The sequence below is a fragment of the Glycine soja genome, chromosome 2 (genome assembly GCF_004193775.1).
Source record: "Glycine soja cultivar W05 chromosome 2, ASM419377v2, whole genome shotgun sequence".
Lineage (NCBI taxonomy): Eukaryota > Viridiplantae > Streptophyta > Magnoliopsida > Fabales > Fabaceae > Glycine > Glycine soja.
Window position 1 is genome coordinate 46926416 of NC_041003.1, and position 72089 is coordinate 46998504.

Sequence of the window (72089 nt, forward strand, 5' to 3'; positions counted from 1 at the left end):
AATTAATGTATACATAAAGAGAGTAAATAATCTAAGTTATGATTTTTTTATATAATCATTTAATTATAAATGATCATATAAATTAGTTGATTTGTACCGTAATTACATTAAATGTGCTGTCATAAATTAAAAAGTAAATAATATTTGAATAAAAAATATATTAACTTAAAAAAGATTTCACATCAGAATTCGTTTTATACCTAGAGATTGCCGGCCTCAACTCACTTATTATCTCTCTCTTCTCTGTATTTATCTCTCTCTCTCTTCTCAGTGATGCTTGAAACTGTGTTTTAGATTCTTCTCAGAACACAGAACAAAGAACACTAGCTTTTCCCTTTTGGTAAGGATAGATTCCCTCACTCAAGTATCATCACTCTTTGCTTCCTCTGGCTTTCCCAGAAAATCTAAATGCCCCTGACGGATTATACTTACATACTTACATTCATTTTTTTCCAACTCAATTTAAAGTCTATGCTTTGTGCTGATCATGTGCTTGATCAAAACCTGCCGAATATTTGGATTCTCTGTGGAATCAAAACCAACCATTTTCCATAAAAATAAAACTCTTTTGGCCCTTTGAGGAACAGAACACTGTTGCCATTTCTGTGTATGCACAAGTGGGTATCACAGATAATGATGTTTTTTCTTTGTCATTTCAGTGTATAATTCTGTGCTGAAGCGTAGAACTCTTCACATGTGTGAATGTGTTTACTTCTCTTAACTAAGACTGCATTTTGACACGTAAGGGCGCTTTCCTTGTTGGGGGGTTTGGTTTTTGGGGGGGAAAAAACATGACACAGTTCAACTTGGTTTAGTTTATCTTCTTTTCCTTCTTTTAGTAAAACATGTTTGTGCGTATTTATAGGCACACCATAACATACACGAAATAAAGCTTTTTTTTTTCTGTGCTTTTGAAAGATATGTATAATGCCACGATGTATATGAATCCATTGAATATTTTATGTCATTGATTAGCCTGTTTATTGTGTGAACAGATATGAATGAAGTCTTGTGAGTGAAAGTTTGTGTGCCTAATCACTTCTGCAGAAGCTCACAACATCGGCAAGTTAGTTACCTGTCACAATCAATGGCACACAGAAAAAGGCGTTTAGATCAACTCAAGCATCCATTCAGTCCTCACCGTGAGCCTTTCCTCTCTTTTTTTTGTCAATTGATCACCATGAATGACAAAGAAAAGAAAAATAATGAAAAGAATAAGGATTTTGCTAACCAATTTAGGACATTCATTAAGAAATTAAAAAAAAAAAATATTTATTATGAAGATTATAAGAGAGTGTAATGAAGATTATAAGAGAGTGTAAAAAATGTCATGAATAATATAATTTAGTATATTCTAATTTTTTTTTTTATCTTTTTAATTTCTTGATTAATATCAGAAAGACACTTATTAGCATTTTTCAAAGAATAAATACAAATCAATTATAATATCATGCCTTGAAACTTGATCAATGTCAAAAGAGACTTTAGTTTACAGGACAAACTTGATTGACCAATTTTTTTGTGACGTGGGTATTGTCTATTATTTTCCAGAATCATATATTCACAATTTCGCATTCTTTAGCAAAGAAAGACTCTTTTCTTTTAACCAATTTGGCTTCATCAAATTTGTCTTTGTAAACAGCATTTGAAGCAGTTGCATTTGGCTCATGGCAAGCTGTGGAGTTCATAAAAATTGAGGCAGGAACTATGTCCATGCATTTTGCAGATAATCATCATGTGGTTATGGAGAAAGGACCCTTGTCAGATATTCGAATAAGGTCAAGGAAAGCTACTTTACCTGATTGCTCGCGTTTTCTTCGTCCTGGAATTGACGTATGTGTACTATCTGCCCCTCAACAATCTGATGATGCAGATGCAGGAATTAATCTCGACCCTGTAAGTCTTCCTCTACACTGAATTTTATACATTTAATTTGCGGTTCTAGCATTCTGTAAATCATGACATTTTTGGGAGAATCTACAAGCCTTACGACAACATCACATGGGCAATACAATCTAACTTTTTCCAAGTCCTGAAATTTCTTTATGAGATAGAGTGAGCATGATGCATGCATAAACTAATGTATTTATGTAATAGATAGGTTCTATTCTTCCGTTATTTGGACACTTTTTCCAGAATAAATAATATTTAGAGTGATTTAACAATGTACATATGTATGATAAGTTTCTAATTTATTTTGTATGCATTTTACTGGGCAATCACTATGGCTTTTCCCCTTTCTTGATTTTTTTCCCCCGTGCATCACTTGGCCTCTGCTTACTATTATTGCTGCTGCTGCTGCCACTTGGATAAGACCTCTGTTTTAATTTGAGAATTTTAGTTTCCAAAATGTCAAGTATGATTTACAGTTTCTTTTTTAAACTATAGGTTTGGACTGATGCCAAAATAAGCTCTGTACAAAGAAAACCTCATGACTCAGAGTGCTCGTGTCAGTTTTATGTCAACTTCTATGTTCATCAAGGTTCACTCGGTGCAGAGCTAAGAACTCTTAATAAGGAGATCAAAGTAGTTGGAATCAATCAAATATCCATCCTCCAAAAACTTGAAAGTACTCCTTGTGAAAATCAGCACTACCGGTGGGCATCATCCGAGGACTGTTCCATTATATCACACACTAAATTGCTTCTGGGAAAAGTGTTATGTGATCTTTCATGGTTAGTTGTTACCACAGCTTTAAAGAAGAAGGTTTCATTCTGCGTAAGATCTCTAGAAGACAAGCTGGTGTATCAAGTTTTGGAAAGGGATACTACTGTTAGCACTTCATTGAACAATGAGTCTCACATTGATGTTGTGAATTTCAAAACAGAAAAAGGCACGTTATTTTCCATTGTTTCTCAAGTAGCTACACTTAAAACTAAGAGGGTTGAACCTGAACAGGAATCCCATGAAGATAAAGAATCACCATCTTACAATGTTGAGGGCTTACGGCGTTCCAAGCGTCGGAATGTACAGCCTGAGCGTTACCTTGGCTGTGAAAAAGTTTCCCAGATTGATGTTGGTTCTTTCAGAAACTTACCACCAGTTAAGATAAACACTTGGAAAGATGATGATGTTGATCATGAAATGAATATACCATTAGCTGGCCTGTTTAGTTTGCAGAAGAAGTTTTTAGAAGGGGATACTGACAATCATCAAAAGGTCAAGAAGGCGAGCTCGTGCCGGGAGCTTGTGGTGTACCAAAGGAAGAAGACTAAATCCCAGAAAGTAAAGTCAGGAGGTGATGATCAGAATGAACATCAAAATCATCTTGCTATTATTGCTCTTCCTGCTCAACATGATCCGGTAGAAGTTATACATTGTGATGATCTAAATGACAAGGTTACTAGAAGTTATGGTCATGAATCCTCTGAAGTTTCTTCCAAGTATCGTCATCTAATCGGTACCACTTCAAAGAAGAACGATATTAAATTGTTAACTTTTGAGTCTCATAATCATGCTGCAAAGTCAGATGATGCAGACAAGATTGATGATTTGTCATCGAGATATCATTATAGTTATGGCACCCCTAAGTCACAGAGGATGGGTTTAAGTGATCTGGATGATATGGTGGATCTTGGAAATAAATGGGAAGGGATTAGTTCCAGTAAAGGATTTCAAGGGAAAAAACAGCGTACGACATATTTAAGAAGTAGAGATCATGGAGAACAAAAAAGATACAATTATAAAGACAGATCCTTAAATGCAGCTGCCTACAAGGATTTGATAAATTCGTACTTGAAGAATATGAATACAAGACCAACCAATGAAGAATCAGCTATTGCTGACCAATGGAAGCAAAGCGAAACACCAAGCAACATTGGGCAAAAGACGGAAACTCAGATGCTTGATGAAGAGGATGCAGAAGAAGAATCTGAAATGGATATGCTGTGGAGAGAACTGGAAGTGTCATTGGCATCATGTTATCTAGAAGAAGAGACAGAGGTATGTGACAATTTGGCCTTTGATTTCCCTAAATTGTTTGTTTTATTTTGCTTTTTCTAAGGCTAATTCTATTCAACTTCAATCAGGATTCACATGCTGCTGTTTTCACCGAGACTCTGGAAAATCCGAACCCAGGTTGTCCTCATGATTTCAGAATGAATGAAGAAATTGGAATTTACTGCTATAGATGTGGCTTTGTGAGCACTGAGATCAAATATATTACACCACCCTTTGTAAGTGAAGTTTAAAACATAAAAATATCTCCTTGTGTTTGTTTGCTCTTAAGTGAATTTATATATTACCCTGGCATTACGGTAAAGTTGTGCCATGGTGATCAGTTGGTCATGTGTTCCAATCGGAAGCAACCTCTTTCTATATGTAGGGGTAAGACTGCATACAATGACCCTCCCCATACCTTCACAAAGTAAGGATTATGGCTACGTAGCCTGGTGACGTGACTACATTGATAGCTGAATTGTTCAATTTATGAGAAAGGTTAATAAAACTTGGCTACTTGTCACATGTAAATTGGACCGGATCATGAACACATGATGGCCTTTGATAATAAAATAATTTTTCCATTGGCTACTACCTCACCGTTGCATCAACTAACCATCTTGATATATCATGCATTAGGAAGATATTTTTTCGGTTTGCAAAATCTGTCATAGAATTTGTACATCATATTAACCTCATTCCTCTGTTTTGGTATAATTTGTCTATCTCCCCCCCAGTCTGTATCTGATTAACTTCTTGTTATTTCTAGATTCAACATTCAGTGCGACACCAAGAGGAGAAGCAGAGCCCTGAAGAAGATTCGAAGACCAAGCCTGATGAGGACGATGACATAGATCTTTTGCCAGCTCTAGACTCTCCTGAGAAACTTGTATCTCAAGAAAATGAAAACGTTTGGGCGTTAATTCCCGAACTTAAAGCAAAGTTGCATGCCCACCAGAAGAAAGCATTTGAGTTTCTTTGGCAAAACATTGCAGGGTCCATGGACCCGGAATTGATGGAAACTGCATCCAAAAGAAGAGGTGGCTGTGTGATATCCCATACTCCTGGAGCAGGAAAAACTTTTCTCATTATTGCTTTTCTTGTTAGCTACTTGAAGTTATTCCCAGGGAAGAGGCCACTAGTCCTTGCTCCAAAGACAACACTCTATACTTGGTACAAGGAATTTATCAAGTGGGATATTCCTATACCAGTTTATCTGATTCATGGTCGTAGAACCTACCGTGTATTCAAGCAGAAATCGTCGATTGTTATTCCTGGAGTTCCTAAGCCCACTGATGATGTCAAGCATGTTTTGGATTGCCTTGAGAAGATACAAAAATGGCATTCGCACCCGAGTGTTCTTATCATGGGTTATACTTCCTTTTTAACATTGATGCGAGAGGATTCGAAGTTTGCACACAGGAAATATATGGCTAAGGTATTGAGGGAAAGCCCCGGGATCATGGTGCTGGATGAAGGGCACAATCCTAGAAGCACCAAATCTAGGTTGAGAAAAGTTTTAATGAAAGTGCAGACAGAACTGAGAATACTGCTTTCTGGTACATTGTTTCAGAACAATTTCTGCGAGTACTTCAACACTTTGTGCTTGGCAAGGCCAAAGTTTATTCATGAAGTACTGAAAGCATTGGACTCCAAATACAAGAGGAAAGGGAAAGTTGCAAAAAAAGCGAGTCATTTATTAGAGTCGCGGGCTAGAAAGTTCTTCTTAGACCAAATTGCCAAGAAAATTGACTCGAATAATGGTAGGGAGAGGCGGCAGGGTCTAAAGATGTTGAGAAATGTGACAAATGGTTTCATAGATGTGTATGAAGGTAGGAGTTCTGATGGTCTACCTGGTTTGCAAATTTATACATTACTGATGAATTCAACTGATACACAGCATGAGATTTTGCATGAACTGCACAAGAAAATGGCCAGAGTCAATGGATACCCTCTGGAGTTAGAGCTTTTGATAACTCTAGGTTCAATACATCCTTGGTTGGTGAAATCAGCAGTATGTGCTGAGAAATTTTTCACTCCTGCGCAATTGATGGAGCTAGAAAAATGCAAGTTTGATCTGAGAATAGGGTCCAAAGTAAAATTTGTTTTGAGCCTTATCTACCGGGTTGTCAAGAAGGAGAAGGTTCTCATATTTTGCCACAACATTGCACCTGTGAAGTTATTTGTGGAATATTTTGAGAAGTACTTTGGATGGACAAAAGGTAGGGAAGTGTTGGTGCTATCTGGGGAACTAGAGCTGTTTGAAAGGGGGAGAGTAATGGACAAGTTTGAGGAGCCTGGTGGAGTAGCAAAGATACTACTTGCTTCAATCACTGCTTGTGCTGAAGGCATTAGTTTAACAGCTGCTTCAAGAGTGATCATGTTGGACTCAGAGTGGAACCCTTCAAAAACAAAGCAAGCCATTGCCCGCGCCTTTCGCCCTGGTCAGCAGAAAGTTGTTTATGTTTATCAGCTGTTGGTGACAGGTTCATTGGAGGAAGATAAGTACAAAAGAACCACTTGGAAAGAGTGGGTTTCAAGCATGATCTTCAGTGAGGCCTTTGTGGAGGACCCTTCTCAGTGGCAAGCTGAGAAGATTGAAGATTATATACTCAGGGAAATGGTTGCGGAGGACCGGTCTAAATCGTTCCATATGATCATGAAGAATGAAAAAACTTCTACCAACAAATAAAAGGTAAATACAAAATACTCTTTACCTATGAAAATCAAACATCTTCTTTATCTATCCTATGTTGTCCCTGAGTGCATTATGTGCATTAAATCTCTTACATTTGCATTTGTTTGCAATCTGCATACTATTTAGGCTTGTATGTTAACATTCAAATTTCGGATGAAACATGCATCATGTTTGACCAACTTCTGCAATTTTATACAATGTTCTTGAGCTTATGGGAAATTATTGCTAAAATGTTCATCCTTGTCTACCACAGACAGCTAATCTTAATTCAAACCTAAATGATTAATTATAATCTGACAGAATACTGTTTAACTATGCAAAATGGTTCTTGGAAGTTCTTTTTAATGAGAAAGTGTGTAAAGTGAGAAGGTAAAAATGTATAATTGCAAATGTGTTAAAGAGGTATTTCAATTCAAATCACTAGTGAATGTACCTTAATTTTCTCATTTTCATGCATATATTTTAAAGACAAATAAATTAAAGGAAACTAATTCAAGTCACACTTACCTTGCTCAATACAGGATAAGCAGCTAGAGCATCAATAAGGGACGCAACCCCACATCTAAATTCTGAACAAGCTTCTTCATGGAAAACCCAATATGTTTTATTTTTTTATCCAACATCATGAACAAGAACACCCCAGTCCAAAAGATGTGACTGGTGCCAATTGACTTATATAGGTGTTGCCAAATGTTCAATTTTTTCAATCTCTTTCGTCTTTGGTGAAGGTGAGATTTAATGTCCATCATTGCTTAATTTAACTAGCATAGCTGCAAACTGTTCCTTCATTCCTAATCAATTCAGCTTTGCTAAGTAAACATTTGCAACTCTTCTACTTTAACCTCTTTTTCATGGTTTGACTTCTTTCTCCTGTTTATAATGCTCTCAATTTATATACAACAATATTCGATTTCTAGATCTCCGCTTCTGCATCGTAATAAGCTTAGCGCCAAAAAATTCTAAGTATTATGAATAGGACAATGTTTTATGAGCAACAAAATGGTATAATAAAAAGTTGTTTCCTTATTAAGTGGCATATTTTTTTATGCGCGAGTATAGAAAGAAGATAAAAGTTAAAGAGAGAACTAATGGTATACCGTGTTATGTTTTTACTTTTCAGATAATGGAAATTATCATCAATACTGCAACACACAACACAATCTGTTATAGGAATTAATGTAAACATAGTTAACTGTACCAAACACTAGTAAAGTAATACTTTAAGTATATATCTAAGACATACTTAAAATATTTTTTTTACTATCAAATCTTGAATCATCTGACATAAGATTGTTTCAATTTAACATATGTTCTCAAGTTTAAGCAGTGAATATGTAATTACGTGAAGAGCTTTATCGTTTATAATAGTTTTATCTAATTCAAATAAAATTTTCTTTAATGAAAGATACTTGTGATTTAGAAAAAGAAAATATATTTTTTTTATTGATTGTTTTATTGGAGGAGGAAATAGAACGGAAGAAACAAAAAGGGAAAAAAAATCAACATTTTATTATTTTTTCTTTAGTTTCTTCTTAACCAAATTAAAATAAAAATATTTTTTCTCTCTATTAATTCACTTAAGCAATCATATATAAATACACTGACTAAATTAGGCACCAGTTGAGCTTGGACGGTATGATAACAAAACAGTAAATACATGAAAAATGTTTCATGGACACTTATTATGTTATAATACATATGTCATAATATACTTAAAGAGAAAAAAATATAAATATTATAAAATTTATGATGTGATAAAAAGAGAGATAAAGAAAAATATAAAATATTGATGAAATATTTAAAATAAATAAATATTTGTATATTATTATTCTAAATATAGTATAATTTTTCTTGAATGGTTCATTTAAGGATCATGGAGTTTTTTAATACTTGCGATTGAATTATTATTATTTCAGAAATTATCTTGAAAAAGAAAAACACCACGCGCACGCCACCCCTAGTCATTATAATTGATGATATTTATTTATGTGATCACTTTTCTAACATAGAATATAATATCAAAAGTTATTATATTTCTATAATAATTAGAATAAATTACAGAGTCTTTAAATATCAAGGGTTGCTTAAAAAAATATCAATGGTTATACTTTATTTCATTTCAACATAACCAAGCTTTTAGGAATTTTTACTCCTGTTGTGATTCATGATTTTTTTATTTTTTTTTTACCGGATGATTCATTATTTTTAACTTTGGTAATTAATTTTGTAACTTTAAAAGAGAAAAATTCGATTTTGGATTAAATTTCAAAACTAATCATAAAGTATTTAAAATTTTACTTTATCCTCTTAAAATCAATAATAGGTGTACCAATATTTCCAAGGTCACTAGGTGATCGTTCCAATGGACTACCCAATAACAAAGGTGTTAAGAAAACCTAAATTAGTCAAAAGGATGGTTGCATAATCCGTCGAACTTTCGAAATTTGGAATTAAGTATGAAACAAGAGGACCGATCAAGGCCTTATGGATTTTCTCAAGGAATTACACCCACCATTGGAGATTGAAGATCTGTGGTGGACGTTGTATGTGGTTGGACTGAAGAACCAACTTGGAATTAAAGTTGGAATTATCTTAGAAGGGCCTGAAAGTTTAATCTTTGAATAATCCCTCAAATTTGACCTCAAAACATCAAACAACCATATTGGTTGAAGATTGGTTGGCGAGAGCTTACTAGATCAATGATACTTTGCTCTAAAAATAAAAGAGCTAGAAATTTGTTGTGAAGAGATCTTTTTTATATAAATTAAGTGGATCCTATAAATGGATAACTTAAATAATTGTACTCAACTATTTATTATTCCATATGGTGCATGGTAATGCAACATTTTCATATATGAGAAGACACTATCACTCTATTTGATAGTGAATAAAGAAAAAGAGTATATAAAAATAAGAAAAAAAGATAAATATTTAGGATTATAAAGGTGTTTCTGGATCGATTTGAATCAATTTTGAGCCAAAAACCATCAGATCCAAAGAGAATAATGACTCGTGGTTCAATTTAGTTTGAATGGCTTTATAAATAATAATAAAAAATCAATTTGATCCAAAGATAAAAGTGGCTCATCCTTTTTTATGGCTAAATTCAAAACCACTTGTGGCAATAACTGGAAATTTAAAATGTAAAGCATCATACTAATTGTTTATAACACTAATGAGAGGATATCAGGAGTTGAACCAACTCATAATATGAGGGAACCACCCCCAAAAAACTTAAAGGGGCAAATTTGATCATCGATACGAGTATATAGCCCTAGAAAGGTCAATTCTCAAGGGAAAATTACATACATGAATACTCTAGGTAGGCATCTTCAAGCCCTAATTGAGAGAACCTATATCAGAACAATTATCATGACAAACATAACCAACTAATTTTTACAAGAACAAAAAATGATTTATGATGACTATTTACACTCAATCCATGAATTCATTTACACAATCCAACACTATTTTCACATGGATGATAATCGATTATACTACACATAATAAATTATTAACTCCATTACCAACAAATTCAACATGTATCAACAAATTCAACATATACAAAATCGATTATCAAAGGGATAAAATTGATTATTAATTGCAACACACGATTATCAAGTAAAAAACATATTCATGGTAGTAGCACACAAACCAATTAATGTGAGAAAAGGTGAAATGAGAGCAAATAAGAGCTTTACCTAGGTGGACCACGAAGAAGGTTACACAGATCTTCAGAGATGAAGCAGTGGTGCAAGGCTTTGAAGAAAGAGCAATGGCGAGAGGCTTCGAAGAATGAGTAGTGACACAAGGTTTCAAAGAAGGAGGAGCGGCGCTAGGGTTCTACCACAAGAAAAGAATATATACATGAGAGAGAAGGGTATTTTTGAAAAGTGTAAAATAGTTTCCATTTTTCAATTTATTTCCCCCTAGCGATGAAATAAAAGTCAATAAGACCCACTAACTTTATAATTATCTTCCTTTCCAATCATACCAAATAACATAAATGTTTACCATTATTCCTAGTTTCACTCTCTCTACTCAATTTTCACATTATTTCTATACAACCAGATAGAGTGTAAGAGTGAAATTATAGAGAGCAACTAGACTACAAATATTAGCATCACAACTCATAATGATGAGATATATAAAAAGTTTATGACTCTGCTTCTTCTATATTCATTTTGTTTTCAAATCCTTCTAATGAAGTAGCTAATTTAAAATTATATTCAGACAATTTTACAACCTTTTTTTATAAAAAAATACCGGTGAATCATTGAGACCAAAAAGGACATTAAATTCTAATCACTTTTATTTATTTTATTTCTAATCCTTTTATCAATTCTCCAAGTGATTAATTGCTAAGTATGCTATAAATAAAAAAAATAGGGTGACTAGTACCGCCATTTACTTAGGGTTCATTTGGGCTGGTTTTTAATTTTAAGTTTTGAAATTTTTACAATAACAATCAATTTTTAATTTTAGTTTCAAAAAAATTTTAAACCAATTCTTAAAATATGATTAATTTCAAATAAACTCATTTTGAAATTTCACATTGTGTTGGGTTACAACAATGATGGTGGTGGTGATGTCAGCAACAACAACAGTGATAGAGATATTAGTGATGGTCACAATGACTGTCATAGTGATGGCGGAGGTGACATTGGTGGTGGTGACAGTGACAATTTGGTGAAGGTAGTGGTATTGGTGGTGATAGTGACAAAGGTGGTATTAGTGGCAACGATGGTAGTGGTGGTGACGATGGTGGTGACAGTGACAATGGTGGCAACAAGTGGTGGCGGTGTAGTGGTGGTGGTAGTTGTAGCGAGTGATAATTGATATGCTTACATAATTTAAATATTTAAATCACATAGTAATTATCTAATTTTTCTCTTTTTTTATTGTTTCTTTTGTGTTAGAACATTAAGAATTTAGCTTCTTCTGAGTTATTGTCCAATAAATGCTAAAGTTATCTAATTTACAGTGTTTTGGAGTGTATTTTTTTTATAGAATTACACAGTAGAAGACTTGGAAGATGGTTGAAGAACTGGAGCAGCTCGCTCAGCGCGTCAACAACTGCTCAGCTCGAGGAGCCAACTTGGAGGTCAGGCTTAGCGCACATCTACGGCTTAGCCTGCATGCGCGCTAAGCCTGCATCTGACGGCTTAGCGCGCATCTGCGACTTAGTGCACAATCACTTATGCCAGCTGGACTGTGGCTTAGCGAGCATGTGCCGGCTTAGCGCACGGTCAATATCGCAAAACACGATTGTGTTGCGTTTTAAAGGAGAAGGAGGGGAAAAATCAAGCAGTTCTTTTGGGGGACCAAAATGAGAAGCTAGGGCACGAGAGAAAAGAGAAAACTCATTCACTTGGGGACCCCTTCCTCCATTTTCTTCCACACCTCTTGCTTTCTTTTTGTATTAGTAAGCCTCTCATGATAATGAGAGGTTAAATCACCCATTGTTGGGAACTCAACTATCAAACACTCTTAATGTAATGATTCTAACTATCTATTTAATGTTATTTTGATATTATTGTCTCTTTTATGTGCTTAATATCATGTTTATGACTTGATCACCCATGCTCATGTAGTGTTATAGGATTTATGCATTGAAAAATATTTATCTCCTAAGAACTTGAAAAGAGCATCTAGGTAATTCATGTCTAGGGATAAAATGGTATTATTTAGCCTTATTTATGCATCTTTATTCTTAAAGCAAATTATTTGATATAGCTCTTAAGGGATTAGGAGTGAAATTAGGTAATTTAGACTCTTTCACATGAGGAATCATGGTTAGGGTATGTTAGTGGATGAAGGTAATAATCGAAATAACATTAAATAGTGAAAAAACTTATTGTTGCATTAAGAGTAGTTTTGGTAGGTTGAGTCTCAACACGCTCCGTAATTCTACTCCAACCGACAACTCATCCCCTGAATGTTTGTATTCTATCTCTTTAATGTGTTATGTTTAATTATCTTTATTTATGTCAAATTTAATATTTCGTATCATTATTTGACCCATATCAATTTTAGTTCATTGATTGCTTAAAATTGGACATATACAAGCTCTGAGTACAGTCAAAGTCCATGTAAATACGATACTCAGTCTTACCATTTTATACTACTTGTGCGAATTAGTACACTTGCCGACCTAGCAACGTAACAACGACGTTGATAGTGGTTGTGGTGACAGTAATGGAGGTAGTATTGTTAGTAGTGGTGATAGTGGTGACAATGACAATGGTGATAGTAGCAATACCGATGGCGATGTCAATGGTGACAATAACAGTGCATTTGGTGGTGACATCGAATGGTGGCAATGCTGGTAGTTATGGTGGCAGATGACACTAATGCTGGTCGTGGTGATGTCGATGGTGGTAGTGGTGATGATGATTATGGTGGTGACAACGATGATGATGATGGTGATAGTGTGGTGGTGGCAATGACAAAGGTGATAGAGGTGGTGGTGATGGAGGTAGCAGTGGTGTGGTGTGACAATGACAAAAGTTGTATCGGTGGTAGTGGCGATGATAGTGACAATGGTGATAATAGTGCTATTGAAGGTAGCGGTGGTGACAACAAAAAATATTATTATTAGATATAAAAAACGTGTGTTTTTTAAACTAAAATTCAAATTTACAAATTTTTTTTCTTGATTTTGAAAATGATGTAAAAATGACTTGAATCATTTCAGCTCCATTTTTATCAAACACATTTTGTTTAAAAATTATATTTGAAACCTAGAAATTGAAAACTCGCAACCATCCCAAATGGACCCTTAATTATCAAATATTTTTTTATAGGAATTATCAAATATATGTTGAGCAATGAGTTTATTATTTTTTTTTAAAATGTCAATGTGCAAATTATATTGTAGGCATATACATAAATGATTTTTCTTTAAATAATAAATACTGACTAATGCAATGCATAATGTTTTTGAATTGCACACGAGAAGAATATAAAGTAGGATTGCAACTCTAAGAAAGAAGTGTCAACAATGATTGACATAAATGATAATGATTTATGTCTCTTAATCAAGTAATTTAGAGTTTGAATCTTGATTAATCCTTGAATATGAAATAAATGGTATTGAAAGATACCCATTGTATCTGGCCCCAAGACAAAAAGAAAAGAATGTAATTTCACATTGCACAATAGCCTTTTCGAAAGATTAAAAGGGTGCAGAAAATAAATTTTAAGGTTCAGAAAGCAATTACCTCGTGACAATTGCACGCATATGCTGATGCTGGCACTGCCGTTGGCATGAAAATGGCCTTACGTTACATAAATGCAATTAATTGCTGCGATGGCAGATGAAGTGATCGTCTACAAAAGTGTTGGTTTATCTATCTTTTTTGTTTGAAAGATGATATAGGGAAACGTTACATGTATCATTATATCATGCATATAATATTTTTCATATATGTCACGCATTATTATTTATGTATTTTATTTTTCCTTTAAGTTATATAGGAATCAAAAAACCAAAAGTACATAATTTAATTGAACTAAAATAAAAATGCATTTCTATTGTTTTTTTTAAAGGCAAAATAATGAATATTATTCAATATCAATTTCAAACACAAGATGTGCAATAAACTGATTTTTTTCACTAGAGTACAATATTATGCTGCATATACAAAATAAAATAGTACTCAAGACAAATCAACAACAGGGAAAAAGGCATTTCTATTGTAATTCATGTAAACAAGAATTTAATTTTTATGTATTGATCACAATATGGTGAATGTAAAATTGTTTATACGATGAACAAGGCAAGAATTATGGTAAATATAACTCTTAAGGTGTTTTTTATAAAAAAATTTTAACATAAATGATAATTTGTATTTGGATGACATTATAATAGAGTATAAATTATTTACTTTTTAAAAATATATTGATTAATTTTTTTGAAAACAAAAATGTATTGATTCTTAAAGTTATCCCATGTAAGTTTCATCAACCTTTTAGAAAAGTAATTTTATTTAACAAAAAAAAAAGTTTTCTGATTATGTAATGACATTAGATAATGAAGTACATGGACTTATTATGTCTTCTCCCTTTAAAAAAAAGTACGTGGTTTAATTATTGAATAAATGGGTGAAAAAAAAAAATCCAAGTTGGTAGAAGCTGGTGAAAATGGGGGCCGGAAGAAAAATATGAGAACCAACAATAAAAGTTTCATTTGATGAAATGTTAGAAATGTTGCATGAGTAAATTAAATGAAAAATCAACTCTAATAAAAGATTGATATTTTTTTACGAGGAAAAGTGTGTTAGGAAAGTCATTCTAGAAGTAATAGATCATGGATTGACTCATCAAAATCTGAAAAAAAAAATTGAAATGATATTTTGTTTTTTTATAAAAAAAACACTCAATTCATCAAACCAATTTAACATACACAAAAATATTAAAAAGTAGTAAGATGAAATTAATAATTATTATTCTGATAAACACTTTTATAACATGATATATTTATCACAATAATCATTAACTTGTGATAAGATATTAAATTAAATTAGAATAACACAAAACATGACCTGAACTCACTTTGAAAATATATCAAATTTAACTTCGAGAATCCAAATCCTTTCAGTTAACTTGAGGTTATTACCTCGAACACTTTTACAGTAGTAGTAATTAAGATTTGATTTTAGTGTTTAAGAAAATTGATTTTAGTAAAAGGAGTTAATTCCTTTCAAAATAATGAAATCTCAGTTTAAACCTTTTTAGTGTACGGTACGGATATATTTCAAATAAAATTGTCTCTTTTAAAGGATAATTATGAAAAATATATAAACACTTTTACAACATGATATATTTTATGTGTATTTCCCGATCACGCCAACTAGCTTCTTTACGTCAAAACTAAATATATATATATATATATATATATATACCACTTGAACAATATCACTATCAACTTGTTGATATGCCGGAGTTTCTAGACTGTTCTTTCAAACATGATCTATTTCCAAAGATACCATACGAATTCATGCACGGCTTTTGATTTATAAACAAACAGAAAATTAACCAAAAGAATCAAAGGCAAAAATACGAAAGAAACAAGAAAAGGACACACAGCAACGTCTAGAGTCAATCAAATTGAACAAGGAAAAGCAAAATGTGGCGATAAAAAATGAAAAGTACAAACACTATTTATTATTAAAATAACAACAGTTTTAACTTTTAATAAGACGGCGAGGCCAAAGCCAAGTTTGGTGGATTAAGTAACAATATATTTTAGCAACTTAACAAAAAATATTAATATATGGAGTGGCAAAGTTGCAGTTTGGGATTAAAAACGGGATAATTGGCAAAACCTAGTCTAAAGGACAGTTGCAAGTTGAGGATCCACTTGCACCCCCCACGTAAGGTCCCTGTCCGCTACAATTCAATACTACCAATTATCCCTTCTCTTTCTTTCTCCTAAACCAACAACAAAAGAAAGACAAAGCTAACCCCTCTTTCTCTTTATCAAACCACTCCAACTTTATTAATATGCTCTGCTATTCTTAATTGGATTTATTTTTCTCAACACATTTTCTATTAATATTAGTTGAAATTTTTTAAAATCACAAAACTATATAGGCCTCGTTCTCTAACTAAACTAATACACCTTACTCCTTATTTTATAGTTTATTGAAAATAGTGTCTTAAAGAATATTTTACTATCGTTTCTCCTCTTTTTAAATATTTGATTTTTACATTCATGTGTACCAATAAACATATTTAATTATGTCATGATAAAAATATTAACTATATATTCTCTAACACTCTATTATTAGTTAAATTTATTAAAATTGTAAAATCAGAAAAAAAAATTATTAAACAAAAAACAAGACACACTAATTTGTAATTTTCAATAAATATTATTCAAAATAAAAAAAATGTGTTTATAAAAATTTATTAAAGCATATATTATTAGCACTTTTCTATGCGTGATTATTAGAAGTTTGGTTGTCTACATGTACAAAAGTATTAAGAGATGTTAATTTTTAAATAGATTTTAACTACTTAAAAGATTAATCACTGAATAATAATAATAAATAAAAAAAGAACCCAACTTGAATTACAAAAATATTAACCCAAAACCTCACAAAGCAAGACTAGCCTCTCATCTTCCCACACCCTCCAAATATATATGATTGCTCATTCAACAACAACATCTATGCCCAAACCACTTTAACATAAAATCACAAAACCTATATCTTTATTATTATTATTATTATTATTATTATTATTATTGCTATTATTATCACATGAACTAGAAATGACTTCTCTTCAATTCCACCGATTCAACCCAGCAACCGATACATCCACCGCCATCGCAAACGGCGTCAACTGTCCGAAGCCACCGTCAACGCTCCGTTTATTGGCGAAAGTAGGCCTTAGCGTGCCGGAGACGGTTGCTCGGCACCACGCGCACCCGGTGGGGCCCAACCAGTGCTGCTCCGTCGTGATCCAGGCGATCGATGCACCGGTCTCCGCCGTCTGGCCGGTGGTGCGGCGCTTCGACAACCCGCAGGCCTACAAGCACTTCGTGAAGAGCTGCCACGTGGTCGCCGCAGCAGGCGGCGGCGAGGACGGCATTCGCGTCGGCGCGCTCCGGGAGGTACGCGTGGTCTCCGGGCTCCCCGCCGTGTCGAGCACCGAGCGGCTCGAGATCCTCGACGACGAGCGCCACGTCATGAGCTTCAGCGTCGTCGGCGGCGACCACCGCCTAAGGAACTACCGCTCCGTCACGACGCTCCACGGCGACGGCAACGGAGGGACAGTTGTAATCGAGTCGTACGTGGTTGACGTACCGCCCGGTAACACTAAAGAAGAGACTTGCGTTTTCGTTGACACAATCGTACGGTGCAATTTGCAGTCCCTGGCTCAGATCGCTGAAACCTGAAAATATGGCAAGCCAACAACACTCAACATTTTATTTTCTCCGTTAGTTTTTTTGGTTATTGCCTTGGGTGTTTTTTTGTTTCGAATACGGGTTCGGGTTCGAAATTGATGATTACAGACACCATTAGGATTTGTTTTTGGAGGACTTATCAAGGTCAGACGACAATGGTTGAAATGAAGAATGTGACATATAATATATGGTATATGATTCATGTATATATACATATAATATATGTAGTTCTTTCTATCTACCTCTCTTTTATTTTTTCCATTCTAATAGCTGTTGAGTCTGATCGAATCTATTGTTCTTGTATCCGTGGTCAATTTATCATTAATTCATCTTGTTTGTGACTCTGTAATGTAGTAGAGAATGTTTCTATTTGAATTAATACCATACATATGTTGTTATTAGCTATAGGACCAAATTAGTTTACAACTTGTCCTGATTTTCCTCCCTTCATTATGACTATCAATTTTGATTACCCCTTCTCATATATGTATATATGCATTAAGGATCACGATCGATCCTCTGCAATTACAATCATAAACATACCTATGTGAGCAAAATCAGAGTCTTTCTAATTTGATTTATAACTGTACAGCACACAGTTTGATTTCAAACCTTATGTTACACTGAACAAATATATTTAAATATTCAAAAATGAGTTTAAATATAATAAAAATGTCAATATATTTGGAATATTTTTTAATAGAGAATTGAGATTCGATAATTTGTATAACTTTAACAAAAAAACCATAAAGCATAAACCTAATAAGTATCAGTAAGTCCACAAATATTAGATTGCAACTTAAGTTCAAGCGAAGTTGTTTTAGTTTAACAGTTCTGTTTTACAAGAAATGTTCGCGAGCCAACTTATGTCTTCCACATTGTGGAGTTCTTTGAATATATATATGATTTTTTTTTAAAATTTAAACTAAAATTTATTTAGTAAAAAAAAATAAAAATTACTATGGAAAATTAATTTAATCAACATAAATTTATTGCAATAATAAGGAAAACGCATAAAATTATTAAAATATATACAGTTAAAAAATAATTTAAAATGTGAAAAATATTTGAATTAATAAATTAAATTTAAATATGATTTACAAACCATTTGTTATATATAATATTAATTTAAGCAATTAAGCATTAATTGTAAATGATCAAATATTTAAAAAATCTATATTATTGGTCAATAATAATTTTAGAAAATAAAATATATTCAATAATATCAAATTATATTAAAAATCATTTAATACCTCATAAAAAATATTTAATAGATGTGTCTTTGTAATTAATAATTCATGAAATTTAACCACAAATGCCAAAAACTTAATAAAAAAAAGTGTTTGACTCCTTTAGCCTCGGTACAAGTCAAAAGCTCTTTTTTTTTTTTCAAAAGCTAAAAAAACATGGGTCAAATAAACTCTTGATATACTTTATTGTTAACTAATTAAAATTATTAAAACTCGTGATATTATGTGAATCTGAGTTTTTATTTAATAAGTCTTTTATACTATTTTGTTATTTATTTTTTGCAAATAATAAAAGATGTGTTAAAAAATGGTATTGCTAATTGTAAAACAAGAAACTACAAGAATGGGATTAAATTATATTTCGAAAAGTATTTTTGCAAATTCTTTTGAAAATGGATGAATCTTTGTAAGACGAAAGATGAGCTTTAACATACGGAAGTACATGACGAAAAGCGTTTATATAACTTGAAATGTTAAAACTTTTAATTGATTATGTTTTCTTTAAAATATGCAATTAAACCCCAAGAGTATGCACATGCAATCCTTGGTACACCACAAAATAATTCACAAACAGATTAAACCGTTATAGATATTCTTTAACACAAGTCTATGCAAGCTCACTAATAAATATTCTTTTTACAGTACTTTTTTCAAGCAACTTATTCAAGTACTGTTTTCAAACAAGTTTTTCCATACTCTAAACCTAAGTATTCTTTTAAACAAAGTCTCTTTAGGATTCATGCGATTAATTCACAAAATTAAAAAAGCTTAAGAATAAATCTCATAGACTATTATTTTTTACATTTGAAAGTAGTTATTAAGAATATTTTATAGAAAAAAACTTTTTTTATATGTAGAAATTGAAGACACTGTTAACAAATTTACAATAATTCATATATCATGTTCAATTAATTGAATTAGATTCACAAAAATAAATAAATAATATTTTATACAACATAAATAATATTTGCTTCGCTAATCTAAAAAATTAAATTATTAGTTAAAATGTGTATAAATTGAATTACTTATGTATCTCTATCGATCAATTAAAAATCAAAGGAATAAAGTTTCAAATTTTAATCACATGAGACAAACTATGTCGTACATATAATGATATAGTACATATATTTGATTATTTTTTTTATAGATCATATACATATATCTTATGTGATTAGAGATTAGTTGAGTGAAATAAAATTATGTATGATAAAATTTTAAAATATTTTATGCAATTGACTTAAATTCGAAATTACTTATTAACTGAAATAATTCTAATTAAGTTCACTAATTAATCCACATTTATTTATGAAAATATTGGTTGTTAAAGTACATTACTATATTATATTAAATATTTTAAATATACTTCTATTTTTAATCACTATTTTGAAATATTAATTAACATTTGCTGGACCTTTATAGTTTCTATTTTTTAATGTTTTGGTCTCCTTCTGCATTAAGAAATTGAACAAGTACCCGTTCCAATTAAACTAATTGTTTATGATATATAATTCTATTGGCGAATCCATGCTCATTATTTTCCCTCGTCATTGATATATGCCCGCCGGATAGAGCCCTGTGAAATTTGAGCAGTTACTATAGCAAGTGAAAACTGCCACAAAAAAACAAGATTAAATAAAGAGAAAGATAATGGCGAGTTGTCTGGTTAGAGCAATGCAATTACAGTCCAAATTAATTTTTAAAGATTATTAATTTTTTCTGTAACAGAGGTTATTAGCAAGATTAAGTTTCTTATGTATAGACAAGCGCACCTGTTACATTTGTTTTAACATCATGTTCTTGTATTAGGAAGATTTTTTTGATTTTCACGATGTTCTGTTTATTATTATATATTTTGGGTTTAATATAATTTACATTTTTTTTTAAAAAAAATAATGGCGAGTGTTTTAAAGTCACCAGATTTTACGGTAAACAAAATGTTATTGTTTAATGTACCAAAAAAATATAAAGAACTTTACTTTCATTTTAGTCTTCCAAGCCTTAGTCATGATCTCAATCGTCAACAAGCATATTGTTTTCAAAAGCGGCTTGATATGACTTAATTTTGTACAACTTTTAAAATCGAGTCTCAAATTTTTACAGAGTCCATTTATGCGTTTCACGGAAATGTAAATGTTCAGTGTCCAGATTCAATTAACGTAACAAGTTAAAGACATTGTAGAGAAGAATTTAAAATTATTCTAGTTTGATTTGCTTAATTTTATTTTTATGTACATGCATATATATACTTTTTTTTTTATCTGTAAGAAATATAAAAAAGATTATATGTACGTGCACATAATTAAACACATCACAAACCACTTTTGTTTACATGTACATGCATATAGTTAAACAAAGCACAAGCCACAGTGCTTCCGGCAGTAAAGTGTACTACCACGTAGCTATTAAGTAAAAACCTAAATCTGTTAGAGACTTCTTAGTCTTCACATTTATATTCTCCACCTAAGTCTTCATAAATGTCGAATGTAACCTGGAAATTTTTTGAGCTTATCCATTCTCAGCGTGGGAGTCGGTGCGTGACGGTGAGCATGGTTGGTTATAAGTTTCGTTGAAGCTTCTCTTAATTATATTTTTCCTAGCTCTAAAGCATAGTACTTAAATACGTATCAGTTAAGAAAGAACATATCAGAATTGAAAACCCAGAAAACGGTACATTAATTATATTGAATTAAGGGAACGTGCTTTGGATTTTAGTTTTCTGTGTAATAAGGATTGTTCCGTGCTATATAAGTGTGCGTAGATTACGATGACGTCACTTTAGTATTAAATTTATATGGTGAATATGAACGAACCTCTATACAGCAACTTGGCTAGGTTGAACTCAACTTGGTGTGTAAAAAACGTCAAGTTGGGTTCTTTGCCTCCTCTCTAATTAATATTCTCTCTTTTTTTTTCTGTGTTTATATTATAGTTACTATGATTATCATTATACAATTGTGAGCTGTATGGTGGAAGAGATTGTTGGAATGGCAAGTTGTCTTGCAAGTGGGCAAGAAGGGCTTTCATAATTTGTTTATCCATAACTATAGTTTGTCTGTACTTAACAATTATAATAGAAGTGTCCCATGGGGTCATTTTATGGCACAAGACTTTCCGAATCAACCAAGATTTTTCTTCTATATAGTAAACTCGATTAACCTTCCCTAATCCCAAAGAAATATTCGTGTCTGTGTGTGTGGTTGGAGAGTCAGCCTTGCAGGTAAAGGGTGCATAAATTAACAATAGTGGCATATCTCTAGCTACCTAGAAATTGATATTTTGCTTGTCGTAGGCATGCAAGTATAAAGTCTTTACTATATATTTTGATTTGTTTTATTTTGGTGAAAAATTCCAGTAATTTTCATAATAATTTTTTTACCATCGTATTAATGTAAAATATTCTTCACGATTAATTTATATTAGAGAATTTGACCCGTCATTTTAGTAAATATTTTTTTAATTATTTATAAAACTCAAATCGAAATTTTACTTATCACCAAGCGTATGAATTAATCAATGTAGGATTAAGATTCAAGTATTATACCTGTAATTATCTTAAATAATGAAATATTTAAAGAAATAACTTTGTTAGCTATAATTGTTTTTAATTGAAAAATATTTGTGGTGTAAACTAAAAAAATGAAATCTTATTTAAAAAAATTTATGAGCGTTCCACTTGTACCAACAATAACATGATATGTTGATATTTTCATATTTTGAATTAAAATGAATGCCATAAAATCCTTATGTTTCGATATTATTTGCACTCCAACCAAGAAAAATGCATGACAAGAACCGTCTACGTGTGTGTGATGGAGTGACAACAAGAACCCGTTTGTGGTGTTCCTTAATTATATATCAGCCACGTCTTATATATCAGCACTTATCTGCTGGTAGATTTGACACTACGTCAGTTTTTATTAGCAATCACCACATGTTCGCGCAGGTGCTCTCAGCAAGCACAAATTAAGAATTAAAAATGATTAATTCATACATTATCAGGTTTATATATATATATATATATATATATATATATATATATATATATATATATATATATATATATATATATATATATATGTGTGTGTGTGTGTGTGACAGAACCATCTCTCCCACTCCCATTGAGTGGGGGGCAAAAGGAAAAGCAGAATCTCCCCAACCGAACAAAATTAAAGGAGAAAGGCAATCACCTTTTTAAGGACAAGTTCTTAATTATCCATTTATCCTAAAAAAAAAAAGGGTAGGTTCTTAGCAGTAGTGTGTAAGGATTTAGCATTAATTATCCATTTATCCGTATTCATTACTCTGTCAAATTCAGTAATTATCTTTCATAAAGCATTTAGCAGGGATTTGTGATGGAAATGTTTCCTTGCTAAATATAATTTTCCAATTTTGCAAAAAATTATGGGGTAAGACATTTCCTACTATAATCCTTCGCTGAGAAATATTTCCCTTTTTTTTCCACAAAAGCCAATGGCATTTCATTGATAATCAAAGATTCAATACAACTAGTAACATGATAGAAAATTGAAAGACTAGGATAAGATTGTGTCAGCTCAAGACAACCTATGAGCAACATCATTTACTTTGTCTCTTTACAAAAGATAAATCTAAAGATTTATTTGAAATTAATTAAGAGGTTCCTACAATGTTGAATAACAGATCCTATATCGGAATCATCTCTATTGGAACTCTTCAAGTTGTATCCTACTTCTTTACTGTCCATCTCAAAGATAACATTAACATACCCTTTTGCTTGCATATACTCCATAATGCCATATATATTTGTTGTTGTAGAGAAGTGTTTACTGACTGCATAAGTTGAAAAAATAGTTGCGCCAAATTCTCCACTTGTTGACGAATTAATGTTTAAAAGATCCTACTAGCCTGCATTAACAAATTCACTCTATGGGGCACATTAATATTCTAGAGCAATTTTCAATCTCCTTCAGCTTTCAGCTCATCATAATTTATAAATTTATATATAATCATATAATAAGCACTACGGACAGTGTACATACCATTTTGAGTAAGAGCCCAGATGCATGAATCTCCTTCTACCATAGGCAAGAGAGGTGCTCTGACAATAGCTTGGACATCTTGTGGTGATAAGATGTGGTTGATAGTGTTAATGTGTCCCAACAATGGTTGATAGGGTCAATAATACTAGAAACTTTTATGTCTTGCCCTCCATCCATCATAGGTGTTATAACACAAGCATTGTCTTCCCTACGAATCCACAATTGTCCTCATATGTGAATATCACTTTCGAAGAAACATTCCCTCTCAAATCTCATTAATTTGCGATTTTCTTATAGTAAAAGTCTTACAGATTTTCAAAATTATAGATAATATTTAAAATTAAAATAAAATTTTACAAAAGAAAATATCAATATTTTCAAATAACTAAAAAAATAATAGGAGATATGCTCATTATTAAAAATTAATATATTATTTTATTATATAATAAAAATTTATAGACAGATAAAACATTTAAAATTGACAAATAAATTACCTTTAACTTTTTTAAGAAAAAATTACCTTTAACTATTATAATGGTGATACTCACTTTTAATCTCCACGTTTTTCTTTTTTTACTATTTTACCTCTTAACTAACATCATAAACTAAACTCCTACTATTATGTTTTCGTTGCACATAAAAAACCATCCAACTAGCTAATATAAAGTCTATTTTTAATATAATTATATTCTCTCATTTTCTATTTAAACTTGATTTTCTCTTCATTTTTTTTAATTTTTTTTAAAATATAGAGAGGTAGGAGTTTTTATATTAACAACTAAATGAAAATAATAGTATTTATGAAAATAAAATAAACTTAATATAAAAGACCTAATGCGATACTTCTGAGGAGAGTAATTAAAAGGAAAAATATATATTCATCAGTTTTAAGAAAAAAAAACTTAAACATAATATAAATATTTATTTATATGATTAATTAATTAATCATAAAATTATATATTATTATATTAAAAACTAAATTAATATATTATATATAATTTTTCAAAAAAAATGAAAAAGAAAAATCTGACCCATCCTTGCCCCCTTTTGTGTTGGTATCTGTTTCTTTCCACTAAACAATAATGTACCAAGAGGAGTGATCAGGCCCATCCGTACCCCCTTTGTGTTGGAATTTGTTTCCCTCCTAAGCTTCACATCCAATTTCCACTTTCAACGAGTTTTTTTTTATCCCAAATAATATGAAAAAATTAATTATTTATTCAAATAATACATCAAAAAATTATTAACATAAATAATACAATTTATTATTTATTTAAGTTGACAAATTAGTTCCCAAACTAATTTCTTACTTTCTATTTTTTGTTTGTTTTGGTAGTTAAGAAATCCCATTTTCTAATCGATTTCTTAACTACATTTTTTTTAAAAAAAACTCGAAATCATTTTTTTCTTAACTGAGTTTTTTCCAAATTTTTTCAAAAATATTTTTTAATTATTTTTAATTTATTTTTTGTATTTATATATATATATATATATTAACTTTTTTATATAAAAATAAATTTTTTAATTTGCACATGTTGTTAATTTTATATTAAATTTATTTTGTTTAAATTTTTTATAAATCTTTCTATCATGTTATTAATTTTTTTTACCATTGTTCATGATCAACAACTAAAAAAAATTAATATAAAAAATTATAACAGTAAAAAAAAATCACATTTTAAAAAATATAGGTAAGAAATCAGTTTCGGGAGAATTGATTTCTTAACTACCAAAATGAAAAAAGAGAGAGAGAGAGAAATCGGTATGAGGAGAACCGATTTTTGACTTGAATAGTAAAATATATCATTTATATGTAAATAATTTTTTTGGATGTATTATTTGGATAAATAATTAATTATTTTGTATTATTTGAGTAAAAAACTCACTTTCAACAAGTGAATTTAGCTGAAGAATTGGAGAAATTTGTTTTCACGAGTGTGTTCGTAATTCGTTGTCATTTGGAGAAATTTATCAAAGGAATAAAATGTAAGTGTATATTTGGTAAATTTTACAAAATCGTTTTTTTTTCTCTCTACCGCTGTTAAACATGTGTATTTAAGAATAATTTTCTTTTTTCCTAAAAAAAAAGAATAGTTTTCTTTAAAAAATTCAGTCAAATCCAAATTTAAAATATTTTCAATTTAAAATGTATTAAAAGTATATAGTGTTAAATACCGACCGAAATTTCATCTATCATTCACATGATTCTCGTTTTCGTTGCAAAGCATTGTTTTTGTTCATGCATAATGCTTTTTTACTTTGGGTCTAATGACGTAATGCGTAAAACAAAGGTTCATGATATTGACACTTCGCTTTTTGATCTTCTCATCCGCCAGTTTTTTTTTTTTCACAAAAATACTTTCGATAAAAATTAATTTCTATCGTTTAAATAAAATCTTGTTTATGATACTCAACAACAATTGGTTTCTGTTGTGTATCTTTACATAATAGAAATTAGTTTCTATCGTATGGTGATACCCAAAAATAAAAAAATAACAACTGAAATGCTGTCGGAGAAGGAGTAGTGACTAATGAAAGTGAAGAGATGAGTAGAATAGAAATTTCACAAAAATGTGGGGGGTGAGAACTGAGAAGATAAAAACTAGGAGTGTAAATTTCATGGGCCTAAAACAAAATAGCAAAATCTCTCTACTACTACGTGTACATGCTACTGGGTTTTCTTTAACTCGAGAGAATTGAATAACAATGAGACTATTGCTTTCTGTATTTCCCATGTTATTTCCTGCATTTTTTTTCTGGAATATTTATTCCAAAATGTAGGAAGCAATAGCCTAACAATTCGGAAATACACACTCCTTTTTTTTACTTTTGGAATAACCATTCCATAAGGTTAAAAAAATATTCTGAAAAGATTGCAGGAAGCAATAACCTAACAATGAACAATACAGCAGGAAGAAAAGACTTAAGTTTTGGTGCTTAAATCCATCGTAATTTCTTTCTTTTACTAAATTGCACTTAGCAAAACGGCCTACTTAAAAGCGAATATTTTGAAAGCCAATATCAGGCCCAATCTTTGGCACAACAACACAATAGGAAAGGCGAAGTTCACGAAAGTTGTTGACAAAGAATAATCAGAAATTCATGAATTTTTTTTTTAACTAGTGGCCTTTTTTTTATGCTTCCATAAGCCATTTTTAGGCTTTTTAAACTAGTAGTCTACAACCATAATTTCATAAAAATATTTACAAATTCACATATTTTTCTTCTTGCACTGAATTTTTTATTTTTTATTTCAGAAGTATCGAAAGCAAAATAAAATACAAAACACTGATACTATTTATATTTTTCTCTTTTTTTTAATGAAAAATGGTGGATCTTATAAGGGAACTGGAGGAAGCCATCACCTTCTAAAGTTAAGAAGAATAAAATCTTATGTTATTTAAGAAAATTATATATATATATATATATATATATATATATATATATATATATAATTTAAAACTAAAAATAACCAAACTAATTATATTTTTCAAGAAAGTTTTAGGGATGGAAAAACTAACAATTTTTTTGAACATTTCTTCCATAATATAGAAGAAATCAATTCAATTTTTCTCATATATTTCTACTCTTTTTGATTGGCAACTATTATTGTGCACAAATCCCATTTCCATTTCTTTGATTTTTGCTTGTGATCATCTCCAAACAGAACTTCCAAACAAATAAAGAATAATCGCCACAAGGATCATTCTTTCCCATTTACAACTTGAAGTACCAAATGTAGAATGATCCACGAGAACGAAAAAAGATCTATTGTATTAATATTTGAAATAGTTTCAACTTTCAAGGATAAAATAACTTGGCATACAAAAGCTCATTCCAAGTATCTTGAAGGCCAGGTAAGCACCAATGCACACAATCAGCATAACTAACAGGGTTAGCTAATTGCTCTGGAGTCAATGGACTCCATTGCTTCTTGTAGATTGAAGTGTGTGCATCTCTACGATAATTGGATAGTTGTGTGATGTTCAAAAATGTAATGGGCACTTTAGATTTGCTAAACACTCCTCCAATTACTTCCATTATACTCTTCCTACAATCAGAGCCCCAATATGTGGGATCATCAATTAGAGTGGTCTCATTGTAACAATTCCCTCCCGGTTCACCTCCCCAGTCTATGCTCCTGTCATATATTATTTATGAAACATTAGGTTATTCACACATTGGATGCTGGTAAAGAACATTGAAATATGACAACCATAGTCAATATGACCACATTTTTAGCTTAGAAAAATATGAAGAGAGAGAGAGAGAGAGAGCTATACTCACTTTCCATGTGAAGGTGACATGCTTGTGAAAAACACTCTTGTTTTCTTTGGATCCATATTCAACCTAACCCATCTAAGCATACTTTTCATAGCCATGCCGTAAGCATCCTCTGTTGAGAGCTCAACAATCTCTTTTACTTCATCATCGAAAGATCCAAGTCTAAAGATTTGAGGAACAAATCAAGTATTATTATCAAACTTCTTAGGAAAAAAAATGAAAGATGGAAAAGCCATTTCTGTTTTGAATAGAATAGAAAAACATACAAGATTTTCATCTTCAAGCCAGTCATCCACCAAAGATAGGTGTTGAATACCAAAATGTCAACACCTTTCCAATTTCTGCCATGCTTATTGATTGAACCTTTTCTCACAATCCTATCAGATATCCTATGAATGACAGCATTGTCTGAGTTTGATTCAAGAAGAAAAGGTGCCCAGTAGAACTCAATTGTAGCATTGTATTCCTAATTGAACACAATAAAATCAATAAAAAATGCATAATTACAAAGCTAAAACTAGAAACATCACAAAGTGAATCGACCAAAAAGTTCTTTTACCTTTATAGAGAATACCGTGAGTGAATCAAAGGTTTCCATTGATTTGCCATCCTCGGGAATGAGTTTATGGAGAAGGCACACGAAAGAGACATATTGACCGCGGTTAAGAGAATCACCAACAAACATCATCCTTTTCCCACGAAGTGTTTCGAGCACCAAACTAGCATTGAATCTACAATAAAGTTTAAATTAAACCATTATATTTGTCTTGTGTGAAACAAAAATACTGTTTACCATTGAATCTACAAATCTTTCTATTACTTTATAAAGAAAATAATAAATGAAAAAGTAAATTCATTTAATACTTTAAAATTATAAAATAGTTCAAATTTACCATACAAAGAAAGTATGATGAATTGGTGTTGATGTTGTAAGAGAATTTTTGGAATTATTCTTTAAATGATTAGGTATAACTTTAATCTTTATCTTATTTAAATGAGTATTACTGAAAAATTAGCCGAAAAATGAGATAATACACATTTTTTACACTGTATTTTAATTTAAAACTTTTATCTAATTTTAACTTTTTTTTTTTTCCACTCTACTATACAGTACCTTAATTGTTGCAAACTCTCTAACATGAGCCCATCACCACTAAATTCTAAAGCCGTCTCTCTAAATATAGAGTGAACGAGTAGGAGGGTCGTCTACCCTAGAATACGTTGCCCCGGCGTAAATAAAAGATAAAGGAAAGAGAGAAACTGTCCTACAAAACTACTACATAGGTGTGGTTCCGTCACGTACCACATAATCATGACTCAGATCAAGTGAAGTAAAGTAAAGTAAAACACACACAAATTAAGGACACGCAATAATACTATACGAAACTGTTACAAGCTTTTTTTTCAAATACTATAAACTCCATCAAAATGAATTTTGCCAAAAATTTAAACCAAACATGGCTTACTTGGGAAGATCGCAACCGTGAGGTTGCCACCTCCAATGCTGGTAATCCTTGTCGGGTCGTCCATGTTCTTGACAAGTCAATTGTGGCTGAATGTACGGACATTCCGATTCCTCGTACAACGGCCGAGTCAACTCGTCCCGAACCCAGCTTCCGCTGAACACGTCACACCCTTCCTCCGCCTTCCCCACCGCAAACGGAAGCTTCTGCCTCTTCACCCTCTCTGTTGTTTCAAAATTCAGCAAGCAAGAAATCACATCGCATGATACCACAAATTAAACAAAAAAAAAAAAAGAAGCCTTATTAGAAAATGTAATTCAGCCATTTTCATTCCTCATGTTTCATCAAATTTTTAAGTCATATTTTTTGTTGTCGTTAAATAATAATTTATGCAGTGAACATGCACGATATTATTATCGTATAATTAGAAGAGTGTCAGTGAGTGTCGTTAATATTTAGATAGAATTACGACAATAAAGCCTGGCTATAAATGAGAAAAAAGCTTGACGAATTTAATTAGGATACATAATCGCATGATGATAATCCTATGAACTAAAAATGTAACTGAGTCTGAGTAATTAAAATGAAAAAAGTGAGTGAACTATGAACTCACCGGTTGTGGAGGAGAGTTTGTGAGGGTAATTAGAGTAGTTTTGGAACTGTTGACCGAAGATGCACATGAAGTCTTCGCCATAGAGGATAGCGACAAAGAGGATGAAAACTATGAGGGTGAAGAGGTAGGGAGAGAGGCGTGCTTTGCCTCTGAGAAGGGAAGAAGAAGGTGAGAATGGTGGCTTCATTTGCATGAAACCATTCACCAAACCCAACCTAGCTACTAGGATTCTAATATTTTCTCCCCTGCCACTATGTATGTTTTATTTTCGTTAATATAGCCAACAATTTTTTGCTTTGACAGAAAGAACAGCAAAACAGAAAAATTAAGATAAGAGAAAAGGAGGAAATGTGCGAGTTAAGGAAAACGGTTCCGGGGGGGGGGGGGGGGGGGTCAATTTCTGTCTTATTGATAAGCACTAATTTAATTAGTAAGGTTGGAAAATTGTGATTAATGATTAAGTATATCAGTATTCCTACAGAAAAGAAAAATAGCCGCATAACTGAACACCAAGAGCTATATTTTGTATTTATAATGAGTGTTTATACTACTAATTAAATTAATTGTTGACTGACTGTTTATTATATTATTAAAAACATGTCAACATATTTATTATATTGTTAAAAAATGTCAAAATAAAATGGAAATAAAGGGAAGTAATTAGTCAAGATATAATTAGAAACTGATTGTTTTTAATTTTTTACCAAAACAAAAGACTTATAATTAATACCATATTTATTGTTAGCAAGGTACTTTGATTATTTTGACAACTAATTGCGGTTTTTCTTTCTAAATACTTTTTTTTGGGTGAATTATTTTTTTCTTTCTAAATATTATGTCAACATAAAATGTAAATTTAATTAAAACATTCATGTCAATACTACTGAACTTTATTTTTTTATCAAATGGTAGAAAATAAAAGGAAGTTAAGGCATGCAAAATATACTTATAAAATTGATAGAGAAGAGAATCATATATTAGGATAAATAATTGAAAGAGATAAATTAAAAAAAAAACTAATATATGAGTACCACTTACTTTTTTTAAAATTTAATTAACAAAATATATTGACATTAATGTAACATTTGTTTGCGTCATCCAATTATAGATAATTATTTTTTTATCCATAGAAATTAGATACAGTACAATAAAATTTAGGTATAATACTCACATGCTTAACCAATTGAATTAGTCCATTGTATATATTATCGTATATGATTTTATAGTAGTCATTGCCTTTAATTTGTTTAATTACTTTAATAGTTTATAATTTGTAATTAGTTGACAATTTTTTAAATTAAAAATATATAAACATTACACTTTTATTTTTGTGTCGAAGTGTTCCTATTATAGTTAACAGACAAAATAAAACTGAATACAATAAAATTGTCAAAAGAAAATTACTACTAAAAGGATTTGACCTTCTTAAGTTACACATTTTTTTGACAAAAATCATAGAAAGTTATATTTCTTCTTCTTCTTTCTCCCTATAAGATATATCATATATACATGAAGGGCGTATTATTATCATTATAAGTTAATAAATTATACTTTAACACTGTCTTAGTATTAGGTAGAAAGACCGGTGAATGTTTTATATATATATATATATAAAAAAAAGAGACCAGTGAATAAGAAGCGAAAGCTATACTACACCACATGGCAATACTATAATGTGTAATTACGGCAACTTGTTCGTTTTCTTTCTAGCCATTAATAGAAAAATGTTTCGTGAATGTTAAATGGGATGGGACAATTAAAGTTACCTTTTTTAGAGTATATTTTGTGATGGATGAATATGAAATAAATAAATAAATATTAAGATAACTAGATATTACATATATATAATATGTCATTTTTTATGTCAAGTAATTAAGTAAATATCCGGAGTTGCTATTTTTTGAATATTGTCCTAATTTCACGAAACATTTCCTATAACATATTCAAAATACTTCAATAGTAATGGTATTCGCATATCCCAATTTTGACGGGTGTATGACAAAAAGAGATGATAGATGTGACAAAACAAATGAGAAATAAAGAGAGAAATATGAAAAAAAATAAAGTGAAAGTGAGTTGTATGAGAAATTGGATATATATTAAATATTCAACCAGATCATGCATGTAATATCAATTGAAAAAAGGAAAGAAAAAAAAAAAAGGTTGTAATTACAACCGTGATCTAGAAGGGGTGAAATGAAGAGATATGGTGGGTTGAGTAGGATCCATATGGTGCGATACTACGAGAGGAACACTATGTTTGGAGGTTATAAACATTGCTTGGCTTCAAAGTTAAGGACGCATGGAAGATTGCTAATCATAATCACTTGACTTCCCTTTTCTATATAAATGATTGTACCCAATAAAATAAAATAAAAAGACGTACCAATATGACCTTTTTATTCTTTAAGAATTAATTTTGTTTTGGACATTAGGTGGAGTGTGGTTAGGTATATATTCGGTCACATTTAGCTATCATTTGGAACTAACTTGCGTCGTTACTTTGATTCTCACCAAAACAAAGAAATTTCGGACGTTGCAGGTATGCATGTATTATGCAGTTGTAGCTTAATTTGTTGGACATTCATAAAAGTCTTAGAACGATGGATCACCTAAACACACAAAAAATATTTTTGTTGATCAATGCTAGTGCATTTTTGTGAAAAGATAAAATACTTTGTAAGATTACATGTTAGGACATTGGAGTCTAGCTAAAATTCTGGTTGCATCTTCTACGGCCTCGACTCTTCTACTGGTTGTTGCAATAATTGCTTTCTTAAGGAGGAATGTGGTGACAAGGAGAAGGGTTATGGATATTACTCTGTTCCAAAACTTAGGCATTAATTCCTTGTACCTGGGTTTTGTTTCTATGCATTAATAAAATTTTGGCCTTTTCAATAAAAAATATTACTTCTCTTTATTTATTCTTGTCACATCATGAAATCCTTAACTACCTATAACTTGTTTAATCCTATACAGGCATTAGAACTACTTATTCTAGTTTCAATATAAATGCCTCGACGCCTTATCATTTTGAATTTACTTTTCCCAATCCATGCTGCTAAATATAGGCAAGCTAAGTTCGGATAAGAGCCATTCAAATTTTCAGTCCAGTGTATTAACAATAAGGAAAATATGAGGAGCTGCAACATTAGAAAGCACCTCCACATAATGCATGTGAGCAATTAGTGACAGCAAGCTAATTTTTGGATAAGTCCACAAATGATCAAGCACACAACAAAGCCTACAAAGAGAAATTCTGCTTCAAGGATAGGATTTATATATATATATATATATATGGCATTGATCAAGTATATATGTTAGCTCTGTAATTATCTCCCCACTTGTAACAATATGGCATGATTGGCATCAGTTATGATTTATGAGTCTTTTCCAATTCCACCTAACCGCCTTATGAGTTATGAGTGCATCTGCATTCCACCACACGTAAAACCTATGCTTCTAATTTACTAAGGTAGATAATTTGTAACACGGCATGGATTCCAATAATTAACCCCAATATATTGAGTTGTTTTTTTAGAACAGAGATACCTTTCGTGGGAAGCAATTTTGTTTAAGTCTTGTAAGCAACAAACTCTCCAATTTGAGATATTGCATAACTAAGGTTAGCAGTAACTGTTATATAGTGCCGAAGGCCTAAAAAGCCACATAAAGGGTATTATAAGATTTACTATATCCTGCTCATTTGATGCAACAATTAGAGAATGATGATATTCCTTGAATTGATGTAACTCTCGAGGCAGCAATCCACACTTAATTTTAGCATGTGATACTCTAACATTGCCAATATCAACATCTATACTAGTATTAAGAGACAGATAATAAGCTGCTTCGCATGTGCGTGAACACAATGACTTATAATTCCCACCCTTCATATATTTAGTAAAATTAGTTTACAAAAGTTTTGCTCCTGAGTCCTGACATAAGCTTTCCTCCTTTTTTTTAATAATTTTTCATACACACCATAAAATTCAATTGAATTCTTAAATATTCTTTGTAAGTGATTTATATCATATCAAAATCAATGGCTAAAAAGGAGAAACATGAAACCTTAAAGAAAATTAATCAAATCTCCAAAGTCCTTACTAGCATGTACAGAGTAATAAGGTCGTTCAAAGATTAGAAAACCTTAAATGATATAAAATTTCTTTGGGAATTGCTTGAATCATGAATTATAATTTGAGATTCAAGTAATAAGGCTTCAAAATCAAATTTACGTGGTCATCTGACAAGAGCAGAAGTAAAAGTCATCTGAGCTGAGGTCTGCGTATGTCTATGATACAGCTTGTTATAAGTAATTTGAAAAATTTATCAGTGAGCACTGGTTGTATAACTATAAACACGTTCAAGAGATTATTAGCTATGTGGATAAGGGTTTTTCGATATGACGGAGAAGAAACTCAATAAGTTGTGTATATGTTGTAGCCTCACATGATTTACGTGGCATGGGTGACTTGGCCTTTCATCTGCACAGAACAAAAAGAGGCTAAGGTAGGGATTAAAAGATGTCATTCTAAAAATAAAGGGCACTATTTAGGGAGAAATTATTAATTGTAGTGTTGAACTATCATATATAATTCCAACCAATCTTTATATATATGTGTAATCAAGTGTTTTTTCTTAAATTAGAAAACTTTTTTTTTAAAAGGAAATTAGAAAACTTAAATAAGTATCAGTGTATCACTTAGAGATCGATTAAGATTATAGATAGAAGATGGTCCAAGACTACTTGATATCTTCTACTAAGGTAGGAAATTTTACACATTGAAAAGATTAAAAAAGAAATCTAATAAATATTTAAGACAAAAAGAGGATAAATATAAACAAGTTAGAATTAAAAAAATATTACTTCAAGTAGTGTCTAATAAAAATCAAGAATTTATTAAAAAAATTTGTTTATCAAACTGTCAAACAAACTTTTAGGTTAGTAAAAAAAGTTAAAAGCTAATTAAAATGTCTTATCAAACACAATCTAAGGAAATTACTTCCTGCACTTAACCCGGAATGTAAATTTTTATATTCCGGAAAGGCCTTTTCAGAATGCAATCATACATTCCAGATTAGGTGTTTAGAAAGCTTAAAAGGTACAGGAAACAAAAGTGAAGGTGCAGTAAGCAACTATTAAGTAACCATACTTCATTTGGGAAAACCCATCTTATTGTTTAGTGTCCGCAAATCCATATTATTGGTTGATGCCCAAGCCCATCATTTTGTTAAACTAGACTCCATCCAGCCCACACATCATTTCATGGGTGTTGCTACGCGCACCATGAAAATTGCTATTACACCCCGCATAACTTATGCAATTCCCATTTTGCCTTTCTGTAAAACTGATACGGAATGGACAATCTGTAAGCCTCTTACAATCCATATGAGGCTTATGGATTGGGCATGAATCAAATATGTGACTTTCGCGTTATTAACACGATACTCTAATCAATTGAGCTAATAAACCAATTATATTATAAAATAATTAATGTCATTATATGTAACACTAAAATTTCTAATGTATATTTAATGCACATGTATATTTAGATAATAAATTTTATAACAATTAATTTTGATCTAATAATTAATTTGATTACATATATAAATTGTAAATAAAAATCATAGGTTTATTAACATAAATTTATTAATATATTTTTTGACCTTATTACAATTAATTTTGATCTAATAATGTAATTTTTTACATATATAAATTTTAAATGAAAATCATAGGTTTCATAAAAATTCATATATGTAAACATATTAATTATTATATCAAAATTAATTGCCACAAAATTTATTACCTAAATTTTCATGCGCATTAAATATACATTAAAAATTTTAATGTTATATATAGCGACATTAATTATTTTATAACATAATTGGTTTATTAGCTTAGTTGGTTAAAACCTCATGCTAATAATGTGAAAGTCATAACTTTGATTCTTGTTTGAACCATTAATTTTAAATTAACTTGTAAAACATATTTTTGAAAAAAAAATTTAAAAAAATCATTTGAACCACTTATGGAAGGACAAAATGAGAATTACGCAAGTGATGTTGTACCAGCAATTTGCATACTGCGCGTAACAACACCCTCATTTCATAGGAAGACCAAATCCAAATGAGTTAAGAAAAAAAAAAAACTCATTGAAGCTGACTCGTCTAACAAGTTAAAGGGGGTGGAGGTTGGTAAGTCACTTAATCTATTGATTCATTATAATCCGTTTAATGTAACTCACTCATAAAACAAATTTGAGATGAGTTGAGTTGGATTAACATGCTGCTGGGTTGATTTTTTATTTTTCTTTTAACAATTATTTTAGTCCATGTAAATGTATATTTTTTCAGTAAATGACAATTTTAGTCTTTTAATTTATATGGCGTTTTTACTTTCTTCTCTGAATTAAAGAAAATTATCAAAAGTCTCTAAAGTTGCATTTTGAATTTTATATTAATCCCTGAATGCATGTGAAATATGTATAGTAATTAAACAAAGAGGCTCGCTAAAGTGCAAAAGTTTGTTTTTTTACTATTAATTAATCGAATTGAAAGCCTTTTATGTACAATATAGTTTAGCAATGAGCATTGCTCAATAGTGGAAAAAGATTTGGTTCGAAAACTTAACTGTAGTCTTTTTTATCAATACTAATTTAACTGTAGTCTAATATTGAGTTTTTGATATATAGTTTTAAGAAATTAATAACAATTTATAAATATTTCACTTGGCTAGAATATGGAAAATCCAGATGTGTCATTTCTAAAAATAATGAGTTGTAGTTAAAGATACTTTGTTGATTTCTATTTATCATATACTTCATCTAGGAAATGGAATATTTCACACGCTAAAATTAAATCACTCTACTATATGAGTAATGTTATATAATATACATTTTTTTGGTGGAAGTCTTCGTTCACGTGCGAATATTCCCAAATTCCTTTAAATAATCATATTTTAGTAATAAAAAAAAAGTTGTGATTACTCTCAAGAAGTAGTACCCCCCATGTGGAAATTATTAGGCAATAGTGAATTGTACTGATTATATATCGACCATAAATGTGTTGTCTTATGAAGTCAATGAGAGTAAACAGTGACTTGGTGTTGATAACTGGTAGCATATGGTTCCTCGTCTTCTTCGAGTCCATATTCTTAGACTGTCCGAAACATATATACTTGGTTTTTTGGTTCTACAAACAACTCAAAAGCTCTCATAATATTATTGTGTCACATACAATAATGTCTCACTCCATTAATTCAGAGTCGGAGTTTGATCCTAAGCAACCCTCCGTGCCCATATCGTATCCAATAAAGACCCTCAAGGATCTGGAATCACGCTCCTACTATGAGTCCTTTCACTACCCTTTCAACAAAGCTTCAGTTCCAATTGAAAGTGGCCATTCTGCACCGTTGCCTAATCGTAGAAGAATACTAGTGTGCCATGATATGGCTGGAGGGTACTTAGATGATAAGTGGGTCCAGGGAGGGACTAATGCTGAAGCCTATGCCATATGGCATTGGCATTTGATAGATGTGTTTGTCTACTTCTCTCATAATCTCGTCACTCTCCCTCCTCCTTCTTGGACTAATACAGCTCATCGTCATGGTGTTAAGGTACTAAGTAATTATTACTACTTGTTGCTTATGTATGATATTCACTTTAGCTTTGAAATTGGCTGATTTTTTTTTGAGAAGTATTTAGAAAAGAGAATAAGAAGATAAAATAGATTGAACCGGCATCAAATATGAGAGCTCAGAGCTGGCTGATAGTATAACCACAGTTGTAAGCTTTAAAAATGTGATAAGTTATTTTAATTTTGCATTAACCGGTGCTGGTTAAGGTCAATCATAAGCTTCTAGAGTTGGTTTAGTTTAACTGATCAGAGATTAGTAGAAGGTAAATCTAACCATTGTCAAATGTTTATTGCCATATTATTTGTTGCCAAATGTTTTAATCAGGATAACCAGATAATTCATTTTCTTTACCTGACTAAATTCGAATTAAATAAGCATCACATTATTTATTGCTAAATGTTTTATGGCTCTTGAACTTTCTTTGTTGTAATTGTACCCTAAATCTCTTAGGTGCTGGGGACTTTCATCACTGAAGGGGATGAGGGAGCGGTTGTCTGTGATGAAATGCTTTCAACAAAGGAGTCTGCCCAAATGTATGCAACAAAGGAGTCTGCCCAAACACTTGGCTGAGCTTGCTGTTAATTTAGGCTTTGATGGATGGCTGGTAATCAATTTTTCATCATTGAGATAAATATACATAATTAATCTTCTAATACTTTGAAGCATGCCATTTTTTAAAATTCTTTTCAATGATTCAAATAGCAACACTCAATTGCAGTTGAATATGGAGGTATCATTGAAGCCAAAACAGATTTCTAATTTGAAAGAGTTTGTCAATCATTTATCATTAACAACGCATTCTTCAGTGCCTGGATCACTAGTGATATGGTGAGCATTAGAAGACACAATTTTTATGATTTTTTTTTACTGAAATGGAAGGTGCCAGCAATTGACTTTCATGCCCTTTCTTGATCATGCAGGTATGACAGTGTCACTATTAATGGTGATCTATGGTGGCAAGATGAACTAAATGAACATAATAAGCCTTTCTTTGATATATGTGATGGGATATTTACAAATTACACATGGCAGGTATTGCTTATGTTCCCCTGCCATGCTGCTTCAATACTGCTGTTTAGTCAATTGTTATTTTCTGTGAGTTAATTTTATTGTTATCAATACAATGTAGGAAGACTATCCAAGGCGATCTGCTGCTGTTGCTGGTGATCGAAAGTTTGATGTGTACATGGGGATTGATATATTTGGAAGGAACACATATGGTGGTGGAATGTGGAATGTATGTGATATGTGTCATATACACATTTTTATTTGATAGTTGCATATTATGTTTTATTATACTAGTTTTAAACTTATTTGGAATTCAATGTTTAATTGTCCTGAATGGAACATACAGTATAACTGAATTTCGCCCATCACACTTGAATATGAATTGCATTATGTTTTAATGTTAATGTGACATTAATTAATAAAAATCACATGGTACATGAACTTCATATTTTACACTAGTCTATGCAATCTGTTTTTCAAAGTGTTTTCCTTTCTGATTTTCACTTGACTACACTACAACTGCCTCAGTATAAGAAAATTAAATCTTTTCAGTTTTATTAACAGGTTCAGGAATAGATATTGTGTTCTTTGCATTCAAATTCATTAATAAGGTAATAATTATCCTTAAGCGTGATTTTACATAGTAATCTAGAGATAATAATAGTCCTATAGCACTGATTTCGCTTTAGTGTACTATTGATATTATTGTGGATGTTCTTTTTAGTGCTATGCAACTGCATTCCTAGAAGTTCCTTATGACAACCTTCACATACTGAAGCACCCAACTTTTTCCCTTACATGAATTTTTGTTTCTTGCGTTAGTAAACATCCATGATTCACCTAATTTAATAGATTACTAGTGAACATCTATATGCATTATCTGATGTTACTGTTGAGGGTAATTATATTGAACTTTTCTAAAATTACTGGGTAATTATATTGAACTTTTCTAAAATTACTTAGTTCTGTATGACTCTTGATGCTTTTAATAACATTTTGCTTCAACCAAATGCTAATTAATATGTTTTGTGCCATATTGGTGAATTTAAATTATATTTACGATATGCCTTTCTATGAAATTTTGTGGGAGTTAAGTTTGTAAAAAGAATTTGGAGACAAATAATATTGAACAAGTATTAGTTTATGATTGGTAGAGTTGAAGGATACTTGTGTTTCTTGTGACACCCTCTACCCCATACATATATGTACTAATAATAAAAAAAATAAGAAATCAAACTTAATTAAAAAAATTTAAAATACATTTAAATACAAATCTTTCAAGAGGGTAGAAGACTCACATTCACCTTTCTAACATGATAATAAAACTTGTCCAAATAAATAATAAATTCACTTCGACTCAAAACAAGGTCGTTTAAAACTTTATACAATTAATATAAAACATATACTCTAATGTCACATCCTATCAGAGCATTGTGTTCCCATGTCCTCTAGCATCAGGTTTTTTATAGTCATTCACCTATTCATCTGCTCTCACGAACACAAGGTTCAAGATCATCACAGGATCCAAACACAAATAGCACACCGGGAGTGAGTTATCATATTTTTAACTAATGAAGAGTAATGAGACAACATGTAGGTGTAAATATCATAAAAACAAAATAAAACATACTTAAACATAGCTCACATCATTTCACTACTTTATCACCCAACATCACATCATAACACAACATGTCTCATTCATTTTCACCAAATTATCAACACACAATATCACCAAGTCAATCAATATCGATCAATACACAAGCGTTATACAACATATACATTAAGACTCAATCTTATATGCAATGCGGTACCATGTTAGTGAAAAATTTCGTCGGGCGCCTAGGAGTACATGACAAGACAAACCACACACTAGCAAGTCAAGTCACTCTCACTAGGTAAGATCATAATCATAGGAAAACCAGTCAGGGTCAGAGTGTTTTGCGAAAATGCTCCAACCATATGAGATCAACATAGGCTTAAAGGAGCACTCAAACCGGGTGACCCTCAAGGCCTACACTTTGAAGAGTTCGTCAGGGCCTCTCCCTCCTGATTCAGAAGTCCAACCCAAAAAAATATTTTAGCACACAGACTCTATCTATGAATTGTACAAAACACACGACTCCTCAGTTATTCTCAAAATAGTTTTAACTCGTCGCCCTTTAAGAGTCTTAGCATTAACTCATCACCCTTAAAGGGTTTTAGCATTAACTCGTCGCCCTTAAAGGGTCTTAGCATTAACTCGTTGCCCTTAAACGGTCTTATGATCGTGTGATTGTATAATTCATAGTTTATAACTCAATGCACACAACATCTCAATGCACATATATATCTCAATCATATACATACTCAATTTATCACTTACACTCAATCTCAATCACAATGGTATAATCTCAATTTAACACGTTATCACACCTCATGAATCATATACACTTTATCTATGAACGATGCAATACACACAACTACTCAATTATTTTTTTAAAATCATTTTATCTCGTCGGGTTCGCACAGTGGATTCCATTACAATACTCGTCGTCCTTAAATGGTCTTACAATTGTGTGATTGCACATTTCATAGCTCACAACTCAATACACACATCTCAATACACATTTATTTCACCATTCATCATAGGTTTAATTTATTACATACTCACAATTTGAATCATCATTTCATAATCTCACTATAATAATTTATACAAAAGGTTTATCACAACATGAACAGTAAAACCCCTCAAATAATTTCACACAATTATATCAAAATTATGGGTCAAAACAAAAAACATCAAGAACACTCAAATTTATCAATCAATTCTTATCAAAACATCAATTGGTACTAAGGACAATAATATTGTATTTATAATTGTAAAGGAAAAATTATAATTTAATAAACACCCCAAAATAAACCTCAATTTAAATCCTCTAAGTATCCCTATAGATGTTCTTACTAATTCCCAATTGTGAATAATTCATTCCTTACCTCTAAACGGGCTCACGTGTCTTCTGACAGCGATAGCGGAATCTCTAGCAATTTTCTGAGATTCCTCAATTTTTTCCTCTTATTGCTTTGATAGGGTTCCCAACATTAGAGAGAAGGAGAAGGTATTGAAGCCTCCATTTGTACTGTCTTCGTGTGATCCCATTATCTCCCTTCATGAATATTATCTTACAAATCCTAACGGTGAAGGTGTGCAGAATTGAATCTCGAACAACATATCAAAATTTTACGACAATCCAACGGTTAAGGAATCTGGAATCATAATTTTATCGAAACAATTTTGAGTTTTAGCGGAAAAAGAAAAGACTACGATGCGAAATATATTTCTCCTTGTTTATTTAATTATAAAAAACCTTATCATTTTATAAAACTCTATTTATTTATAAATAATAATCTTTTTTAATTTAGTCTACGAAAAATGGAATGTTATATTTTTTTCTAGTGTTTTCCTGATGTTATATTATGCATGTGTCAAACAAATGCTGCTCTTGATGTAATAAGAAAAGATGATGTTTCTGCTGCAATATTTGCTCCTGGATGGGTCTACGAGACTAAGCAAGCACCAGATTTTGAGACTGCTCAGAATCGGTAATGTGTAGCTGTAGCTGTCAATATTTTTCCTTTCTACGAATTGATAAATGTGTCACAAGGTTCATGCATTATAATTTATTCAGAAACAAATCAAGTTGCTCATTGTTGTTTCATATGGGTTGTGGTTGTGGATACCAAATTTATATGGTCAAATTTTCTTTTTATGTTAATGATGGAGAGATCACACTTTGAAGTGTTACTCACACATTAGTGCATAATCATGGCCATACATTTGGCATTGCAGTTGGTGGAGTCTCGTGGGAAAATCTTGGGGCATAACGCGAAAGTATCTTGGAACACTACCATTTTACACAAATTTTGATCAGGTTAAGAACTGTAACTGCACCCTTTCTACAAAGTTCCATGCCTTCTCTACTTGAATATGTGTGTTGTAGTGCATTTGAAAGCCTGCTGGTGCTGGTATGAAATAAAAGTCCTCCAGGATACTTTGTCCATGTTGAATTTGAAAGGATTTCTTTTTAATTTTATTTCTGTAAAAAATATTCTAAGAATAAAATGTGAATTCTGAGATGCAAATCATCAGTGGATTACGAAATTTTAACATCATAGAAGAGAGAGTTTCGTTTATTCTCCTTTAGCTTAACTGAGTACACAGAAAATTTTAGTTAAATTTAGTGGCTTTTAATGCCTATCCTATATATATATTACAATGACATCAGTATTTCTAACTTGTTACCTCCTAAGAGATTCCCTTTGGAGTTCCTACTGGTTTGTTAATTTTTTAGCTGAAACACTGCATTTTGGCCATGAGATTGATACGGGGTTGGATATTTTTTATAGAGCATTTGAGATTTGAGATGGGTATCAATCCCTCATACCTCAGTTTACCTATGACTAGAAATCTGGGCTAGACCCCTTTTGTTTCAAGGCATACTTTACATGTAGTTCACTCAATACAATCTATGGAGAAGCAATAGACTTCTTTATCAGATACTTTTGTGATCCTTATTATTCAAATGTACCCATTCTGTTACTTTCAGGGAAGCGGTTATCATATTTCAGTTGATGGAGACCAAGTATCAGATGCTCCTTGGTGCAATATTTCTTCCCAAGGTGTTCAGGTATGCACCTGATAAAGACTTTTTCTTGGTGTTGGTTCAACTATTTACAATATTGATATTTTATAACCTCAGTGCGGCCATTGTACTACAAGAACTTACCGACAATTTTCACTACATGGAAAAGATTACAAGACCTTTCTAAATTCAAGGAGAAAATAATGACACTCTTAAAATTGGAGAATACAAGCACTAAAAAACCTTATACATAGGAAAAATGGTTTTACTTTTTACATTTCTTCTCTAACAAAAAAAAAAAAAAAACTACAAGAGAAAAGATGAATAAGTTTGGGATCATCAAAAGAATCACCTAAGCTTTCTTTTATAGGTTTTCAAGGAAAAACAAAAGTCTACATTAAATCTTTAAAGGGAAAAACTTACCCAATGTAAGACTTCTTATTTCAAATATTATTTGAGCTTCTTTTGCAGGCTTTTAGGAAAGAAATTCACCTGGTGTGGGACTTCTAAATGGGGAATAACAAAAATTTATATGCACACCATTTTTTTAATTCTTTATCATTTCTGAGATTAAGGGTTGGTTTTTAAGTAACACCACTAATAAAGCTAATCTGGAATGACAAGTAAAATATTGTGATCATTTGAGAATACTCCAATATTTATTCCAAATCTTCAAGTTCACTGTCAATTGTCAATTCTAGTTGTTAAATGATGATCGAATGACAAACTTGTTTTCCAGTAATCACATACATATATCATAGCCATGTTTGTTTATCATGATACCTTCATTTGATTCATTTTGTGTGTGCAGCCACTCCTTGAGTTTGCCGATTCAACTGCAAATTCTATTCAACTTATTGTAAAGTAAGTGATAAAACATTCAATGCTCTATAATTTTCTTTAACTGGAAATTCCAACAGAATATGTATATTTCATATTTCATATTATTTGAAGTACAGCTGGCAAAATTAACTTTGATACAAAGATTCACTGCAGAAAATTCAGCGTAGGATATTAGGTTCTTTCTTTCCCTTATTGAATTTTGAGGGCCTATTTTGGTAACAAGAGAATGGAAATATGATTAATTATCAGATATTGCTACCGTTATGTTCTTCTGGAACTTATTTATAGAGTTTGATGGCTAACCTGATAGTGTGCAAACACTTCTCATATTATTATTTATCTTTAGTTTTTTGTAATATTACAACCTATGATAATTTTGTATGCCTCCTTTATAAACAAGTATTTGTTTTATTGCTTATAAAATGAAGCTTGAAGGAAGCATCATATAACGGAGGGGGGAATATTACATTCAAAGGATCTCTTGAAAAGGATACTTACTTCAAGAGGAGAATCTTTCAAGGAGAGTTCATTTTAAGCAAGCTGCCTATCCATTTCTTTTATTCTGTAAGCTATCACCTGATCACCTCTATTGAAATATTACATTCAAGTTTGAAGTATGATAGGGAGGTTGCATGCCCATCTCTTTCAAAATCTTAAACTGTTAGCTGAAGGGCATGAAACCTTTTTAGTCTTACATATCTCGAGCATGACCCTACTTGTAAGAATTCTTTGGGCTTGAACTTTAGACCTCTTGGTCATAGAGATTCTAGTACTACGTCATGAACCAACTCTCCCAAAGGTAAATGCACCAATGATTTTATACTTTTATATGTCTGACCATCAGAATCATCTAACCTGAAATAGCTGTCAATAAGCAGTCTAAATAAAAATTTACTAAAAAGTAGTTTATCTTTCTTAGGGAGCTGAATCTGGTTACTTATTTGAGGGAAGGGAACTGGGGTATATATATTTCCTTGGCCAATGGTATAGTGCACATGCTGACTAGTTCACCAAAATCATTATATACAATTTGAGATTCCTATCAGTACCGGCTTTTCTTTGTTTATTTGACTCCTGAAGTCTGTGACAAATGCAGGTGAAATCTGATAGCAATTCTTCATTGGGACTTGTACTTGAGTTCACTTCTACCATCAACAAAACAATGTCTGTACTACTCACTTCCCATGGAATGGATCATCTGTCAAGCGAATTTAGCAAAGTAGTCCTAACAAGTGAACACAAGGGAAATGCCCTTGGATGGGTTATACATGAAGGTACAATTGAAATGAATGGATACATTCTCACTGGAATCCATGCTTTGTGCTATAAGCCAAATGCTCCTTCTAAAGAACTGAAATCCAGACCATTTGGTCCTGGTCATACTGCGCCTTCCTCAACAGATTATTCTGCGGTTCTTGGTCATATCACAGTCAAAACTTCTAATTATAAACCAGATTTTCCAATTTCTACTTCCTGGCTAGTTGATGGTGAATACATACATTGGAAATCTGGTCCTCAGGATTCAAGGATCCTCAGTGTTAAAATTTCTTGGAATCTGAAAGGAAAGAATTTTGCATTTCCACACTACAATGTGTTTGTGGAGAAACCACCAAAGCTAGCAGATGGTAATTCAGGCACAACATTAGAACCTGTGCAGGAGTATCTTGGAGTAGCACATGTAAACTGTTTCTATGTTTCTGAGCTCAAAGTTCCTGCTAGCACTTCTAGTCTCAAATTTATTATACAGGTCTGCGATTTTGATGGGACAAATCGGAATTTAGAAGACTGTCCATATTATCAATTGGAGATAAAAGGTCTCTAAATTGTCATTTTGAATTTATCAGACCTCCTATTAAGGAAGTATGTATCTTATATTTAGATTTGGCATTGCATGCCACGCTTATGCTGCAATGAATAAAACTTAGCATTATTTGCTGCTTTCCAAGTTCATATTTTCTATACAAGTAACCAGGCACAATAAATCTCTTCAGATTATTTAAATCCAATGAAACTGTGAAGCCAAGTGCTTGTTTACTTTTTTATTTGTAGATTTAGTCAAAAAGCGTGGTGCATTTTCTAGCTATAAAACACTAAGCAAATGTAAATTAGTGTTCTAAGAGTATTTGTATAAAGTAAGAAGTTTTTATTAAAAGATATTATTAATGTATCCTAACATAATTTCTGATAAAAAAAATTTCATTATTAATTCATTACCTAGGCCCGTGTTAAAAGACAAAATTATCGTACACAACTTTCAACTTTGTGTGAGTTTGAACATTTGAATTTACACCAAAACGGTTTTGCTTGTATACATATATGGCGACGCGCAAAAATAATTAATAGATATATGGATAGCTTGAAGTTCAATATAGTGTAGCCTTTTTTGTGCATAATGTTTATTTGGCTGCTGTTGAAGCAGAGTTCCAGAAAATCTTGCTTCGACTTAAATAACTGAAATAATAAAATAAAACAAAGTCAAAGAGAAACGAACTGAAAGACAGTGGGTTAGTGGCATGAAGGCATCTGCTGATTTCCAAAACAAAGTTTCTTTTAGAAGTATTGTCCTCGAGCCCTCAAAATATAAATGTGGTTCCTAGCTACTTTCACTTTCCTTTGTCTCCACAAAGAAGCAAAATTTCAGATTGTCACATATTTGTCATTTACTGTATTTTAAATTACTATTATTGGTTTTGTTCTATTCAACTGCTGTCATACATAATTCAGCATCTTTTAATTTAAAAGTTCAAAAGAAGCAACAACGGCAGTTGCAATTCCTCTCATGTTTTCATTGTGAGGCTTCATGTCTTCATGTATTTTATTTTTTAAATGAGTTTTTTTGCATTCTCCTATATATGATTTACACATTAAAAAAAATTATTTTTATTTCCTTAACCAATATTCTTAAGACATTGGTTAGCAAGACCCTTTTCATATGCTCTAAGTGTAACTTTTTTAATTGATAAGTAATTAAAAATTACTCTAAATATATTTTTTCAAAACAAATATTAATGAAAAAGATAGAAACCACTAATCACTTGTTTTATGAGTGTGAGTGATTTTCCAAAGTGTGGTACCTATGTTTTGATTGGCTTGGTGTGTCCACTGTCGTGAATAATGATATGCGCAGTCAATTCCAACAATTCCAGGGACTAGCAGTTGGTGTTGGTGGAGGGTTGGAGGGAGAGGACTGGATGGTAATGGCTTAAGGTGAAAAAGAAAGGGGTTCTGGTACCCTTTAGCAGTGTGGATAATATTGAATCCAATTGAATGTTTGAGGTCCAAACCGAGATGATTCACTGTTGTTGGGTTTGAGGGGAGTGCAGTTATAGAAATATATACTACACGAATGGTAATATTTACCAAATGGGAGGATTGTAGTTAAGTAATAGGAATACACATGATACGAGGAGTCAAGGAAGGCTACTGGGAGTAAGTAAATGTTCTGCATCATGATATCATATTATGATATTAATTTTTATCTATCTATACTTGTATATCCAATACGTCCATATAAATAGTATATGTGGTCAGTGGAATGGCTTTAGAAGTGGATGAAGGTAGTTTAGTTACAGATTGTGGCACGGTGTTGCACAGTGTAGTGTAACTGCTGTGTATATATCTGTGATATATGGAAATATGATAATTGCTGGTGGTTTTGAAAGGAATAAAATGGTGCTAATGTAAGGAAGTTTGGGAATGGGTGGAAGGATAGGATAGGATACTTTAATTTTATTGGGCGATTGACCCTCTTTGTTAAAAAAAAAAAAGTAAAGGAATAATATTCATGTCTGGATCTAGAAGTATATATAGATAGATAGATTAGGCAATACTCTATGTAGATTCACTATAAATGTACGTTTTCCACTTGCCAAGTAAAGTCAATGAGAGTAAACGGTGACTTGTGCTTGCCGTGATCCGTGCGTAACTTGATAATTAATACGTTCCTCGTCTACTTGGAGTCCATATAACTTGCCAATAATATTCATAGACTATCCGAAACATACTTGTTTTGTTCTAGCAAAACCTCTCACAATAATGTCTCACTCCAACAATTCAGAGTCCAAGTTTGATCCTAAGCAACCCTCCGTGCCCATATCATATCCAATAAAGACCCTAAAGGAGTTGGAGTCACGCTCCTACTATGAGTCCTTTCACTACCCTTTTAACAAAGCTTCATCAGTTCCTATTGAAAGTGGCTACTCTGCACCATTGCCTAATCGTAGAAGAATACTAGTGTGCCATGATATGGCTGGGGGTTATGTAGATGATAAGTGGGTTCAGGGAGACACTAATGCTGAAGCCTATGCCATATGGCACTGGCATTTGATAGATGTGTTTGTCTACTTCTCTCACAATCTTGTCACGCTCCCTCCTCCTTCTTGGATTAATACAGCTCATCGTCATGGTGTTAAGGTACTAATTAACTACTAGTTAGTTGCTTATGTAAGATTTTCACTTTGGCTTATAAATTGCCCTTGTTTAGATATAACAAAATTCAGAAGTATTTGGGAAAAAAATAAGAAAAATAATATAAATTGAACATCTCCTGTAAACTAATATTAACCTATGCCTCTTAGCTTTTGAAAAAGTTAGATAAAACTAACTTTTATAAACTTAAGAAAAATATGCTTTTAGATTTTATATTTTTAGTTAAATGTAGTCAAAAGCTGTGCACTTTCATATAGATGAATTTATTTCTCAAACTTTAAGAATATGTAAATTTTTTATATAAAAAAATTATGTAAAGTTAATCCTTCCTAAATTTAAAAAAAAAAAGAATTGATATGACACATCTTTAAGTACCTTGAGTCTTATTCTATTTACCTTAAAAGTTAAACTTGTCGTGAATTGTGATTAGTTTACAGTGAACAAAATTTACACTGAATAACAATTAAACTCCTTTAAAAAAAAAACAATGAATTCTTAGATAAGAGTGATTAAATCCAAATATTTTTCTTTAAGAAAGAGGATCAAATTGATTGATATAAAAAGGTGAAGGAACGTATCACTTATTCTATAAAATTTAAGTTGATTTTAGTTTATGCAACAAGGTAAATTCCTTTTATGTTTTTTGTTTTTTTAGGCTTAATTGTACTTTTAACTTCAATGTTTCACAATGGCACAAATTTTGTTTATATTTTTTTTAGGAATTTTGCCCCCATTTTATAAATTAATCATGGTGAATTTTGTCCCCACATAAAAAAAAACTGCCATAATTAATGAAAAAACATCACAAAATCATCTTCATTGTGGCGTTTTTTATCTAGCTAGAATTTATCTAGAATATCCTTCTTTTTTTATTAATCAAATAAAAAATTAAAAAATATATAAAATTTAATCAAATAGGAGTGAAATTGAAACAAATGTACACTACCAGTTTGTCTCACTGTCCAATATGAGAGCTCGGAGCTAGCTGGTAGTACAACCACACTGGTAAGCTTTGTAAATGTGACATTATTTTTTTCCTTTGCATAAACCGGTACTTTTTTTAATAAGCTGCACTAACCGGTACTGTTTAACAGGTTAAGGTCAATCATAAGCTTCTAGAGTTGGTTTAGTTTAACTAATTAGAGCTTAGATAGTGAATCTAGCCAAACTTATTTTCTAATGTTTTTTGGAAGCATGATGGTTTATGGCGTTTGAGTATGTTTCTCACTCGGAGATTTTGTCTCATTATTTATTGCTAAATGTTTAATCAGAATAAGTATATAATTCCATTTCCATTGCATATTGTGACTTGTTTCTAATTGAACAACTGAAGAAACTTTTAACTTGAACTTTCTTTGTTGTAAATTGTAATTGTACCCTTGATCTCCTAGGTGCTGGGGACTTTCATCACTGAATGGAATGAGGGAAAGGCTGCCTGTGATAAACTACTTTCAACAAAGAAGTCTGCCCAAATGTATGCAAAACATTTGGCAGAGCTTGCTGCTAATTTAGGCTTTGACGGGTGGCTGGTAATCAATTTTTCAGCTCTGTTTGGTACTATTATTATAGTTTATATAAATATCTCTATTGATTATTTTTTCTTGCCTAAGTTGATGATTGATTTATATTCACATCATGATATGATATTATTTTATTATTCTTCTAGAATGGTTAGTGCGGGTTCTTAAAACTGAAATCCCATCAAGAGTTTGTGTTGCCTAAAGACTGCCAAAAATAGAAAAAGAAATAAATTTGGAAGAAAGTAAGAGATTATAAAATTTTGAAGATCATGCTATTAATAAAGCTTATAAAAAGATGTGTTTTCTTTGGCAGTTTTGTCATTGGCCACTGATACATACGTAGTTTAGAATAATTACATTACGAAGAGAATCATATTAGGGGAATCATGCATATTTGTACTAAAAATAGATGCATAATCGTCTAATACCTTGCAGAATTGCTTTTTTTTTTTTTATTCTTTTCAATTATTCAAATACTAAAACTCAATTGCAGTTGAACATAGAGGTAACATTGAAGCCGGAGCAGATTTCTAATTTAAAAGAGTTTGTCAAGCATTTATCATTAACAATGCATTCTTCAGTGCCTGGATCGCTAGTGATATGGTTTGCATTAGAAGTCACTCAATTCTTGTATTTTTTTTTTTTTACTGAAATGGAGCGTATCAGCAATTGATTTTTTATGTCCTTTATTGATCATGCAGGTATGACAGCGTCACTATTAACGGTCATCTATGGTGGCAAAATGAATTAAATGAATATAATAAGCCTTTCTTTGATATAAGTGATGGGATATTTACAAATTATTCATGGCAGGTATTGCTTAATTATGCTCCTTCGATACTGTTGTTTGGTCAATTGTTTTATCTGTTGAGTGGACATTATTATTATCAATACAATGTAGGAAGACTATCCATGGCAATCTGCTGCTGTTGCTGGTGATCGAAAGTTTGATGTGTATACGGGGATTGATGTATTTGGAAGGAACACATATGGTGGTGGAATGTGGAATGTATGTGATCTGTGTCATATACACATTTTTATTTGATAGCTACAAGTTATGTTTTATTGTACTGCTTTTAAACTTATTTGGAATTCAATGTTTAATTGTCCTGAGTGGAACATATAGTATCACTGAATTTTTCCCATCACACTTGAATATGCTCTGAATTTTTGTTTTAATGCTTGTTTCACATTAATTAATAAACTTCATATGGTGTGCATGAACTGCATATTTTACAGAAGTCTATGCAATCTGTTTTCTCCTCAATATTGCATGTAAAATATATTTATGGTATCCCTTTCTTTTCAAATTTTGTGGGGGAGATAAGTTTGTTAAGAGAATTAGGAGACAAATAACATTGGTAAAGCCGAAGGCTATTTGTGTTTTTCCTAGTGTTTTCCTGACTTTATATTATGAATGTGCCAGACAAATGTTGCTCTTGATATAATAAGAAAAGCTGATGTCTCTGCTGCAATATTTGCTCCTGGATGGGTCTACGAGACTAAGCAAGAACCAGATTTTGAGACTGCTCAGAATCGGTAATGTGTAGCTGTCAGTATTTTTGCCTTTCTGATGCACTATAATTTATTTAGAAACAAATGAAGTTGACCATAAAGCAAATAAGAGTTCATTAAAATCCTAGAAGTGAAAGCAAAAGCGAACACCCGAATTATTTGAAATAATCATCATAAAAGTCAATGACTAAAATATTTAAGCAAAAACTGTCTTAATTTTTTTACTCCAATCTTATTGTCACCTTTTTCTTTTAAGTTAATGATGGACAGATCTTACCTTGAATGTGTTACTCGCATTAGTTCCATAATCATGGCCATGCATTTGGCAATGCAGTTGGTGGGGTCTCGTGGAAAAATCTTGGGGCATAGTGCGAAAGTATCATGGAACACTACCATTCTACACAAATTTTGATCAGGTTAAGAACTGTAATTGTTTCCCCTTTCTACCAAGTGTCTTAACTTCTCTACTTTGGTTTGTGTTGTGGTGCATTTGGAAGCCAGTTGGTGCCGGTATGAATTAAAAACTGTCCAAGATACTTTGTTCATGCTGAATTTGATAGGAATTTTTTTAATTTGATTTCAGTAAAAATTGTAAGAATAAAATTAAAATGTGGATTCTGAGATGCAAATGATGAGTGGATTAGGAAATTTTAACATCATAAAGGAGGGAGCTTTCTTTATTCACCTTTAGGCTTTAGCTTAACTCAGTACACGGAAAAACTTTATTAATTTTAATTGCATTTAATGTCTATCCTGTATAATATAATGACATCATTATCTCTAACTTGTAACCTACTAAGAATTTTCCTTTGGCATCCTTACTGGTTTGTTAAATTTTTAGCTGAAACAATGCATTTTGGCCAGAGGGTTGAAATGGGGTTGGATTTTTTTATAAGCTAACGTTGCTGGAACATCCTAACAGAGCATTTGAGACTTGAGATGGGTATCAATCCCTCGATTTGTCTGTGACTAGAAATCTAGCCTAAGACCCCTTTTTCAAGACATGTTTTACGCGTAGTTCACTAAATACAATGTATGTGAGGAGTGAGGTGTTGCACGTCCTTTTTATTGTTGGATGATACTATTTTGGCAATCATATCAAGGAGAAGAAATAGATTTTTAGATAAGATACTTATATATTTGTATTATTCAAATGCCGCCTTTCTTTGTTACTTTCAGGGACGCGGTTATCATATTTCAGTTGATGGAGACCTAGTATCAGATGCTACTTGGTGCAATATTTCTTCCCAAAGTATTCAGGTATGCACCTGATTAAGGTGTTGGCTCAACTATTTACAATGTTGATATTTTGTAACCTCAGTGGCCATTGTACCAGAGGAACTTGCACACAATTTCACTACATGAAAAAGATTACAAGACCTCTTTCTAAATTCAGGGAAAGAACAATAACATTCTTAAAACTGGAGAATACAAACACTAAAAAACCTTATAATATGAGAAATGCGTTTTACTCTTTACATTTCTTCTCTAACAACAAAAAACATAAAAGAGAAAGATGAATAAATTTGGGATGATTTTAAAAGAATCACCCAAGTTTTCAAGGGCACTAAGCCACATTAAACCTTTAAGGGGAGCTTTGTCCAAAGTCCCACATCAAATAAGCCACATTAAACCTTTAAGGGGAGCATTGTCCAAAGTCCCACATCAAATAAGTTTTTTCTCGATAAATAAAGAAAGAAGTTTCACATCAAATAAGTTTTTTTTTACAAGGATAACTAAAATAAGAAATCTCACATCTAATAGGTTTCTTTTTTCAAAGATAACTAAATAAAGAAGCTTCTTTAACGTGTGATTTCTTACTTAAAATTTTACGCTTCGTTTTATAAGCTTTTGAGAAAGAAATCCAGCCTGTGTGGGACTTCTAGCTAGAATAACAAAAATGCATATGCACTCCATTTTTTTAATTCTTTGTCATTTCTAAGATTAAGGGTTGGTTTTTAAGTAACACCACCTAATAAAGCTAATATGGAATGACAAGTAAAATATTGTGATCATTTGAGAATACTCCAATATTTATTCGAAATCTTCAAATTTACTGTCAATGTTACTTGTTAAATGATGATTGAATGACAAACTTGTTTTCCAGTATTCACATACATATATCATAGCCATGTTTCTTTATCATGATACCTTCATTTGATTCATTTTTTTTGTGTGCAGCCACTCCTTGAGTTTGCCGATTCAACTGCAAATTCTATTCAACTTATTGTAGAGTAAGTGACAAAACATCCAATGCTTTATAATTTTCTTTAACTGGAAATTCCAACAGAATGTGTACATTTCATATTTCATATTATTTGAAGTACAGCTTGCAAAATTAACTCTGATACAGAGATTCACTGCAGAAAATTCAGCGTAGGATATTAGGTTCTTTCTTTCCCTTGTTGAATTTTGAGGGCCTATTTTGGTAACAAGAGAATGGAAATATGATTAATTATCAGATATTGCTACGGTTATATGCTTCTGGAACTTATTTATAGAGTTTGATGACTGACCTGATAGTGTGCAAGCACTTCTCGTATTAGTATGTACTTTTAGTTTTTGTAGTATTAGAACCTTCCATGATTCTGTATGCCTCGTTTCTTTTCTGTTCTATTTTAAATCAAGGTATTAAATTACTACATTCCACTAGTACTAGTTCAGATATGATATTAAGTATATGTTGTCTTGCTTATAAAATGTAGCTTGAAGGAAGCATCATATAGTGGAGGGGGAAATATTACATTCAAAGGATCTCTTGGAGAGGAAACTTACTTCAAGAGGCGAATCTTTCAAGGAGAGTTCATTTTAAGCAAGTTGCCTATCCACTTCATTTATTCTGTAAGCTATCATCTCTACTAAAATTGCTGAAATTTTTTTACATATCTCTATCCTCAGGTTTGAAGCATGATAGGGAGGTTGCATGCTCATGTCTTTCAAAATCTTAAACTGTTAGCTAAAGCCACATGAATATTACTTGTATATCTCAAGCATGATAAATTATTAGGTGGTATGGGACCATCACCTGTCCATGATCCCAACTAATCTCTACATGACATGTATTTAAGCTTTTCGATTTACAAGAAAAAATTAATAACACTTTATAACATGTCATGTGGAGATTAGTGGGGACCATGTGATACAAAACTGTACTACCTAATACTGTAATTTATCTTCAAGCACACACCACTTCGTGTAAAAAACCTTTGGGCTTGAACTAGGAAAAATGCACAAGCTTTGTATTGAAATTCAAATGTTTATTAGAAATTTGAGTGGCAAGGGTTGAACTTTTGACCTTCTGGTCATAGAGACTCTAATACTTTGTCATGAACCAACTCTCCCAAAAGGCAAATGCACCAATGATTTTATACCTTTATATCTCAGGCCATCAGGCTCATCTAACCTGAAATAGCTGTCAATACAAAAGTGTAAAAATAGTTTATCTTCTTAGGAGCTGAATCTGGTTACTTATTTGAGGGAAGGGAAGTGGGGTATGTATGTTTCCTTGACCAATGGTATACTGCACACACATGCAGACTAGTTCACCAAAATCATTATATAGTAGTATATACAACTTGAGACTTCTATCAGTGCCCTCTTTTCTTAGTCTAGTTGACACCTGAAGTCTGTTTTTGGCAAATGCAGGTGAAATCTGACAACAACTCTTCTTTGGGACTTGTATTTGAGTTCACTTCTTCTATCAACAAAACAATGTCTATACTACTCACTTCCCATGGAGTGGATCATCTGTCAAGCAAATTTAGCAAAGTAGTCCTAACAAGTGAACACAAGGGAAATGCCCCTGGATGGGTTATACATGAAGGTACAATTGAAATGAATGGATACATTCTCACTGGAATCCATGCTTTGTGCTATAGACCAAATGCTACTTCCAAAGAACTGAAATCCAGACCATTTGGCCCTGATCATACTGTGCCTTCCTCAACTGATTATTTTGCGGTTCTTGGTCATATCACAGTCAAAACTTCTAATTATAAGCCAGATTTTCCAGTTTCTACTTCCTGGCTAGTTGATGGTGAATACATCAGTTGGAAATCTGGTCCTCAAGATTCAAGGGTCCTTAGTCTTAAAATTTCTTGGAAGCTGAAAGAAGGAAAAGGAATTGTATTTCCACACTACAATGTGTATGTGGAGAAACTACCACAGCTAGCATATGGTAATTCAAGCACAACATTAGAACCTGTGCAGGAGTATCTTGGAGTTGCACATGTAAACTGTTTCTATGTTTCTGAGCTCAAAATTCCTGCTATCACTTCTAGTCTCAAGTTTATTATACAGGTCTGCGGTTTTGATGGGACAAATCAGAACTTAGCAAAGTCACCATATTATCAATTGGAGATAAAGGATCATAAATTGTCATTTATGAAGTATCCATCTTATATTTATAGTTGGATTTCGCATTGGATGCGATTCCTACGCAGCTAGTAAAACTAAGCATAATTCGCTGCTTTCCAAGTTCATAATTTCTATACAAGTAACAACGTACAATAAGTCTCTTTAGATCATTCAAGTCCAACGAAACTGCATGTGAAGACAAGTGTTTATCTATTTATTTGTTTGTTTATTTCTTTCTTTCTTTATTTATTTAGTTATTGTAGATTTAATTTGAAAGTGTGTGCATTTATTAGTTATGAAACACTAGGCAATTAAATGTACGTTATTAAAAAAAATGTTATTAATTCATTCATCAGTAACTAAGCACGTGTTAGCAAGACTCAAAACACTATTATCTTGCAATTTTCAACTGTGTAACATGTATTATATCCTACAATTACTTTCATCTTTGTGAAACCTAACATTCCACGCGTCTAGAATTAGGGAACTAAATTGACAATGGTTTTCCAAAAACTAGAAAATAGTAACTATGAGGTTCAACGCTCCAAGCTGCACAATTTTAAACCTTTGAATTTGCATCAAAACGGTTTTGTTTGTATACATTATGGCGGCACGCAAAAAAAATGATATATGGATAGCTTCAAGTTCAATATAGTGTAGCCTTTTTTAGCATAACGTTAGTTTATTTTTTTTAACAGACAGCATAATGTTAATTTGTTTGGTGTTGAAGCAAAGGGCCAGAAAATCATACTTTGACTTAAATTTACTGAACGAATAAAATTAAACAAAGTCAAATAGAAGGGAACTATGGAGGGTGGGTTAGTGGAATTCGAATTCCAAAACAAAACTTATTTTGGAAGTATTGTCCTCGAGCCCTCAAAATATAAATGTGGTTCCCACTATCACTTTCTATGTCTCCACAAAGAGGCAGAATTTCATATTGACGCATATTTGTCATCTACTGTATTCTAAATTTCATATTGACGCATTTTTTCTCATTGCATTGTGAGGCTTCATGTAAAAAAAAAATTAATTTTCATAGTGTAAGTGTAAAAAATTTATATTATTAACTAATTAAAAATTATTTTAAATATATTTTTTAAAAACAAAAAACTAAATAACAGTATTTTTTACATTATATATGTATTTAAAATAAATTCACTTTTTTGGTGTGGAAACTAAGCTCTTTCATGCATGCATGAGTATTTTTTTCACATACATCACAAATAATTGAATCTTAATTAAGATGCTTAAGGGTCCCAAAACCAACAGATTTTAATTGAAAATTCTTGTCTCTTAAAAACGTGTTTCAGCCAGAATAATTTGTTTTAATCACTGGCTCAATCATTGAACCAAGCATGCGTTTTTTAATCAAGTAATGGTTAATTTAGACACGTTTATATAGGGTTAGTTCGATTTTCTCTTTTCCTCTCTTTTGGAATACGAAGTTCGCGTCAGCTTCCACTGTCCCTGTGATTTCTGGTGTTCCTTATGGTCACAAGTTTACCTAAATGGTACGGCAAAGTTAAGAGAAAGGTGAGGGCTAAATGCATGATATCTAACTTCTAATAAACAATGTAAAGGCATTGTACGTCGTACATTTTCTTTATTCATGACGTTCGCATCTTTATTCATGTAATTTATCATGAGTTTTTACTTTTGTTAATATATTAGGAAATGTTATATGTGAGAGAGAAATAAAATCAAATGATTAAAGAGAGAAAAAGAAGTAGCAATTGATGAGTGAATAACTAATTTAGGTTTATGAAATTAAAAAAATGACAAATTAATCATTAAAAATATTAAGTTATCAATTAAGTTAGTCCTGAAAATTCTGATAATCAAAAAAATTGATCCATGAAATTAAAAAAAAAATATCAAAATAATTCCTAAATATGTAAATCATCAATTAATTTATGGCTTCTTTGCTTTGATGTCATGTCCCACAGATTCACGTCTTTTAGATGCATTTTATTTTAACTTCTATGTTATTTTAATGAATTTGACGTGATTATCGTGTTAAACATGGTCACATGATATCATTTCAAACATGCACTTAGTTTCTTTGTTGTTAACTGATGTTATCCAACATCGTAAAAAAAAAATAATTGCTAAGTGCCCGAATGACATCAACTAGGCACTTCGTTCTTTAAAATCAAAAGTACCTCATCCTCCTCTCTTTTTCAACAACCACATCCAATGTTCTCTGTTTCACAAGTATCGGGCCCTAAGGCCCAAAGATACAAAATATTTAACATCCAAACTCTTTTTTAGTTAAAATTTAAAATCCAAACAGATATTTATTGTTAATACACGCATAAGTAAAAATTGTTAATATTCATAATTTAGTTTTTTATGCTTATGAATGGTTTGATGATAAAAGGTTTGAATAACTTGCATAAGATTTAAAGTTCTAACTCTATTGCCATCACAACATAAAAAAATTCTAGCTAAAGAAACAAGAATGCTTATATTTTAGAAAAACAAAATGTTTTGATGTTCATTAGATATGTAAATTTTTTTTCCTGATGGTGAGATAGCCATTTTTTATAGTTATGAGAATGTTTGTAACTTTCTAAAACCGTTACTAAATTTGTCCTTGTTAAAAAATTATCAAATGATCATGGATCATGTCTTCACTAATCTTCCTCATACAATATATAATCAATTATTATTGATATTTTCTTGTAAGTTGTAAAATTTAAATATTATTGTATAAACATTAGTTAGGACCATAAGTATTTGTCCTCACCGGTTGCATTAACATACAAACACCTTAATTACTTGTTTACTTAATCAAGTGCCACTGCTAGGGTCAACCTTAGAAATCCCTTGGGTATCTCAATTTTCATTCAAGAAACTATGTCATGGGCAAAATTGCTGCATTACATTGCTAGAAGTGTCAAAGCCAAGAAACTGAGAGAGGTCATTTTGGAGAAAGTAAGACTTGTAGTCTAGATCAATTCCTGAGGCTGCTGGCATCACTGGCTCATGTTCCATCTGGATGCAGAGTATCTCTGCTTGAGCAACTGCAAGCTGCATTTGAAGCTCAGAAACTTGATTTTGCAAGTAGGATATTGCTCCAACACAACCATACACAGGGTCCCTCACTCTTGCATTTGCCTCATACACTAGACTGCTCACTGCATCTGCTCTCTGGTGAACTGGAAGTTCCTGAATGAATCATTGCATAAGAAACAACCATTTGGAGCCCTCAATCCACTAAAAGAATCACTACTTAAAAGCCTATGCATAAGAAAATTTGAAGAAATTCTCTCATAATTTTTCTGAAAGATTATTTTTAATTTATGCATAAGCTAGTTTTAGCTTATGAAGTAGTTCATTTAAAAAAAATCTTATTTTATTTTTCTAAAAATTCTTCTGAATAAGTTTATTCAAACAGGCCCATTAACAAATACTATCTGAAAGAGTTACCTCAATCTCCCACCTCCTAACTTCTTTGATTTTGAAATTGATCAAATAACTAACTAACCACAAAAGGTTTTTTTTTTATTATTTATCATCAAAATAAGGCAAATAGAAAGAGTAAGAGAAAAGTACCTGTAACATTTTGCTAACATTGCTAGCACCAAAAACCTTGTGAACTATAGCAAACTTTTGGGGGTCATCAGAAGGAAAATAAGGAGCGAAGATGCAGTCTTTTGTGCACCGACGCCTCAGCAATTTGCATGAGGCACAAGGGGAATTTCCACCCATTTTTACTTTTTTGGAAACAAAGAAAAAAGAACGGTTATGTTTGGGACTAAGAGGAGAAAAGGAGTGAACTTAAAACAGAGGAAGTTGATAGAATACAAATCAAAGAGTTGCACATAATGAGACTAAGAAGCATTATTGTGTATTTATAATGGATTACAGCAGATGAGGGTAGCCGCCTGCAAACTAATTCTGCTGCGGTATTAGCATTAAAAGGTTTCTTACATTAAGATTTCGATGTGATTACATCATCATGAGTGTAAACAATCTATTTTTATTTGGATTAGTTACAGTCACACAGCTTTAACCAGGTGAGAGTTAGAAAACACTGTTATCTTACTCTAGCATAAAAGTAGTATTAATTACATTTAACTACTAAAAACATTTATTAACAAATTAATAGATTAAGTTATTTAGCTCTCTTTTTCTTCCCTTTTTTGTACGCATTGCTTTGTTTAATTGCCACATCTAGAATTGAAATTGAAATAAAAAATTACTTTGGCATATTATGCCCTGGTCTTAGCTCTGTTTAGGAATTAGGATCTCAGGCCTTGTGGTTAAATGTAACTTGAAATTCGGACTTGTGAGTGTAAAGGTTACATAGGCTGATAAAAGTAAATGTTTTAAACATTTTATACCCAAACAAAAATATTCCATTTAAATAGAGAAGCACAATAGAAAACTAAAAATAAATATTGGCACAATAAAGAAAAATAATATATTCATGATAAAATAAATCAAGACATTATCCAAACTTTTATGCTTCTGTGTTGCTTCATTGAGAGTCAAAGTAAGAAAAAATTTCTGCTTCACGGAAGCAAAGTTGTATCACATATTGACTTATTGCTGAAATTGACAGGGTCCAATAGGTTCAAGTCTCTATATTGTTATTAGGTCATAGCTGAGAGAGTAAGTGACTTGAGAATTGTCATTATCTTATTTTGCCTAAAAAATTCCTTTAAAAGTAAATTTACTTTAAATATATATATTCTTATTTATTCACTTGAAAAATTAATTCACTTTAATGAAATCGTGTCTTACTCTGTCACTGCTTACCTATTCAGATATAAGAAGTTGACATGACGAAATTATATTGATATTATTTTAATCCATTTAGCAAATTAAGCTCTCCACTTTTATGCACTTGTGGGGATATATATAACTATATAGATGACTGAACAGATGATTAACTATTAAGAGAGTTTTAGATGTACCAGGAACAAGGAAAGCTATGATTAGTATCACCCTGTATATTATGTTAATTATCTTACTGCTGATAAACTTCATCATTATTATCCAACATTTAAGTATTATTTTCCTTGCTTAATAGCATATACATCAAGAGTTTAATGATTATACACTTGATCACAATATAAAACAGGTATGATCAATATAAAGCAGGTACTTTTAAATGTTTTTAAAGTTAATTATTATAAAAATTAACAAATTTATCATATATAATAAATTATAATTTAATGATTATATAAAATTATTTTATATTTTCTATATATAATCATAAATAACCCTTTTTCTGTCATACATAAATGGAAATTAAGCTGTCGATATTGTGAATGCCAAGTTAGCAATATAGTTGTAGAAGAGGAAAACAAAATTGACACTATATGGTAAGCTGATTTGGATCCCAAGGGGATAGAGGAAATAAAAATAACAATTATCATTGAGAAGCTGCCAATAAAAGTTATAGATTGTGACAGCCAAGTACCTTGTTTAGTTGAAAGCACCCCGGTCGTTACTAAGGTATGTGAAGCTTCAACACATGCTTATGACATATAAAAGCATTCACTGATTCACGTGAATGCACACACGTACGTTATCAATTCACTGGCAGCCACACCAAATGCACAAATAGCAACACTGATCATCAATATATTTTTTTAAATAAATATCAGAAAAAAATTGTAAAATAAAATTTGACAGAAACCGTCTCATACTGATCAATGTTTCCTTATATATCAATCTCTCCTAAGATTATAGTTTGACTGAATGCGTTGATTAGCTCATGATCAGCTAGCTGGTCAGCATCATCTTTTAGTTATAAAGAAATGTTTCATTTCATTATATAGTAAATTAAGGTGACCTTTTATAGCTGAACTTATAATTATCACGCCCAAAATCTTATAAGACTTGTCAGAGCCAATTATTTTTATATCTATACTGCACATATACATATATGCCTAATGAAAAATAGTTTAGGCGCAAATACTGTAAAAAAAATACTAATTATTCATTACAAAATTATTGTTTATCATTAATTTTTATAATAATTATTTTAAAGTTATATTTATTTATAGTTTCTTTTCGGTGAATAGTGTAAAAAAATTATATTAAATTAACGAGATCGAGCTGGCTCTTCTTGAACTAAAAGACAATGTTTTTATTTGGTTAGATTTAGATTTTTTTTTCTAACATTAAAAAAAATGAGATTGTTTCTTTCCTCAAAACTAGTGTTCATGCATGTATTTTCCTGCACTCAATATTTCTCCAATATACAATTTATTTTTTCTTTAATTTCAACATTATTTTTATATATAGTCTATACAAATTGGTAATCCGTATGAGATTTATGGATTAGTCATATGTTAAAAATATGTTTAATGAAATAATTTAAAATTGAACATGTGATCTTTATTAGTAGATATTTTAATTAACTGAGTTAATAGATCAATTATGTTAAAAAATAATTAATATTATTATATATAATACTAAAAATTTTAATATATATTTAATATACATATAAATTTTGTAACAATTAATTTTGATCTAATAATATATTTTTTTACATATATAAATTTTAAATAAAAATCATAGGTCTAAATAAAAATCATATGTTTGATAAAAAAATTATATATAAAAAAATACACTATTAGATCAAAATTAATTATGTAAATTTATATGTATATTAAATATATATTATAAATTTTAGTGATAAATATAATTATATTAATTATTTTTTAATATAATAACTTATTAATTCAGTTAATTAGGACATTGTCACATGTTCAATACTTACATGGGTGTGAGGAAATATGTCAGTGCATGCGAGGAAGAAAATCCCCTTCATAAAGGTTATATATCATGGTATGGTGTTGATTTTGTTTTCCTCTTCTATGGAACCCAAATCAGCTTATCATATAGTTATGATACTTAGACCGATCAATGAATAGAACGTTTACTTCATCTTCTCCGGTCAAATGGACAACTTTGAATAAGGTGGTATTAGATCCCCCATATTAAGAAAACTCTAACAAAGAAAGATATATATCAGCAACCATGATATAACAATTTTTTTCTGATCACATGCCAAATGGAAGAGATTCGTCTCGTGAGCCGTTATCGTTACAAACTAATATTAAAAATTGAATATGCATCGGTCACAAATTGATGTGTTGGATTAAGTTAATTAATCGCAATTGAATGTAGAAGCTAGCTAAGCAGCATCTGCGGCCTCATTGTAAAGCTTCAGACCCTTTCTAATCTTCTGTTTCTTTTTTTAACCACTGACATGCATGGCATATTTTTTCATCCCAAAAAGAGATTTTTTTTTTTTTTCTCTTTTGCAAATGATAGAATGCAAACTGTAGTCACTCCATTTTGACTATTTCATTCTTTACTTAAGCACCATATTTAGAATTTCGCTCTCATTAATTAACCTTCCTAGCTATTTATATGTGTATCAATATACGGTGAATAACTCTTGCTTATCTTTTCTACAAGAGCCATAGGATATACAGATTGGTATGTACTAATAATATACGTAATTTCATCACCAAGATACCTTGCCCATCTCATTGCTTGCTGTGTGTCTGTGGCATTTGTATTATATAACTATAGGTCAGTTTGTTTGGATATCAATTAATCAATTCTAAGAAACCAAAAATTATTAATATTTTATGACCTAACCCAAATGACAGAAATGTGAATGCCATGGTATATACTATAGCAATAATGTTTGTTGAAAAGCAAAGAAAACACAGAACCCACCACCAAGCTATTAATGAGATTCCTGACATTCAATTAAGTTGTAGGGATTATTATAAATGAAACTCGTTTTCATGGAGATTACTATTGAAACTTGTACGAGTTGTAGCTAGTGTGGTAGAAACCCTAAGCTTTCCTTGCATTAATTGCCTCACATGATTCAAAGCTTCCTTGTCATATAAAACAGCTCTTCTTTCATGGCAAGTCGGTCTCCTATACGTCTTTGTTTTCAAAATTAATGTGTAAGACTACCTTTGAATTGATTGGAACAAGTGAATGAAATTTTATTAAATTTTGGATACTTGATTAAAGAATATTAACTTGTCCTCCTAACATAATAATTATCTTAGATTATTGGATAAATAGTTATTTTTGTTTTTGAATGTATAATTGACTAAAAAATACATTGAGAAACATATAAAATTTAATCTTTAAAAGTGTAAAAAAAATACAAATAAATAAAAATATTAATAATTTTATAAAATTAACTTTATATATTTATTTTCTATAGATTTTGTAATTTATTATTAATATATAAGAAATATAAGTGAAAAAAATAATTAAAATTATATTGAAAAATTAAAATGACAACTATATCAAAGGAGAAAAAATTCTTACACAATAATTATAATGAAACCAAAAGAATAATAAATATTATTATTTTCTTAAAAAATAGATGTATTTTAAAAAATAAAAGTCATGAAAATATCAAACATTAATAAATACTTTCTCTTTTCTATTTCATAAAAAAAACTAATTTCACACTTATTAAGGAAGATAATTTATTTCATTCAAAAAGAAACTTTTTTTATATTATTCTTCATTAGAATTTGATATTAAACATAATTTTTTTTATTAAATAAAGGAAATTTTAAACATAATTTTATTAAATAAGACAAAAATAATTAAATTTTATTTAAATTTGGGAGAAAAATAATATTTTTCATATAAAAGAAAACAGAGATAGTTACACTTACTATTAGCAAAAACAAAAGTACTATTATAATTGGTATGAGGAGTGTATTTCTAATAAATTTCAATTAATAAAAAGAAGTGTGTTCAAAATAATGTATTAAAGAGTGTGTTTTTAATATTTTTCATAATATATTATATATTAAATGCATGTAAAATGGCCATATTATTATAAAAAGGAAAATACAACTTATACTAAATACTACGTGTAAATTCTGCAATAAATTATGGTCTTGTATGATAAAATCATTAAATTTGTGTTTTTCTTTAACATAAAGAACCAAATCTATTTTTTTACTGCAAAAGTGCATATCACTTCATTAAATAAACAAGTCACTGAGAGAATCAGGAGGAGTATAAAAAATTTGTGAACTAACATAAAATTAAGACGCCTAATAAGATGATGATTGACTGGATTTATTTGTCTACAGATCAAACTAATGGATGAGTTGTTAATTAAACTAATTTTTTTATTACATGCACTAGTCAACATGGATCCCAGTTCTGATTTCATGGACGCATTGGGGTGAATAGTTTCGATTAATGGTTATTAATTTAAAAGTGATCTGAATCCCTATTTTTAATAGATTTGGATCTTTAATATATCTGAATGTGATTTTTAATTAAAAATGTATTATTTATTTTTTAATTAGTGTCGTAAGTTGGCACTTAGCAAGAACCCGTTTCTATTTATTTGTTCACTTAGAAATTCACGTTAATGTTAATTACTATCTTTACAATTATGTCCTCATCTTTATTTAATTCCTAAATATTTTACACACTTTACTATAAATAAAAATAATGATTAAAGTCATATAAAAATCTTTGTAGAAAATAAAAAATAAAAACCCATTTTTTTGTTAAAAAAGAAAAGTTATTCAAAGAAGATTCAGTTTGACGGGACTTATTTTGATCAACGCCTCTATTGAAAGCAATGGTAACAGGTAGGGTCTAAATTTAGAACTCCAACCCCTCTCGGAAGGTGAGACCATGGAAGCTGAAGCTGAGAAACCTGTCGTTTGGTTTCTCTGATATCTCAAACTTTGAAGACAATAAAATATGGTTGAAGAAACAGACATCTCACCACGTTAGAAGGAAAAACATGAGACCTTCAACGCAACATTAAATGAGCATCGTTTCCATGAAGATTCATTTTCGAGATGCATGTTTTTTTAATTTTCAAGAATAATTCTAAAGGAGAATATTAACACATAAAGGGAGTGTGTTTGGTTAAGTTAAACTATCAGTGGTGTATAAGTTTTTTTCTCTCAAGACAACCATCAGTTTTATTATAAGTTAGATCGATGAAAATCTTATATAGAGAATAGAGTAATTTAAATGTCATGCCACGCATACTCAAATGCTCCTAAAATACTACTCTACTATTTTATTTTATTTTTGAGGAGACTAAAATACACTATTTAAGAAGTTAAAAGTGCAAACCTTTTACTAAAAAAATATTAATAATGCATTCTCATTATGTTGGAGGGAATACAACAAATATTTATAAACATACTTGTCATTTTCTATCTTATATTTTTATTTATTATTTAAGTGACCTTTTTTGTTGGATTTCATAGAACTTAATTATTTGTTAAGATAATACATAAAGAATATAAGATAACATATAATAGGAGAAAAAATGTGTTCGAATTCACTAAATTAATTAATTTTTTTAAAAAAAGATTAGGGAAAAATGAATCTGTATACTGATTTTGTAGAGATTTATTTGTATAAATAGAAGTGGTATGATAATAAATTACATATAAACTCCTTTTAGATTTAAATTAATTTATTTTGAAATTGCATTTGAAATCAAATTTAATTTAATAAATATTTTAATTTTTAGCTTAATGGACATTCAACTTTCAATAATTCAATTTGATTTTTACAGTAGTTTATATTGCACTTTTGTTTACTTTTTTTTATTTTCTATTTTCACTTTTTAATTATAAAACTATTGCTTTGTTTTTTTATCCATTTCCTGTTTTTAAATATTTTTATAAGAAGGAAACACTAGAAATATTTTTTTTTGTTTTTTCTGATTCATGTATAAATATTTAAAAAATATAATAAAAAAAGGTTGAAAACAATGTAACAATTAAAAAGTGAAAACAGAAAGAAAAACATAAATACAAGTAAACCCTTCGATAACTAATTAATTTATTTGATATAATGATATAGTCGTGTTACTTGTGTATGAAAATTCAGAAAAGAAGTTTCCAGGTCCCAACAAATCCAATATCTATCCTTTGAGCTTTGTTGATGCTTTCTATAGTTTTATATATGTAACAAATATTAACAACTAAGGCAGAATTAAATATATTTTTATGTCAAATAAATATTTAATTTTTGTATTTGTTCTTTAAATTTTTTTTGTTCTGTATTTAATCTTTAATAAAAAAATATTTTTTTCTTTGATACTTTTTTCTCTAATAAATTAATAAATTTTATATTTATTCTCTAGTAAAAAAAATTATTTGTTGTTAATCGAGATTAAAATAAAATTTGATAATTTATAAAAAAAAGAAACATAAAATTCCTTAATTTATTAAAGAATAAAACAAAATATCAAAAATTAAAAATAAAATTATTATTTTATTAAAAACTCAAAATAAAATAAAAAAATTACTAAAGACTAAAAATTATATATATATATATATATATATATATATATATATATATATATATATATATATATATATATATATATATATATATATATATATATAAACTTTAACAATATACCACAGTCCTCTTGGTTCCTCCTCGTTCAACAAGAAGCCCAATAAAAGTATTGGGTTGTATCTTAGTGCCAATCAAACATCTCTTGGGTTCGTTTGGTCCAGCCTAATGAAAAGATGTTCTGAACAAAATATGAGATCCTTCTCGACAATCCTTACTTACTGAAAAGTTGAAGTAAAACTAAAAACACATCATTATATGCTACCATGAAAGAAAGAAAAAAATACATGATCATCATTTTCAGTATCGGTTTCATATGGAATAAATTAGTTGCTGAAATTATAAAATGTTATAACAATTTCTGAAATAGAAAAAAGTTAAGTCAATTTCTGAAATGAAATTTGCAAATCATATTAGTCTTTTGTCACTAGTTTCGTTAAAGACTATAATGTTAATAAATTATAAAATTTGAAGACTACGATCATAATTAGTTACAAATAATAGGGAATGAAATCACAGTCGATCAGAAAATTAGTTATGACCTAACTCATTTATGCTATAAGAATTATTTCTGTATAATTTATCTTGATATTATTTTTAGTAGATATAGGATTTTAATGTCTTTTTTTGTGCACAGTTACTCATCATGTGAAAATTTTTAATAACTCTTTTTATCTGATGACTATAATTTTAGGTGACTTTTCCAAGAGTATCTCACAAATTTATAAACTAAATGATAGTTTTTTTTTTTTTTTATGGGGACTAAAATATACTTTACTCATTAGTCATTACATATGCGAATAGCAACCTTATCTGGCGACTTGACATTTTTACTCTCAATATTTCTTCTAATTTCAAAGAAATAAATGAATGGATCGGAAAACAATAACGAAGAGTATTGTTTATTTTCCCAGAATATAATGATAAAAGAAATAAAAAAAAATAAAGGATAACTTCTCCCTTATCTCACACATCTCATTGACAGTGCTATGCATTAATAGTTAGTAATTTAATAATGTGATGATTTGATTGCTTTCTAATATTTTCTGGTTTTAGCTTTTGTCGTGACACTGATCCGGATAAGCATCGTTTCTAATAAATAATTTCACGTTTATCTGTTATTATTAGCAATTTCACATTTTTCTTTCTTTCTTGGTTTTCCCTCTGAAGCTACTTTATCATATTGCAATGGAAGAAAAAAGAAGACAGTGCAAGGCATTTCTAACACTAGAACTCTAGAAGACATAGTTAGGAATAGTCAAATCAAATGTATAAGAGAAAAATAGACCAAATTAAATTTTTGGAGTGTGCTTATTTCACATATTAAAAACTCATTCCTAGAATTAGAACTTAGAGAATATAGGATTTTTATGTTTGTTTAAAATTTTAAAAGTATAGCTTTGTATTATTCATTCTCAATAAAGTAATTATAATATTTACTTTATTTTTATGAGAATAAAGTTGTATTCTAATCACAATATTAGAAGTTATTTTTAACCCACTTATAACTTCTATTTCAATTCTTATTTTTATTTTAAAATCATTTTAAAATATTCTTTAGAATTTTAAAATCTAACCAAATAAACTTTTAAATCACAATAACATTCCAAGTAATAATATTTTTGAGAATGTAATTTTTGAAAATAAAGTACCATTGAAACAAATACTTGTCTTTTTTTTCTTCAACTTATTAGTTTATTATTAAAATGTTCAACATGATTCTCTAATTATCAAAAAATACATATAGTATATCATTTTACATTAAATTCCACCAAGATTTATATAAAGTGAGCATAAGAAAAAAATAAAATTTTGAATATAATAAATAGGGAAACAAGTAAAAAAATTATCATAGATTGCATCTCATAACCACCAAATGTGTGAATTAATTTGGGGTTGTTATAGTTTAATCAGAAATTTCGAGTTTGAGTTATGAGTATACAATTGTATTAAATATTTGAAAGAAAATTTTTGTTACTCATATGAAGGATTTAGACAAAAAATGATTGCATCTCATAACATGTTTTACATTCCTTAAAAAAATATGTTTTTTCGTTACTAGCTTGATGCATTTTCTAGTGGTTTAAGTTTAGTTTTGTACACATTTCTTAGATTTTTCTTTCTAGAACTTTGTTACACCTTTTATGTGTTTTTAGTGACAATGAAACTATTTTGCGGTCTTTTGGGATGAGAGCTTTAATACATGAGAATCTTGGGAGAGATTTGAAAACCTTTGAAAGCATGGAAGTCCAGATGAAGAAGCATGGAAGTCATCCAAGTATGGACACTAGGGAAAAGTTAAAGAAAATATGAAAAGTTGGCCACACTAAACTTGATGTGATCTCAACCTTCCACAGGAACTTTTGTGTTTGATTTAGCATGAATACAATTATAACTGAATCCTTGAAATTGTATTTATTTTTTAATTAGATTCATATTAAAATTTAAATAAAAAATAAATAAAATTTTACGGACACTTTAAAAAAAATTTGAAGGACCTAGATAAATAATAAATTCAATTGTAAAAAAGTTCAAAAACTTAACTAAAAATTATAAAAAAAATTGATACTTGTCCCTGCATTGTGGATCAATTTATGAATTTCTTTAGACTGCGTTTGAACAAAGAATTTTAACTAAGAAAAATAATTTATCAGATAATTTATTTTTTTTTAAATCTAAAATTTATTATTTGGATTTTTTTATGAAGAATTTAAATTTTTAAAATTTCAAAATAGAATTTTAAAGAACTAAAAATGTTGAATTTTAATTTCCTTTTAAAAAGGTGAAAAATTAAAATTCTCTTCTTGATAAAAGAACCTTCCAAAAATATTTGCGTATTTTCTTTATAAGCTTCCTTCTTTCTTTCATCTAAAAATTTTTGAAATCTCGTTCTCGAACTTGCGACTCTTCTCTCATGCTGGTGATCCTTTTTGAGGTGCTTGTTGGCGCGAAGGGCTTAGGTTATGCCTTGCGCCATGAATGTTGTGGTCGAGTGTGGTGGTGTACGCCGCCACCATTTTTCAGTTCCCTTACGATTCCCCATGTGACATCCTTCTCTTCGGAGCACATCAACTATATTTTATCTTCTCTTGCATTCATTTTGTTTTATCCTCACAATTTTATTGTTTTATCCTCACAATTTTATTATTTTATCCAAACACAATTTTATCTTTCAACATTTAAAATTTTCTCATCTAAACATACCAGTATTTTCCATCTAACGCACTCTTGGATTAAGGAAATATGTGCCTATCAATTGTCCGTCAACCAAGCCTATTGCCCGACCATGATCGAACCAACCACTTTCTCTTACTTTGTGGCCCCCATTGCAGGGTCACGAATCTTGGATTTACTGTAACTACCTTGGGTGCGGCAAATTTACTATAGGGGGGTTATTTTAAAAACAATTTATCAAATATGGTCTGTTTTAAAACAAATTGCAAGGGGGGTCTGTTATTTACGTGGGTGCCGCCATTGTTACTGGCATGAAGCTTGTAACGCCAACGGCGATGCCGCCATTGGCAGCAGCGGAACGGGAGAGATGAAGAAGCCTATACCGCCATTCGTACTGGTGGGACAAGGCTGAGGAGAGAGACCCGCTATTGGCACTGGCGGGACATGCCAACGTGGGCAGTCCCGCCAATGGGTCCTGCGGCACATTTCAGTGGAATAATTTCATGTTTAAGTTAAATAATTTCTCTATCGAGAAGTTTTTGAGTTTTATTTGTCTTTAGCTTAGCAGCTTCGCAGATATTTTTATTTTGGCATCCCAAATTCTCAATGGCCATCTTTTCAACCTCTCTGGCCTCACAATACTAGATTTTTTAATCTGAACACTGGGAATAATAAGTAAATTAAAGGAATAAAATACTAAAAAAAACTTTTAAAGAGACACATAATTGTGCATGACATCAAGTCCTACAACAGCTTCCAAGCAGATAGACTTGAAGGGAGCAAACCTACATTAAAAAAAAACATCATTTATGATATTTTAAAATGGGGGATCCTTCCAAACGAGATAAAGTTGAAATACTAAACAAAATGGGGCATGTTTCTCTGGGTCTGGAAGATCTCAGGAAGGATCTCCTGAGCTTAGAAAACATTTTAAGAGATAATTAAATTATATAATATTAGCAAACTTTCGTTTACTATACGGATATTTTTAAACTAATAAAATTTTAAAATTATAAATAAATAAAAATTTCAGTGTTATAAAATAACATTGAAATTAAACATCTTATTGAGGAAGTATAAAATATAATAGGAAATATATTTATTTTTAATATTATTTTATTTTACTAGATGTAAATAAATTACAGATATAATTTTTTTAAAATTAAACAATAATTATAAAAATATTTTTTTAAACCTTTATTGGATTATGAAAATGAATGACCAATTAGTTTAATAAACATATTTGATTTTATTTTAAAAACAAAACTCGAATAACTCAATTACTTTAATAAAATATATAACTCTCATGGTAGTGTGCCGCAGGACCCATTGGCGGGACTGCCCACGTTGGTATGTCCCGCCAGTGCCAATGACGGGTCTCTCTCCTCAGCCTTGTCCCGCTAATACGAATGGCGGTATGAGCTTCTTCATCTCTCC

General features: G+C 30.8%; 5 protein-coding genes and 1 pseudogene across 6 annotated transcripts; 4 read left to right on the plus strand and 2 right to left on the minus strand.

The window, feature by feature from the left end:
- The first annotated feature begins 215 nt into the window (after window positions 1–215).
- On the plus strand, window positions 216–7501 carry LOC114399560 (SNF2 domain-containing protein CLASSY 2-like). 2 transcript variants are annotated; one of them, XM_028361769.1, is made up of 8 exons: window positions 216–340; window positions 660–741; window positions 996–1142; window positions 1643–1896; window positions 2389–3942; window positions 4029–4175; window positions 4709–6634; window positions 7159–7501. In XM_028361769.1, exons 3-7 carry the CDS (start codon window positions 1088–1090, stop codon window positions 6629–6631), a joined length of 3933 nt encoding a protein of 1310 aa, XP_028217570.1. In that variant the 5' UTR covers window positions 216–340; window positions 660–741; window positions 996–1087; the 3' UTR covers window positions 6632–6634; window positions 7159–7501. The 2 variants fall into 2 exon arrangements, with proteins under 2 accessions (XP_028217570.1, XP_028217564.1); XM_028361763.1 differs by lacking the exon at window positions 660–741.
- A 9297-nt stretch (window positions 7502–16798) lies between these two features.
- On the plus strand, window positions 16799–18002 carry LOC114399596 (abscisic acid receptor PYL4-like). Its single transcript, XM_028361804.1, has one exon. It carries the CDS (start codon window positions 16917–16919, stop codon window positions 17541–17543), a length of 627 nt encoding a protein of 208 aa, XP_028217605.1. The 5' UTR covers window positions 16799–16916; the 3' UTR covers window positions 17544–18002.
- A 9562-nt stretch (window positions 18003–27564) lies between these two features.
- Window positions 27565–30488, minus strand: LOC114399606 (protein trichome birefringence-like 33). Its single transcript, XM_028361814.1, has 6 exons — window positions 30181–30488; window positions 29571–29790; window positions 28664–28835; window positions 28371–28570; window positions 28108–28266; window positions 27565–27961 (listed from the first exon to the last, which is right to left on the minus strand). Exons 1-6 carry the CDS (start codon window positions 30371–30373, stop codon window positions 27622–27624), a joined length of 1284 nt encoding a protein of 427 aa, XP_028217615.1. The 5' UTR covers window positions 30374–30488; the 3' UTR covers window positions 27565–27621.
- A 6780-nt stretch (window positions 30489–37268) lies between these two features.
- LOC114399652 lies at window positions 37269–46237 on the plus strand (annotated as a pseudogene).
- Window positions 46238–48257: 2020 nt separating this feature from the next.
- Window positions 48258–56345, plus strand: LOC114399618 (cytosolic endo-beta-N-acetylglucosaminidase 1-like). The gene is made up of 11 exons (XM_028361825.1): window positions 48258–48702; window positions 50109–50246; window positions 50731–50840; window positions 50939–51050; window positions 51139–51246; window positions 51664–51776; window positions 52087–52168; window positions 52932–53012; window positions 53934–53986; window positions 54458–54593; window positions 55398–56345. The coding sequence occupies exons 1-11, from the start codon at window positions 48325–48327 to the stop codon at window positions 56196–56198; spliced, it is 2112 nt and encodes a 703-aa protein (XP_028217626.1). The 5' UTR covers window positions 48258–48324; the 3' UTR covers window positions 56199–56345.
- Window positions 56346–58940: 2595 nt separating this feature from the next.
- Window positions 58941–59949, minus strand: LOC114399643 (LOB domain-containing protein 12-like). Its single transcript, XM_028361852.1, has 2 exons — window positions 59670–59949; window positions 58941–59282 (listed from the first exon to the last, which is right to left on the minus strand). Exons 1-2 carry the CDS (start codon window positions 59823–59825, stop codon window positions 58974–58976), a joined length of 465 nt encoding a protein of 154 aa, XP_028217653.1. The 5' UTR covers window positions 59826–59949; the 3' UTR covers window positions 58941–58973.
- Window positions 59950–72089: the final 12140 nt, after the last annotated feature.

What these genes read in the sequence shown, in the direction of transcription:
- LOC114399596 (XM_028361804.1), top strand. Translation starts at nt 16,917, where the DNA reads ATGACTTCTCTTCAATTCCACCGATTCAACCCAGCAACCGATACATCC.
- LOC114399618 (XM_028361825.1), top strand. Translation starts at nt 48,325, where the DNA reads ATGTCTCACTCCAACAATTCAGAGTCCAAGTTTGATCCTAAGCAACCC. An exon ending in CTCATCGTCATGGTGTTAAG is followed by an intron (nt 48,703 to 50,108) that starts GTACTAATTAAC and finishes TTGATCTCCTAG; the next exon opens with GTGCTGGGGACTTTCATCAC. An exon ending in TCTATTCAACTTATTGTAGA is followed by an intron (nt 53,987 to 54,457) that starts GTAAGTGACAAA and finishes TATAAAATGTAG; the next exon opens with CTTGAAGGAAGCATCATATA.
- LOC114399560 (XM_028361769.1), top strand. Translation starts at nt 1,088, where the DNA reads ATGGCACACAGAAAAAGGCGTTTAGATCAACTCAAGCATCCATTCAGT. An exon ending in ATCTAGAAGAAGAGACAGAG is followed by an intron (nt 3,943 to 4,028) that starts GTATGTGACAAT and finishes AACTTCAATCAG; the next exon opens with GATTCACATGCTGCTGTTTT. An exon ending in AATATATTACACCACCCTTT is followed by an intron (nt 4,176 to 4,708) that starts GTAAGTGAAGTT and finishes TGTTATTTCTAG; the next exon opens with ATTCAACATTCAGTGCGACA.
- LOC114399606 (XM_028361814.1), bottom strand. Translation starts at nt 30,373, where the DNA reads ATGCAAATGAAGCCACCATTCTCACCTTCTTCTTCCCTTCTCAGAGGC. An exon ending in CAAACTCTCCTCCACAACCG is followed by an intron (nt 29,791 to 30,180) that starts GTGAGTTCATAG and finishes TTGAAACAACAG; the next exon opens with AGAGGGTGAAGAGGCAGAAG. An exon ending in CACGGTTGCGATCTTCCCAA is followed by an intron (nt 28,836 to 29,570) that starts GTAAGCCATGTT and finishes ACTTTATTGTAG; the next exon opens with ATTCAATGCTAGTTTGGTGC.
- LOC114399643 (XM_028361852.1), bottom strand. Translation starts at nt 59,825, where the DNA reads ATGGGTGGAAATTCCCCTTGTGCCTCATGCAAATTGCTGAGGCGTCGG. An exon ending in ATGTTAGCAAAATGTTACAG is followed by an intron (nt 59,283 to 59,669) that starts GTACTTTTCTCT and finishes TGATTCATTCAG; the next exon opens with GAACTTCCAGTTCACCAGAG.